The sequence below is a fragment of the Cucurbita pepo genome, chromosome 20 (assembly GCF_057944985.1).
Source record: "Cucurbita pepo subsp. pepo isolate OVF chromosome 20, ASM5794498v1, whole genome shotgun sequence".
NCBI lineage: Eukaryota > Viridiplantae > Streptophyta > Magnoliopsida > Cucurbitales > Cucurbitaceae > Cucurbita > Cucurbita pepo.
In genome coordinates, this window is record NC_141817.1 from 11,277,271 (window position 1) to 11,347,969 (window position 70,699).

Consider the following 70,699-nt stretch of genomic DNA (forward strand, 5'->3'; position numbering starts at 1 on the left):
GAAGTGTCCGGACGAGCATAGACTGAGCTGCGTGACTTATTTGTTACGCGAAGATGCTAAACTGTGGTGGCAATCAGCCTCCCGGGCGATTGCTGCAGACGAGGATGACATCACCTAGACGCAGTTTAGAAAAGTGTTTCTCTGAAAATACTTCGAACCAATATAAGAAGCAACGCGAATTCCTAAGCATAGAGAAGGGAGACAGGTCAGTAGAGAAGTATGAGCGAGAGTTCACCCGTCTGTCCCATTTCGCCCCATTAATGGTCTCAACGGAAGAGTTGAAAGTAGAATGTTTTGTTATGGGTCTGCGGCCCGATGTCCGAGGGGCAGTGTCAGCTCACGTTCCACCTGACTACATAACGGCACTCCAACTAGCTGAGACGCTCGATGTTAAGGAATATCCAACAGAGGACACCCAAACCCACTTAAACACGTCAGTTGATCAGAAGAGAAAGAGAGAGCAAACATCACCTACCTCCTCAAAGGTATCTTGGCACCAGGCCAAGACAAATTTAAACCAAGAGCGCAGGTAACCAAAGGCTTGCCCACAGAACACGCCACGTGACAGACCACATTGCTCGAATTGTGGGAGACGTCACCCAGGACAGTGCAGGTTTAAGAAAAGGGTATGTTTCAACTGTCACCAAGAAGGCCACGTTGTCGCACACTGCACCCAAGAGAGAGCAACTAGTACCAATAGACCACTTGGTAACCAACCGACCTCAAACCTGAGGCCAGCTCTGCAACAGGGGCGAATGTATGCTACCGCTCCTCAGGAGGCAGAAAACTCCAACACTTCAGTCACAGGTACGCTCTCTATTCTTAGGTACTATGCACGGCTCTTATTTGATTCAGGGTCAACCCACTCTTTTATCTCCACTAATCTTGTAAAACACGCAAGAGTAGAAGTTGAACCGCTAGGGTATGGGTTGTTTGTGGGTACCCCAGCAGGGGTAAGTATGGAAGCCTTCGAGAGGGTAAAGGATTTTCAGTTGTGTGTGTCAAACCACATGATGGATGTGACGCTGATAGTCCTAGATATGGCCAATTTTGACGTCATCTTAGGGATGGAGTGGTTAGCTAAAAACCATGCATCCATCGATTGCTTCAACAAGGAAGTGGTGTTCAAACCTCCTGGTCAGCCAAGCTTCAAGTTCAAGGGGACCAGGGAGGGAACGGTCTCGAGGATAGTCTCGGCATTAAAGGTAAGGAAGATGTTATCTTAGGGTGCTTGGGGGATATTAGCTCATGTGGTGGAATTAGGGCGAACTGAGGCGAGCATTAACTCAGTGCCAGTAGTGAGAGAATTTGTGGACGTGTTCCCAGAAGATCTCCCAAGCCTACCCCCAGAGCGGGAGATGGAATTCGAAATTGTACTTGAGCCAGGAACAACCCCTATATCAAGAGCCCCGTACAGAATGGCCCCTGCTGAACTGAAAGAACTAAAGTTGCAGCTTCAAGAGTTACTAAGCAAAGACTTTGTACGACCAAGTGTGTCCCCTTGGGGAGCCCCAGTGATATTTGTGAAGAAGAAGGACGGCTCTATGCGCTTATGCATGGACTATCGGGAACTTAACAAAGTGACAATTAAAAACAAGTATCCTTTACCCTGAATTGATGACCTATTCGACCAGTTGCAAGGAGCAGTTGTGTTCTCAAAGATTGACTTACGGTCAGGCTACCATCAGTTGAGGATTAAGGAGAATGATATCTCAAAGACAGCCTTTCGCACAAGGTATGGACATTACGAGTTTAGGGTAATGTCGTTTGGCTTGACCAACGCTCTAGCAGAATTTATGGGGTTGATGAACAAAGTGTTCAGAGAGTTCTTAGACAACTTCGTGATCGTCTAAATCGACGATATCCTTGTGTATTCCAAGACTAGGGAACAACACGAGGAACATCTTCGGAAAGTGCTGACCACTCTGAGAACGAACCAGTTGTTTGCAAAGTTCTCCAAGTGTGAATTATGGGCAGAACAGGTGGGATTTCTTGGGCATGTAGTTTCAAGCGTGGGAATCACCGTAGACCCAACAAAGATTGAAGCGGTGACGAATTGGCCGCGCCCGACCACAGTGACTGAAGTACGAAGTTTCCTTGGACTAACAGGGTATTATCGGCGGTTTGTGAAGGATTTCTCCAAGATCGCCACCCCCCTCACTGAGTTGACCAAGAAAGGAAAGTCGTTTACCTGGAATGATCAGTGCGAGGTTAGTTTCAAAGAACTTAAACGGAGGTTAGTAACAACCCCAATACTCACTGTACCGTTAGGAGATGGAGGCTTTGTAGTGTACAGTGATGCTTCAAAAAGGGGGTTAGGATGTGTCCTCATGCAACATGGGAAGGTTATCGCCTATGCTTCACGTCAACTAAAAGAATACGAGCGAAACTATCCCACCTACGACCTAGAACTCGCAGCAGTGGTTTTTGCATTGAAGATTTGGAGACACTACCTTTATGGAGAAAGAACCCAAATTTTCACTGACCACAAGAGTCTTAAATACTTCTTTACTCAGAAGGAGTTAAACATGAGACAACGCAGGTGGTTGGAGTTGGTTAAAAACTATGACGTGGAGATACTCTATCACCCAGGAAAGGCGAATGTGGTAGCTGATGCGTTAAGCCTAAAATCAGCACACACGTCTATCCTACTCACTACACAAAAGGTGATCCAGCAGGATCTGGAACGCGCCGGTGTAGCGGTGGCCATGGGGGAGGTCGCCGCTAAGTTGGCCCAGTTAATGATCAACCGACCTTGAGGCAACGTCTTATTGAGAAACAACATGGTGATCTAGAGTTGGTTGGAAAAAGACGTTTGATAGATGTCAACCAGACAGAGGAGTTTTCATTGACAGCCGATGGGGGGCTCTTGTACCATGGGTGGTTGTGTGTGCCAAATGAAGAAGAACTGAAGGTAGAAATCCTAACCGAGGCTCACCACTCGCCATTCGCCCTACATCCTTGCAGTACCAAGATGTATCAGGATTTGAAATGATATTATTGGTGGCGGAATATGAAATTTGATGTGGCCGAGTTCGTGAGAAAGTGTCTGGTTTGTCAACAAGTCAAAGCCCCAAGGCAGAAGCTGGCGGGGCTAGTACAACCACTTAGTGTACCTGATGAAAGTAGGAGAACATCGCCATGGACTTTATCGTAGGTTAGTATAGGTTGAATTCCCATTTGCATCATTAGTATAGGTTAATATAGGTTGAATTGTAATCACATTAATAAATCATAGGTCAGTATAGAACATTTATTTCAAAGTTGTTTTCCCTTTCTTTCTCTTGTATTCGTTATTCATGAGGTAATAAAAGACAAACTTATGTCGCAGTATGATAAGAGCCCATTTAAAGTAAATTTCGCGTTTCAAGTATAGTAATGACCTTAGATTAAATAAGTAAAAATTTAGGGTCGTTACAGTTGGTATCAAAGCCCTAGGTTATAAATCTTATAGACTTGCCTACGAAGTAGGCTTGACATGTTCCACGGTCCAATTGCCGATGCTTCATCGCTGTTAGGTACACCTCGCTTAGGACGAGAGATGAATGGACATTTTTGTGATATATTTAATGTGATTGGCTTTAAACATTGAGTGTCATGATACCGTATGATTTTATGCTATGATGTGATCTTGTGTCAATGCATGTCTTTATGTTACGACATTTATGTTTTCTTTTCCTTGAATGATATAGTAGAATGTAGATAATGTTATAAGTAAATCATATACTTAAATAGAATTATTTTCTTGGTTTCTAGAACCATGCCGCATAGAGGGCATAGAAGAGGTAGAGGAAGGAGAGGACGACCTCCCATTAAGAGATGGGGAAGAAGAGAAGCCAAAAGAACCTCTTCCCAAGAAGGGTCGACTACTGAACCCTATGCACTCGAACTACCACCGAGGGAACCTCCCCTACAAGTTGTACCCCTCCTAAAAACACACTCGTTCTACAAGCTGCACCCCTCCTAAAAACGCACCTCCCCTACAAGCTACACTACCTCCTGAAAACGCACCGCCCCCTCAAACTACACCACAGGCTGGTTGGACCCCGCCACACGAATGGTTTTGGAGTCACTCTAGACAACGAGGCAAACAATGTTGGCCACACAATAGGCCACATTGTTAGCTACGCAACAAGTCGCAACAATGGCCATGTTGGATTTCGATAATCAGCCAGGGAAATCCCTTCTTCTTGGTGAGAGGAAATCTTCGACAAGAGGTTGTTGGAAGAAAAATAAAATGCGTAAAAATAACAAAGAGAGAGAAAGGCTGAAATTTTGACTGCGCTTAAAATCAGGTTGTTTGATATTCTAAACAGATTTCCTATTTAAATATAAATTATCATAAAAATGGCTGGAGGGTGGCCAACTAAATCTGTGCCACTCCCTACAAAATTTCCGTCTAAAACTTTGGTGATCCATTTGACGTGTTTTTTTTAAATGGTCAAACGGAGGTATTCTGAAATCGTGTTAATCTAAATAAGGAAAAATGAAAAATTCAGGTTTTATCTAACAATCTCCTCCTAAAACCTGTGGTATATCTACCTTATTTTGTTTGAACTCCGATTTGAGCCCTATGGCTCAGTGTCTGCCCTCTGGACTCCACGTCTTGTTCGGCCGCCTCTTCTTCGAGTTGGCGCGCCGCCAGTCCAGGTGGTTCACCTCTCCTAATAGGTCTTCCATCTTCCGGTACCTGGCCGAGAGGTTGACTGGTTGTTCGGTGTCCCTGGCGGCATGTCCTCTAGACTCCACGTCTTGTCCTGCCGCCTCTTCTTCGAGTTGGCGCGCCGCCAGTCCAGGTGGTTCACCTCTTTCTAATAGGTCTTCCATCTTCCGGTACCTGGCCGAGAGGTTGACTGGTTGCTCTATCTCCAGCTTTAGGAAGTAAAGGCAGTTTGTCGTGCACCGAACTTGCGTGAGCAACCGTCGTCGATCATCGCAGATCCTAAGTAGCCCGCGCTTGATGGAAATGTGGCAGCCGGCCTTATCGAGCTGACCCAGGCTCACAATATTAGCCTTGAGTCTCGGGATGAAGGAGACGCATAGTCGGGTCGGGTTTCGGCCTCTAAACCAGCCCACGAATGAACGCGGGCCCTGTGCATTTCAACACAACACAGACGGGTGCATGCAGCCTCGGTCTCGGCTCCACACGCGTGCTCTCAGCTCGGCTTGACATGTACAACGGCTGGGCTCCATTAAATCCCGTGGCTCGTCTTGACGACTTAGTTGGTCGAATCAACAACTCGGCTTATCGGCTCGATATCACTATAATATATCGATTACAAGATTTTCGGCCCTTCCGAAGCTGTTACTGCCCTTAGTTTTACCATCTAAGGTTAGTGTGGTTCCTAACCGTCAAAGAAAGATTGTGTTGGGAGTTTATTTTGATAAATAGCATGAGATTTTGCTAGGGTATGTTATGAAAGGTTCCTAAGTTTTTATGTCGTTATTATAGGACATATTTAACCGTTGGAATTAGCTTGTTGTGAGTGACTTCGGCCAAGGCCATCACGGTAAGTGACTTACTGTTGAAGTTTTCTTACTATGTGTTGTATGATGGTGTGTGCCATGTGGCCCCCTGCATGCACCATATTTTATGTGATATGACTATATGATGTATGAATTATGTGACTGTTTACGCTATGAAATGTTATGGATTATGTTGACTGTTGACTGTTTACGCTATGAAAAGTTATGGATGATGTTGACTGTTATGCTGTGAAAATATTGTTGATCTTTTCGTATCATATGCCATGAAAGTTTTGATCGATGCCATGAATATACGTAGTATTATCGAGTCATGTCATGAGATGCTTATGCAACTAGAGTGTATTTTCATGTTATGTAATATGCCATGTAATGTAAGTCATGTGAGATGCCATGTAATGTAAGAAACGTATATGCGATGTTAGCAATGCTTTTGTAATGCCATGTTAGGTATGTTAAGGGACCTCATGCACTTATGTATGTCACTTGCATCAGGATAATTCCCCTTTATGTTACGAAAGAATGAATTACGATATTTATGTTTGCCATGATATCATGCAGGCCCTTTTCTATTATGTGGTGTCCGACAACGTGTAACACGTTGTGCCCAACCAAGCCATGTCGAGGGGGTATGTATACGAGCCTACCTGGTGGGTCCATGTACGAGTACATGGGCCGTGTGTGAAGGAGTACCGCACATCCAACCCTACCCAGAATAGAAAAGTGCCCAAGGTCATGTAAAGTTTATGAAAAGTTAGGTCCCGCTCTGTTGCATGTGTTTGCATTTCTAACCCCAACAGTGGTTGCATTTCTAACCCCAACAGTGGGGTGACTTACTGAGTATTTCATAAAATACTCAAGCCACGTGCTACCTACATTTTTTAGTCAAAGGCAAGGCACCAATGTACGGTTGACGGTGGAGCTGAGGACACCATGGAAGTGGACGAGGGGCATTTTTAGTAGTTTATGTTTATTTGACTTATTTAAGTTAAAGCATTGAACATTGTTTTATTTAGATTTGTTTTGACTAGTTACAGAAGGTTTTATTTTCGGAGATATGTTTGTTTGGATTTTTGGATTTTTATGAAAGACTATAATGATGAGCGGATTTTTATGAAAGACTTTATTGATGAGCTTCCGCGTAATGAGTTATGTATGCATGGGTGATGTCACTAATTAGGTTTCGAAAACTAGGGGCGTTACAGTTGGTACCAGAGTTCTAGGTTATAGGCTTTGTAAACTGGCTTACAATGTAGGCGCTTTGTAAACTGGCTTACAATGTAGGCGCTTTGTAAACTGGCTTACAATATAGGCTTAACGTACTTCCATGGTCCTCCAGCAAATGCTCCGTCAGGTATGCCTTTTTAAAAATTAAAGTTTCTTAGTTAAATAATGCATGTAACAGTGAATATGTATTTTGTAATGAATGATATGATGTACATGTGTTTTATGTTGGCATGATTTATGATATGTTATGTACTATCAGATGGTTATGTTAATGCTATAGTTGTATGTACGAGTGATTTGCATAATTATGAATGTTTATAGAATCTATTAGATGAGTATGTGACTTAGTAGTTAGTGCACTATTTGGATGCCACCTAGAACTTAAGGAGGAGATCGTAGGGGACGACCCCCGCTTAGGGGTAGAGGAAGGGGTGGAAGGGGACGTAGTTGGGGACACGAGGGTTCTATAAATAAGCCTCTTTCGTCACCAGCGACACCTCATGCCACACCAAACCCTAAAACTGCCCTAGTAGAGGCAGACGATATCCAACTGTGCATAGATGTGGCTGAGATCCATTGAAACTGTATTTGGGTTGTATGGGTTTGGGTTGTATGGGGTCGTTTCTGTAACTCGATAACCAACACTGAAAACCATCTTTACATTGGATGGTTTGGTGTTTTGATGATCCCTTGGTGTTTTGATGATCCCTAACTTATTGACCGCAACTTCTGCATTTATTAATTATCTTTCTAGCATAGTTTAAGTAATTTATTAATTATCTTTCTAGCATAGTTTTAAGTAATTTATTAATTATCTTTCTAGCATAGTTTTAAGTAATTTATTAATTATCTTTCTAGCATAGTTTAAGTAATTTATTAATTATCTTCCTAGCATAGTTTTAAGTAATTTATTAATTATCTTCCTAGCATAGTTTTAAGTAATTTATTAATTATCTTCCTAGCATAGTTTAAGTTGTATTTTTAATAGGTTATTGATAGATTTTTGGTCGCAGATCTGTACTTAGATATGTGATAAAATAGAGTATATAATCATTGTGTTTTTTGTTTACACAATAATCTATATATGATTTATGATAGGGGTATGAATGAAACAGACCCACACCGCCACTTCGGCTCATCGGCGAATAAGTAACATATAAGAGCATAGATGCCCGGGGGGCATGCCTTTCCGATCAGGGCATGTAGAGCTTGTTCCCACATTTGCATCTCCAGACTTCTGGGAAATCATCACCGACGCCTGGAGGTCTCGGCGTCACCGACACAAGAACCGTAGTGCAGGGCGTGCAGCTCCCACACTTTGAGGCGCAGTTTGGTGGCGACGATCCCGGCCCAGCCAATCCTCTTCTTGGCAAGGTCAACTCCTGATCTTCATGATTAGCGATGGGCTGGCATAGTATAATGCATTAAATTTTTTTAGTTAGAACACTAGATTTGGGTGCAAAAATAGAATAGGTATATACGAGGAAGGTGATGAATCATCCATTATAATATTGGAACTAAAATAAATTTACCTGAGTATGTGCATGGCTGGATTCAGCATATGAGCAGCGCCTAGTGTTGTCCGAGGACAATATGAAGATAATGAAAAACAAGAAGAAGATGGGTTTAGGTTCATTGGTTCGGTTGAACTTCATCCTTCTTCCTATGTTTTCCAAATCAAGAAATAATACCAGAGCGCTTATGCTGACAATACAAGAAAAATGTGTTTTTATAGCGTTTGAATATTGCAGTTTTTGTTTTTGAAAATATGCTATAAAAAGGAAGTAAATTTTAGAAAAGCTTTTTATAGCATTTGAGTATTACATTTTTTAAAATATGCTATAAAAAGGAAGGAATTTTTTAGGAAAGGACATTTTCCCCTATTATTTATCTTTTATTTTAAATTTTTTATTCCATTGGTTTTCTCTCCCTTTCTTATTTGGTTCTCTTTTCTCCTTTCTTCCATCCCTTCCTTTTTCTTTCCCCTTTTCCATGCTCCACCTAATTTACATGTTTGTTATATGTGCCCATCCGACCATGTGAGGGGTTAGATGAGTGTCATGACGCGACCGAGAAGGAAGGACGGTGTAACATCTAACACACACCACATAGAGTGGGTATTGAAGAAAAGACGAGGTATAAGCAAGATGAGGGCCACGAGTAGACATGAGTGTCAAAGATAGGCTTGTTGAAGGGTCACAGACTTTAACCTCAAAAAGTCGGTGTTACAAAGGGAAATTGGGCATGCAACTTTCAAGTAGTTTGTCCATATGAAATATAAATGCTTGCCAAATTTGGTGTCAATTAGGTACCGGACTCCACGATATCGTATGACCATTCGCCAAAATGACGACCATTCGCCAAAATGACGTCTACACGAAAATGATTGGAAATGTCTCAAAATGTACCTAAAGGGGATGGCTCTCAAAATGTACCTGAAGGGGATGGCATGGTGTCAACTCTCCACCACCCTTGGACCCTATGGCCTAAGCAAGCTACCTTGTGGCACATGCGTATGTCACGTATGTCACAATGAGGGAACGCGTTGCAAGATGAGTGTCTCAGACGACTTCCTTCGAAATAGGTCTTTCAAGGACAGTACTGGGTGGCACAAGTGTGCCGATATTGCGCCCTAGCCCAAGTGTCGGAGGTTTGATTATGCACCTGTTATCTAGTACGATGTCCGTAAATGAAATGACATATGCACAAGAGGGTCAACGTCTCGATGGAGCCCAAATGGATGGATGTTCGAGATGTCCCGATGTTATGAACGACACGTGGGCCCATTCTTGATGGCATGATTGAGTGAGTCGCAATAGCCAACGACACCATGTGACTTGGGATGACGTCAAGACATAAGGACCATGTTGATGCGACGTAGCACATGATAAACCTTGAGCCCGAGTAAAGACAAGGTCAAGCCAAATGACTTGACCTAGTGTAGAGGCAAGTCGGTTGTGTCATAGATGATTGAAAATGTACGCACAGACGACGTGTGTGGCCAAACAAGCATGGATTCTACATAAGTAATGTTAAGTTTGCAAAGACAAGCCTAGCCTAAAGTCTGACAAAGCCACAAAATCGGACAAAAAAAAAGATATGCGTCATTAGCTTAATGCAAGCAATCACATAGTTTGGTTGCCAAGTTTTTCTTCTGGTCCCCATATCTTTTTTTTCCTTGGCCTCTGACAAACCAAAGCCTTGTCTTGTGTTCATATAGGGAAGGAAAAGCAGCAACTTGAGTAGGAAATAGAAAGGTTTTAGAGAAGAGTTGGGTTGGCTGAACTTCATAACTGAAAGCATCTCACGTTATGACATACGTGAAGGACGTATATTGTAGGAGACTAAAATAAGGTTGAGTATCAACCCACAATCCTACGTAAAAGAAACATGAACTGAAAACGATATAACTGGGAAAAAGAAGTGGCCTCATGCATTCGTCATATGCTCAAATGAAGTACTTTAAAAAGATACATTTCATCTCATCACAAGGCTTCAACTACCTATTATGCATACGAGGCTGCTCATTATTCAATATTCAACACACACACCTTATCGAAGATTCAACAAAGAGACTCTTAACGACTCTCAACCACGCCAGCTTCTTTTGCAAAAATCTCTCCACCATATTTCCAATTTATAACCTTCCATATGTTCTTCAGATAGTCTGGTCGGACGTTTTTGTACTGCACAATGGTAAGGTTCAAAACATTGAATAAGCAGGCAGCAATATATACTCGGACTACATGATCTTATCCAGATAGACAACCGAGAAAAGCAAGACCAAATCGTACTACAAATGGGAAGAAAATGGAAAACATTTACCTGCAAATAATATGCATGCTCCCAAACATCTATCCCAAGCAGAGGAACTAAAGCAGATCCTTTAGTCACAAGAGGATCCTACAAAGAGTTGCATCACCCACATCACTTTCAAATTTCAACCTCTCATTTTAATTATAACTCAACAACAAGCTACAAATCTACAAGCAAGTGATAAAAATTAACCTAACTCCATAAAACGCTGGATTAAGGCGCAATAATTGGGCAAATCAATAAGAGATCAACAAAAGGCATCAACAAGAACAGAAATAGTACAAGATTGCTTCAGCACATGAATATGTAAGGGACAACAAACCTCTACAATAGTATTATATTGTCCACTTTGAGCATAAGGCATCATATCAATAGAGATAATGTCCCTTACTTACCTACCTACGATCTTCTCTTTAATGTTAGCCAATGTGTAACTTCTACAATCCTCCCTTCGATCAAAGGACCATTGAGTCTCCCCTTAAATAACCATTTTTTCTATCTAGTACTATCCAGATAACTTATTTCTCTAGAGCACATTGCTAGTCCAATAGAGCTCTACCACAAATCTTCACTATGATTACACCTTCGAGACTCACAACTTTTTTGTTCAACACATAAGAATTCTATTTACATGGTTAAGTCAAGAGTATAACTCTGATAATGGTATGACATGACTAAGTTAAGAGCATGATTTTGATATCACCGTCACCTAAGCTCTTATTGCTTTGCTTTCGGTTTCCCAAAAGGCCCCATACCAATTAAAGTAATGTCATTTACTTATATACCCATGATCTTCCACTTAATTAGTCAAGGTGGGATTCCAACATGGTATAGCTTTTAAACGAATAAACCTAGAGATATACCTGATTGGCCGTGGTTTCAACAGATAGCTTCTTCAGTTCTTTATCCAGAGCAAGCCACTAGAAAGCATTCGAAAAAGCTTCAGTGTTATATAACGTGGTAGACAAAAATGAAAATGCAAATCGATGCGCGGAAGAAAATATACCACCCATCCAGAGCCCTGTAAAGCAGCACCTTCTGCGTTGACTCTCTGAATTAAGGCTTCAAGAGAACCGAACTGGGAGTCGATCGCCCATCCTAGAGATCCCTTTGGAGGCTCACCACCCCCTTCCTGCAAATATATTACAGAAAATATTCGAATAGATAGATGGAAACAACAAGCAATGGAGAATTAACCGAGAAATCGAATCAAAGACGCAAGGATTAGACTTACATGAATGGGAGCGAGATTGTTCCAGAAAATCGAATGATTAATGTGACCTTAAAAAGAAAATGATCGGTTATCAGTTGAGAGATGATATATATCTGAATTGATTCAATAAGTATCCAACGATACCCTAATTAAGCGTCTCGATCTGGTTTGAAGTATGACATAAATGAGAAAGTAAACACGTATCATAGTCTGAAAATCAAAAGACATTGAGAAATAAAAGAAAACCTCCGCCATTGAATTTGATGGCACTCTGTAATTTGGCAACGGTGGAGGCGTGGCCTTTGTTAATGGCGTCGTGAAGTTGCTCAAGAGCCTTGTTGTAGTTGGTGATATAGGCTTGATGGTGCTTCTGATGATGAAGCAGCATAATTTCGGCGTTGATGAAGGGCTCAAGAGCGCCATAGTCATAAGGGAGGTCGGGCAAGGAGAAGGTTTGCAGGCCGCGGAAATGTCCAGACCCTAACAATCCAGAAATTGAAGGCGTTGCGGTTTTCCTGCTTAGAATTCGAAGCGCCATTGTCGATAATCTCACTCTCACACAGACCACAGTATGGATCTCAGCTCCAGTCGCCCACAGAAATTCATCCACCGGTGGCTTCAACTAGTAGTAATCAAGCAGTGCACCCTTTTTTTTTTTTTCTTTTTTTTTTTTCCTTTTTTCTCCTTGCGCTTTTTTTAAAAGATTATTTTCCCTCTCATTATTTGTTGTGGAGCGTAAATGTAGCTAGGCGCATGGTTAAGAATGCAAAAAATAACATTAAAACTTGCAAAAATAAATAAAAGTTTATTATATATATTTTATTTATTTTACTTTTAATTAAGGAAAAAAAAAAAAACTAAAATGATTGGGAATGGAATATTGAAACAACTAAAATAGGTATGATATCTTGACTACTTGATTGAGTGAAAATTTACTATTCTTCAGCTACATTTTTTAACATATAGTTAATAAATTATTTTTATTCAAAAATCCAACTCAAACCGACTCAAATTATATGGGTTGGATTGGGTAAATAAAATTTCAAGTTGGGTTGGAGTTTTTCTTTTTACTCGATCTAATTTAGATTGGGTAAGGTTTTAGTGTGCAAAAGATCAAATCATGATTTTTTTTATAAGCTTTGTGACAGCTGAAACAGTTGAAACTTTGATATGTACATAAAATTAAATTGGTAAGGAATAAAATTAAATTGGTAAGGTAAGTATCATGAGATCTTTCACGTTTATAATTTCTATAAATGTAAATATATACATATATAGTAGTTTTTATTCTTGTTATGCTAATTCCTTAATTATTTTATTTTTATCGATATTTGTATCATATAGTGTGTAGGCTAAGTTTGTAAAGATTAACTACTTGCCATTTACTACTACAACAAACAAAAAAAAAAAAAAAAAAAAAACTAAGTATTTTTTTTGAATGATTAGATATTGTAAATGTGAATAATTAATTATATGTATGGCAAGTAGTTAATCTTTACCAACTTGAACCCGGTGATAATATCCATAGATGTTTATAGGTGACAATATCCATGAAGGGTTGTAAATAGCACATAGTTAATCTTTACACCCTTTACACCCTTTATTGCATGGATGTTTATAGGTCATAATATCCATGCAAGATTGGGTACTAGTTTAGGTACTAATTGTTTTAGGTGATAATATCGTAACTTTTATTTACTTCAAAACGGTTTTTGCACAATTGTACCGTGATAACAATTTAAAATTTAAACTTTCAAGTGATAATATCCCAACTGAAATAGAAGGTTGGATTGGGTTGGGTTACCGATCCAAATGTTCGAGCTGGTCCAAAGATTACCTCAACCAAATCCAACTTTAACCTGTAATCTTAGTTATCACATCCTATTGAAAAATATATAACTTTGGGTGGCATTGTTTTCATTCAAAAAAAAAAAAAAAAAAAAGATAATTGAGGTTAATTTTTCTTTAAAAAATATAATAAATAATGCTCATGAAATATAATAAATTCAGTACAGTTACAATTATCCATGTATCTCTCTACCTGTTGCAATTCGCTTGATTCTCCTGCACGCTTCATCCTCCACTACTAGTAGTTTGCCGACGAATAAGGAACACTACATTGACAGCGAAACGAGGATATAGGTATTATGAATATTGTTTTCAAGACAGACTATGTTCTCTCATCTTCAAATATTTGATATGGCGTCAATAATCTGACAGAATCGTTACTTTAGCAATACTCGTTAACTGCTAAAGGAGAAAGAGTTTGTTCTACCTCTCTAATTTTATACTTCAATAGGTGTCGCACTCTTGATACACAGAAATCAGCATGAGAAGGCGTCTTGCCAGCAATCTCTTCATTGCTGGGGGGATAACTTGACCCACCGCTCTGGGCAAACAACAAAATTCGTCACCAAAGACGGCGACTCCCTTTTATGCATGCAGGTCCTTGTTTGAACTCCACGCTGGAGCTTTAGGGCCCACACCATCGCCTAAGATTGCCACTCCATTTTCAACACTTAATAGGGGATCGGATTCACTTTCCTTCACCTACAAATACCAACATGTACATTGTGTTTCAGTTCAATGGCGGTAGAGCAAGAGAAAACATGTCAATTGTAGAACCACTTATGGTACCTGGGATAGTTGTGCTGAAGATACTTCATTACACTTCTGTTGGCTCTCGAGGGAGCAATAATAAGAATAAAGAACCATTCCAACTATGGCAACCAGGATTCCCAAAATGTTCCGCCAGCTAAATGGATCATGAAGCAGAACATAGCCAAACCCCAAAACTAAACATGTCTTTAGATGTCCGAGGACCTGATATGTAACTGCAGAAGTCTTTCCAATAACTAGAAACGTACTGAAGTTGACTGAGACAGAAATAAGGCAGGAGAGTACAATAAAGAACTGTACACAAGCACAAAAAAAAAATCATGTCAGAAGTAATGTAGTTAGGAAGGGGGAAGAGGAAAGGGCTCAGCAGGAAGCATAATTGTTAAGCTCTTACCAGCACTTGGGGAGTGTATTTGAAAGCAAAAACATTTAGATCAGTCAGACACCAATCCAGAAATGGGCCAGCGACAAACAGAGTTAATGCCTGATAGGGACAAGACTGGTATAGAAGTTGTGTTGAAGAAACTTTGAACTTTTTCTGAATGGTGTTTGTCATCTACGTTTTACTGGTCAAGGACTTGAACGGAAAGGGGAAAATGCAGAAAAACTTGAGCAATAAGTAAGTGCCTAGACACTCACTCACTCAGATAATTAAATCAAGTAAAAAATAAATAAATCCTGATATTCACGTTGACTAGAAAGGGAGAAAGGTGCTAGCAACTAATTATACGCTTGCCAATAAAAATAAATAATAAATAACTGGTTAAAGAGATAGTAGGTCTGGTGGTCTCGTGAAAAACAATCTCTCCACTCTGCAAATAGATAATCGATCACTCAGACCAGAAAGAGAGCAAATTAAATCAGTACATCCCACAAGACATGTTTTAGCCTACACATGAAAACTAATCATCAAAAGGCATGCAAAGTAAATACCAATAGTAAAAGTAACTCAGCTACGGATACAATCTGTGCAACACATGTGGTAAGAACTGCAAGAAGAGACAAGAAAGAGCCGAGGGCATTTAGTTGTAGATCTGTTACAGTTGCAATTCCAACACCCAGGAGGAGGATCGTGAGTGAAAACTGGATGCTTTTACTGCAAGAGTAGTATAAAGGTCAATATGCTGCGAGGTAGTATATTCAGACAGGACAATATAACAAAAACCAAAAACGCTCGCAGCTATACCACCCATCTGATAGATATATTTGAAAAATAAAATCATCATCATATAAGGTGCTCACAGTTGACCAACAAACAAGAGAAGATTACTAAAATTATCGTAGAAGTCAGAAAACACATCAATATTTAAAAGAAACTCAGTCTAAGTGGGTTATCTTGGCCTAAATATGGTTTATTTCCCAGTCCATGTTTCCATCCAAATCAAGTCTTGTCTTTTTTTTTTTTTCTTTTTTAACAATTTCATTGCCGAATGTAATATAGGAGGTGAACCACTCGTAAACATCCAAAAGGAAAATTACATACAAGATTTTCAATTAGTAATTAAAGATGAAAGACTATAATCTGAAAAAGAGTGTTTACATTTACACCAATACAGAGTTAAGAAATAATCAATTCCAGAAAGCTGTCAAAATTGGAGGAACCATCTCTGAAAATTCTACAATTCGTTCCACACCAAAAATACCAATAAAACGTACGGTTGAAGGCCAGCCATAAACACTTTTTTGGTCCATGAAAAGGATGACCCAACAAATCAAAGCAATGAGATAAATCACATTATATGGTAGAGCCAAACTCCAACCAAAAGCACCTAAACTCTGTGACCAGTAGAAAAAGGCAAAAGAACAACCAAAAAGATGAGCTAGAGTCCCATTCGCCAATAAACACATGACAAAGCAAGAAACGGAAAGAAGGAGGAGATATTAGGCATTCTGCAATGTACACGATCAGCTGTATTAATGCCTCCATGACTAAGCTCACATAAAAATACCTTTATTTTTTTTTAGGATAATGATCTTTCCAAAGAACCGAATAAAGGTTATTTGATGTTGAGCCCCTTCAATGAATTAAATCTGCCATTACAGAACTGATAGTAAAACAATGGGAAGGGTCGAAAGGCCAAACGCAAACGTCATGAGCATTTCTCAAGTTAATGGAAAATAAAAGATTAGAAAGATGAACCCATTCAAAAACTTCAGCTTTATTAAGGTTCCTCTAAAAGTCTCTGCAATAGTGTCCCTACTCAAGTCAGTATATACACAAGTTCAAAATAAAGGATGTAGTTTGGAGTTACTTCACTTTTCTGGATGAAACATTCAAGGCTGAAGGAGAATCCTTCTTTTGAAATAAACAAAACGGGTATTCTAATAGCATCCATCAGATTTCGTTCTCATTCACCATTTTTTCTTGTCAGAAGTACCCTTCTCTCTACTGTTATTCCTCTTTATAATCTTTCTTTGCTTATTTAAGGGAAAAACCATTAGAAAGAGGTGAAATGGAGGAATAAAATATACCAAAAGTGAAACGAAATATGGACACAAATAGTTCACTCTTCAGTAAAATGTATATTTTTATTTATGAATTTGTATTAATCCAATTTTACCTCAAGTCCCAACTGATTTGAAATAACCAAAATTCAACCCCAGACAAACTAGTTCAGTTTAAGGTTGGGTTGGGCACTCAAGTTTCCTGAACAGGCCAAGATCAAAGCGTTCAGGTAGGATCCACTTTGTGACTTCTTTATGGCCATCAATGAGAAAAAAAAGTTCGGTAACTCTATTATTTTTTAACCCAAGAAGAAGTTTTAGAGCTTTTCATACTCTCCAATATTTTTAACCCAAGAAGAAGTTTTAGAGCTTTTCATACTCTCCAATATCCTTTTAAAGAAAAGTAGACCTTTTAGGTCCCTGACAAAAAAAATTGAATACCATGCATAGTAAGTTATCAGATTATCAAAAAGACTTATTAAAATATCAAGAAAAGGTGTACAAGACCCGCAAGCATGTGAAATCATTAGTTTCTGCATTTCCGGGTTTCATTGTTTCTTGTATATCATAAGAAACAAGAGCTTTGATAAGTAAAAATTATAAACAATAGAAGTCGGATGCAGAATACAACAAATATATCTATCTAAACAATACATAACACGAGACGAAATCCAAAACATTGATCATGCTGAAAAAGAACAACGGGGGCACCTACAACAATCATACAAATAGCAAACCACTAAAAGATCAACCAGGTAAGATTTGTTAAAAAGACATCGGTCTGAGTAAAATGCTTGTGCGTCCCAAGTCCAAGGCCACTTTAGCCAAAGAAGTGGAGTGATTTTGGTAGCTAATGGGTCTAACGGGAGTTTTATAATAATTAAGTTAGTTCTAAACTTTTACTAATTTTCCAGGGTAATCAGAGTGTGACCTTCAACCAGAGGTAAACGGATCAAGTTACTGGGGAAGGTTTTCATATCTAAATTGATATTAAGAGTTACATTTGAATTAGGAATTAAGCATTTACAAATTAAGACATGGATCAACAGCCATTTGCAATAAGCTTAAGATTTAGCAATATTTTGTGCCTCAATATGGGTAATATGAGTAAAACGCTTGTGCATTCCAAGTTCAAGGCCACTTTAGCCTGAGAAGTAGAGTGCTTGATAGCTAATGAGTCTAATTGGAGTTTGATAATATTTAAGTTAGTTGAAGAGTTTAAGTAATTTTCCTGGGTAATCATGGTGTCACCTTCGACCAGAGGTAAACAGAACAACTTAAATCAATATTATGAGTTATGATTGAGTTAGGAATTAGGCATCTGCTGAATTAAGATATTCAAATCAATGGCATTTTGCAATGAGCTTGAGATTTAGCAATATTTTGTGCCTTGGTACAGGTCATACAAAAATCCCAACAAAATCTTTATGAACAAAGTACTAATTTCATCTAAAATAGTAACAAGAAAGGTGTGGGGAAACACGCCTGATGATGACAAATTAACACTTACCCATTTCTCATTTCTAAAACATTATAGCTAATCAAGTAAAGATCTTGATACAAAATCATAAGAACAAAACTGAATGGAAGCAAATGCCTCTTGCTTAAAAATTGGAAAAAAAAGTTGCTTTGTACATGAAGGATTCAACAGTTACTAGACTCACCTGAACTTTTTCCTGAAGAAAAGGGTCTCCAAAAGAACGGTACAGGGGATGATTGCCAGTTTCGTCATCTGGTATAGCAATCAATATATTCTTTATTCGAAGACTCGGCAGATAAAAATAAATCAATACTTCATTTAATAATTAAAAATGATTCATGAGAAAATAAAATCATTAATATTATTTTAAAGTAAGAACATGCTCAAAGAGAGCACAATTATTGCTCAAATGGTCTAAGATTTCAGACTTGACATTGCATCTTAGAAAAAGAGGATAAATTATCAAACCATATAGGGATAAAACATTCTGTCCACAAATGTGATTTTACCTGGTAGAAGCCAACAGAGTTGAAGCCTAAGCTAAGATTTAGAAGCCCAATTGAGATTCCATTTAGTATTCCAAATCCCATAACTGCTCTTGCATCAAAAGGCTTATGCTCAAACAATTTCATCAATAGTGCCACATGAAGGGAACAAAATGTAACAAGCAGATGCCAGCTTGTCAATGTAGTGGCTGTGCATCAACCAAGTTCCATTAATGAACAAGTTCACATGCAAAGGACAAAGAGCCAAGTATCAACAGTTAGCTTCTGCTAATAGTTTGGCATAAATAAATAGACGGAAAGGGAAAGTTGCTCTCCACGTCATAAGATTAATAGAACTATACATTGATCTAGTGTCAGAAGGTTACAATTTTTCTAGAGGCATGTGATAAGTTGATAATGTGAACTCTAGATCGTTTTGTACTGAAAGTTAGTAATGTTATAATTTGACAAAACACATAAGAGAGTAGCTCATAGGCTGAAAGACCTGCACTAAGTTTCTTTTATTACGAAGATATAAGTACGGAAAATTTTAATCCTCACCTCAATCTTTAACACTCCTCACATGTGGTTCCGTGTGTGAATTTTAATACATTAGACCTTACAAATCAATTATTATTGAAATTGAATGTAATGATATTATAAGGATTTGAAACAGGACCTCCTGATTTGATATGACATCAAATAAAAGCATACATTAGATAAGGATAAATTTGATATTTTCAAATAATTATTTAACACAAAATGAAAGTGAATAATACATGAATTTACATAGAATAAAAGTAAATTAAAGAGTAGTAATGCACTTTGGTGACATGAAAATCGAAAGCACAAATAAATTTCTCTACTCGGCTTGAATTGTTCAGTCAATAATAGATCTAAGACTACCAAATTCAAGCTCTGGTGAGAAATCATGCGATCAATGAAAATTTGATGTAAAATATCCAAGCCTATAATTCTTGTAGATCCAGAAACAAATTCTTAGAGAAGTTAAGTGTTCGTGCCTCGGGAGGGATACGTCGATATTGCTCACAGATTTCAGTCAAAAGAGAAGCAAACAAGAGGGCGTGAAATTAAGATTTTGGAGCCTAAAGTGAAGATATATTTAGCAACTTACCGAACGTGAAACCGAGTGTACTAATGAGTGCCTTGTTGCATATGACAATCGAGACAGACGAGACCACCGACAAACTCAATGCCCCGATAGTCCCAAGCTGGAACTTCTGGCTGTCACTCATTTTCAGGCTGCTCAATGTCGAGTCCTGCCACGATCTGGATTCTGCAATTCCACTCACCACCGTCAAAAAAAAAAAAAAAAGAAAAAAAAAAAGAAAGCAGGGGGCATGAACTACAATATGCAAAGAAATATGGCGGTGCTGACGGAACAAAATAATTCATCAAGCATCACCAAATTCGGGTGCAATTCATTCATTACCATGAATTAGACGAAAGCATGAAGCAACAGAATTGGGAGATGAGCAGAAAAAACATTAAAAAAAAAAAAAGAGAGAAAAGAAAAGAAGATAAACAATACAGTGAATAAGATCTGCAGAAAAATGGGAGGTGAAAAACGCAGATCTAACTAGGTGGGCAGAAAAGTGAAGAAAAAGAAACGGACATACCGGGGGGAGACAGATGGAGGGAGAGAGGAGCGTAGGTGTATGCGGTGCGCTAAGACAATATCTATAACATACAATGATGCAGAGGAGATTGATCGGAGCAGTGCGCGTGGCCTTTCACGGAGAAGGAAGAACGCTAACAGTAATGACAAGGGGGATGGAAGGAACGAAGAAAGTGTTTGTGAATCATAATAATAATAAAAAATTAAAAAAAAAAACCCATAGAATTTAATTGATTTAATTTAATTAATTATCCTTTACTCGCCTCATTCGACTGCTTTATAGAATGTAAATGGAGACTGAAAATTTAAATAATAAATAGTTATATATAATTATAATTTTGCAAGTTCCTTATTGAAAAATGTAACACTAATATTTTTTAAACATCAAATAGTTGGGTTGAAATATAGTAAACCCATATAAATTAGTTATTAATTCACCAATTAAATTTTTAAATGAAAAAAAAGTTACTAAATGGTAGAAGGAAATGATATGCATTTTTACAGTAACATTTTTACCATCAAGCAAGACATCGACTAAGTTGGCGTGGTTTTGCGTTGGACTTCCCCAAAATGCCTCGTACTAATGGAGATAGTATTTCTCACTTATAAATCCATAATTATTCCCTAGATTAGCTATCATGGGACTCACTCCCAACAATCTTCAACATGTACATGTGGATTTATGCTTCTGGGAGGCTGAATCCACACAATGCAAGTGCAACCTGATCGGTGTAGAGGATGTCTTGTCATTGTACCTGATTCCTGCAAGTAAGCCATACTGTCACCCAAAAGCAGCATTGGCCGGCGCATCCAAACCAAAAGGCTCCAGTTCTTGAATACACTTCTGGCTCTTCATGATCTTACATTTCATAAAATTTGGAATGCATAGTGCACAAAAAGACCATCTCGTTCTCCACTTCTTGCATCTCAACTTATGTAATCAAGTCATTTGAGGCGTTCACTCTTGAACAACTTCTACTACAAACTTTTATGCAATGGCTATATTCATGCGCCACAAATACGCATAAACTACGGTCAAAATGCACCGAAACTTTTAGTTGAGATATGTGAACATTCACCAATAGCATTATGTTCCTACTCAATTCTTTGGGATTGTCCCCTAATTATAATGCAACAAAAGCTTGTATGGATGACTACACGGGTTGGTTGGTACCTTTACACGCTCTTAGAAGATAACATAGGTACCTTTACACGCTCTTAGAAGATAAACAAAAGCTTCTTAATGCAGATTCTTTTTGGGATCTTTTAGGGTGGAGGGGGCGGACATGCACAGTGAATTCTCTGAAATAGAAAGAAAAAAAAAAGTTCTATAAGGTCACAATTAGAAATGGAGACAAATTGGTACCTACTTTCGTAGGTACACGCAAATATATTCAGTACCAATCGCAATGAATATCAAACGTATTCCTCTTCAAATATAGAGTTATGAATAGAAAATAGAAGAGAATAGGGCCATTCCTCTTCTTCACTGAACGTGTTGCGTCATGATATAACGTTGACAATAAGGCCATCCACTATTAATCAAATTTGTCTGGAAGAATAGTGGGGTTGCAGAACAAAATACAAACCATAGAAGATGGGGCTCATTTGCTTGCGTCTTCCAAATTACAAGTTTTACCCAAGTACAAAAGGTCCTATAAGTGTACATACTTCGAAGTAAGGAGTTGTGTCTCTGGATACTGGACCATTGACATATCATGGCAGAGTTGTGAAAACAAAATCCAGGACATTACCAGCGGCAGGTAGGCGTTAGACAAGCCCCCGCTCATTGTTTACTTCAACAACTACATTTACATCATTAATTTTAATAAACAGAACCGTATCGTGTTCAACTATTTGTTTCACCCCAAAAACAAGCCAACAACTCTTGGACATTCCATATATTCTAACACGTGTATGTACTACAGCCATGACTGATTAAGATGCCAACACCGGAACCCGCTTGTGACCGATGAAAACTTCTCTCAGCATGTGATATCCACTCCTGTAGTGCTCAATCGAAAAACATAGCTGTCTTATAGCCTCTCTTTTTTCCTCTGCTCCTTCCATTACCAGTTCTCTTTGCCTCTCCACCTCCCTTTCTAGTTCCTTCTCTCTTAATCTCAACTCCTCTGCCACCTTATCTGCTTTTTCAACGCCTGATACCAGCTCCACACGTTCCCTTTCCAGTTTTTGCACATGCTCCCTAACTTCATCCACCTGCTTCTCTTTACACCTCAAATTATCTTTCGAACTAACAACTTCTGCATGGAGCTTATCACGTTCCCTTTCCAGATTCTCAATGCATTCCACTTTGCCAACAATTGTCGTTTCCAGCCGCCCAATCTCACCGCTAAGTCTCTCCTCCAAATCCCCCTTTTCCCCCTTCACTTTTCTGATCTCATCCTCCAAAACACGAGCTTGATGTTCCCCTTCTCTCACTTGTTCCATCAATACAGCTCGTTCCTCAAAAAGCTTAGACATTTCAGCCTTAACCTGTGCTTTCTCAGGAAAAATTTTCAGCTCCGCATCAGATACTGCTAGTTTTAAATCCCTAATCTCGTGCTCTCGATCCGATAAACTAGCTTTCAACCTCGAAACTCTTTCTTGTAGCTTGGAGACCTCTCTTCTCTCCGCACTTAGTTTGGCCTTCCATGTCGTGGCATCTTTTCGGGCAGCTTCAAGCTCATTCTGTAAATGCAAGATTTTCTCAGGTGATCTATTGTTCTCAAGTTCAAGCTTTAATTTAGAAAGTTCTTTCTGCGAGTTATCGAGTTTTTCCTTCGTAATTTTTAGTTCTTCCAACACTCCCTCCACGTTGATGACTTGGTCAACTCCCAAACCTTTATCATGTTCTTCAACCTCTGGTTCCTGATTAATGACTCCATTCTCGTGCCTCTGGACATCTTCCATTGTAGCACACACAGACTCCGCCTGCAAATCTTTGGACAATTCTGCTTGCCTGTACTTTTGGAGCTCGCTTTTCAACTTCATGATCTGTACATCTGAAATCCGGAGCTTCTCATTTGCATTCCTTACTTCTTCCTCGTACACAGACATTCTAGCAAATACATCATCAGAATTTTCATCTGTTGCCCCCTTGAATGGAAATGAACCTTCGGCATTATCCTCTTTCAAGCGGAGCTTTTCTTTAGCCTGACGGAGCTCAATCTCCAATTCAATCATCTTCCTGTTCACAACTTGATCACCACCTGAATAATTATTCACCGAGGAATCATCCGATTCAGGTTCAGAATCTGTCAAGGAAGATGACTCATCTCCTTCCTTTTGGCAAGTATCAGAGTTGCTCCCACCAGATCCAAGGAAGAAATCAAAGCCAGCAGCTCGTGGCCCAGATTTCCGACGTCCAAGCCTTTGGTCAGGAGAGGGCCATGTAGAGGACGGCTCAGAGCCCAGGTCAGAAATACCAGAGCCCTGGGATTGTAGATCTGACGGAATATTTTTTCGAAGCTCTCCTGTCACATGATCATAGCGCTCAGCAAGGGAACGATACATACGGTAGAAATCCTCAACATGAGAAATCAACACTGGCCTCTTCTGATAATACATCTCAGCCTTCTTGGCAAATGAATCTGCATCCTCTTCTATTAGCTTCAACATACGTTTGATGCTCCGGTCCATCTCTGTATTCAACGATCGTTTTGTCAATTTTTTGATTATCATTTTGATGATGAATTAACATTGACTTCCACCTATCGTTGAATTACAGAAATAAAACATGGAGCTTACGGAACTAATTCCATGCCAATGTTTGGGTAGTTGAAACACATGCACCATAAGGTTCATGCAGAAAGGAGGAAGAAGCTAAAATTTTGGAACTGCTACCCACATTCCCAAATTTAACCCCACCCCTTTTAGAATACGAATTGAAAATGGGGAGAACTGTTAAATAAAAGGAAAAAAAAAATCCTCAACATGAGAATTAGAGGAGAACAATTTCCTTAGTTGTTATTTGGCATTAGTTGGTAAAGGTTACAAGAAACAGCATAAAGACAAACATAGTAAACGAATGGTAGGCCATTACAAAATTCTCAATATATTGAGGCCCTCCCACTATACCTAATAATACCTTCATCTTTTTTTTAGCACTCCCAGCGGAAAACGAACACAAAAGAGGGGAAGTGCTATCTATATAAGGCCAGCCCAAAGAAGCACTTGTTTCGATTATGCATTACACATGTGTCCTAAATAACGTTCTTCAATCACAACCCTAACATTTCAAAGACGTCAGGCCCTGATATTTGTTGAAAAAGTAATTGAAACATGAATTTGAAGTTTAAAAGGTCGTTTAAATTTATGGATATAATTTAAATAAAATAAACAAGATTATAAACCCAAATTCCTGCGATCTTTAGTTAAGAGCGTTATGCAGATAGAAGAAAAGTAGTAACTAACCCTCGAGATTGTCCGTGAGCCATCTAGAGTTTTTGGGGCTGACGTGACTATCCCACCACCAAGAATGGGACTTCCGAGATTCCAACCTCTTCAATTTCCGATCACTCCGAGCCTGAGATCAAGAAAAACACACACACAGAAGTGATGATTATAAAGCAGGCGTGATAAAGTTGGCTAATGGAGCAACTCAGTATGTAGCAGAAGAAGAGCGATAGACGCATACCGATGAGTTTTCCATTGAGGCGTGGAGTTGAATGTTCACTCAGAGCCAACGGAGCCTAAACTGAAACTGAAAACATACCATCCAAAGAAAAGAACAGAAACCCGCTTTACTTTCTCAACAAAATCAAATCAAGAAGAGAACAGACACCCGATTTACTATCTCAACAAAACCAAACTAAATCAAATCAAATCAAATCAAATCAGGTATGGCTGGACTCGCCGGAGGTAGGTAAGTAGGGCGATAGATACAATGGAAATGGGCTTCGAGGCCCATTAAAGACTAATTTGGCGACGTTGAGTGACGGCAATGGCACGCGCATTAATAAATCCACATTACCATTGAACATGTCGCGGCGCGGCAGACGGGAAGCCAGGCCGAGGGTTTGACTATTACAACTGTCAGCAGTTCAAGCTATGCAGTCCACGCGTTCGCTTTTAATTCAATGCACTCCCACCTCACCTCCCTCTTTAATACAAAATATACATCATCACACGCTAATAATCTTCAAAATAATTAGTTGTTCTACCCTGCTTGAACTTTTTTTCTTTTTTTTTTTTTTTTTTTTTTTTTTTTTTTTTTTGACAAGAAAATAGAAGCCATTATGGTGAAGATGAATTGATATGAAGGATTTGAAGGAGAAACTGGATTTGAAGGAGAATCAGAGCACTAAGAGCTTTGTGAGTCGAAATCGAAATGGAAATACAAATAAGAGAGGAGAGATCAGGAGAGAGGAAGCTTACTGTAACCAATGGCCGCGCCTCCAGAAGATGAGAGAACAAGCTGGAATGCAATGAACGGAAAGGCGGGTCTTAAATTCAATGGCTGTATCGCATGTTCTAGTTTTGGAGAGAACGAAGAGGCGCAAAACAGAGTGGAAGTGGTGGAGACGGTCTGATTAAGAACATTCAACACACTGCCGGCTCTATTTCCCCTCATTTTCTAAACCATGCTTCCACTTATGTACCCAAATGACCATATTGCCCTTCCCTATTGACTTTCCATGTTTCCACGAACCCTGAATTTCAGACCAACATATTTTAAATAAAACATGCAGATCACGACACTTTTTCTAATTCTTTTTCTTCCAACATTACGAATACGTTGTTTCTTCAATCAAAATAAATCGGTAGATTCAGTAACGTCTAGCGTAAAACGCAGGATAATAATTATTGGTCTCAAGTTAATTTAACATTATCATTTAATTGAATTAATTTGCGATAGTGTGTTCATAACGCCATTTTGGATAGCCTTGTAATTGCCCAAATAAAACCCAATCAGTAGCCATCTAGACATACAAATGGACAGAAAGAAGAGAGAATAAACACGGCCTTGTAACTCGCCATTATCTTAAATTCTAGAACCCCAATTACAATATCGCATTCACTTCAAAATTCACTTGCGACACTTCGATAGTAAACCAAGTTTTAACAAGTGGTTATTACTCAAAAACATCAGGCTTCCATACAAGGAAACAAGTGATAATCATGTCCCAGCGTTCCTCCGGCCAACACGAGCAACAAAACCAGCTTTAATTGGGGCAACTGATCGTCCAGAACCACACTGTTTGATCACACACAAAACACCATAAGACTAGAGGTAAAAACAAGGGAGAGATGACTCCAGAAAGAATACGAAAGCTTGTGAAATGACCTCCAGTTAATCATATTCCTGATTATGAAAAAGAACTAATAAATAAATAATGGCTTTTTCAGATGAATTTGTCAAACTTCAATTGCTTTTCTAGTAGGAAGAAACGCAGGGTACATAAAAAATAATCTATTCAATATCAGATCTCGGATAGGCAATCTGGGATATAAAATAAATTTAAGAATGAACGCAAATATCCTGATTCATCATTTCCCCCAACAATGCAATTGAAAGAACCATCGCAAATTTATTTAGGTAGAGACCATTATGCCGCTGCTTTCTTAATCCTGGGAGTTTGACCATTGCATCGGTTTGCAAGTGCCACAAAAACTTCACACACAAATCACCACTAAGCAATAAACATGCATCAACTTCTCCAGACTACAGTATCCAGGACTAGAAAACTCGCAAAAAAAAAAATTACCTTCTCACATCTGAGAAAGAAGAGTCGATTCTCCTTTGAAAGGATAGTGTCTGGACTCTTGCACCCAATGCAAATCACATATTCATCTGAAAGGAATAAATAAATGAGGGAAGGGAGGAAACTATAAAGAAAGGTATAAATTAGAAGTGAATCAAATAACTTATAGTTGGTAACAAAACGTATCCAGTAGAGACTTGCAACAGTTATTAAGCTTCTTTTTTATGAGTAACAGAGTTTTCATTGGTTGGAAAGAATTGAAAGAATATAGGGGCTTAACAAAAGAGGGCCAACAAAAAAGAGAGGCAAACTGCAAAAACAGATTCCAATGAAGCAAAGAAGTCCTAAGTAATAATTACTGAAAGGTTATCACATAAGCTCATAAAAACACATTGAATCTAACAAAGGACCAAACTTCACCTCAAGATCTCTCAAGCCCTCTAAAAATTCGTTTTTTTCCTCCCTCTCCAACCCACGATTAAGCTTTAAACAAGCGTCAACATATTTATCAGTTGAAATTGAAACAAGTCCATTTCTTACAAACTGATTCCCACCCCCTCCCCGATGTATAAAGATTGACAAGAACTTGCATCACTATGCATTGACTTTCTCAATGTCATAGCAGTCGTTCACAGTTTTTTCCATCTCCTTTAGGTCACATTTTGTAGACAAATACCATAAGTAAATCAATGAGAGGCCACTTACTGACATATCGACGCAGAATTCCTTCAAAGTTCTTTGGTGCAAACCTTCCTTTAACAACTAATCTCTGCTGTCCATCAAGAGATCCACTGGTTCCCAGTTCGGCTAATAAGAAAGCCATAACATGGTCTGGCTGCCGATGCATCCTATTTTATTTCAGTTTTAGAGAGAGTCAGTTCCAAAGACCAGCATATAGTTCTAATTATACCATCAAGCATCTACCATAGAAATATGGAGAGAGCAAAGAGTGGGAGAGGCTAAAAGAAATACATAATGTTGCACTTTTATGAGGAAACATAAATACCCCTCTGGACTATTTGTGCAATAGATGAACTTAGATGGATCTGAAACTAAAAATTATAGATCAATTGTCGGATAGAAATTGAGAACAAAACCATGGTACAAAGAGTGATACTCTGCACTGGACATGACTAGATTCACTCGACAGAATGATAAACAAGCAACTTCCCTCCAATTTTTTTTCCACTCTGTACTAGTAGAGAATGTGCTTAATGTAAAACAACCCGAACTCACTCTTACAGAATCATATGTACTAGTAGAGAATGTGCTTACTGCAATAACAACCCAAACTCGCTCTTACAAGAATCATATAGATCACTAGATCACAGATTTTATAAACCAATGAAACTCAGAACTAACATGTGACATGGATACTTGTATACTACAAGGCAAATGCTAGAGCAAAAAAGATACCTATGAATATGACATGTCATTCTTCCATTTAAATAAAAGATCAACTTTCATGGAGAAAAATGAAAGAATACAAGTGCATACAAAAAAGAAGTTAGTATTAGATAGTTTGAAGAAAAAAGAAACAATGCCTCTGAGGACAGAAAGATGCAATAGATTACATCAAACTCAAGATAGTGTGCACGCAGCAAACAAGAGTTTAATAACAGACAGCAAATTATGGAATAAGCATATTTACTTATTTGTTGAATTGAATAAAAAAACAGCGGAAAAAAAAAAATTCTGAAGTGCGAACAGCCAAAAATATTTAGGCAGTCTATGATTAAAATCTAGTAAGAACAATACATGGTTATATAAGGCTAATGAACACATACGTTTTACATAGATCCATGAAATTGACAAAAACAGTTTTCTTTGTGCCTTCACGAAGAACTTGAGGAGGCCTCATAACTGTTCTACGCCTATCGCCTGCAAGCTCTGGATTATTCTCTCTAAGAATGTTGAATACCCGTCCAAGAAGCTGCAGAACAAGACAACAAAAAGCATCGATTATCTAATGTTAGCCAAAGTCCACAACGTAACTGTAGCAATAAATTTGTTGTCTAAAATAGAAGTCAGAAAATCTTGAGCTATCTTTGCTATTACTATTCGTAATACCAAGCAAAGAATACCATGAATATGAGACTACAAAAAAAAAAAAAAAAAAAAAAAAAAAAAAAAAAAAAGAAACAATGACGACAATTGAAATCTTACATTTTAACTCATTTGGGGTGAAGCAATAAATTCCATTACACGACACAACAAAACCTCTTATTTCTTTCTAAGCATGATTCCAGACAAGAACAACAACAAAAAAAAATTTCCATAATAAACACTTTATCTTGAAAAGGAGGACTCAACATAACAAATAGCTCACAAACTCGTGCAATCAATTGTAGAGCACCAAAAGCAAACTCCACACCTTAAAGCAAAAGGAGAATAACCACGTCCAATGTAGTTCACTAACAAACATAAAATGCCTAGTCAATTGACAGTTGAACAAAACCCATTATCCAACATTTAACAAAATAAACCTATTTGTAATGTAGTTCACTAACAAACATAAAATGTGTAGTCTGATTTCAGCTGCTAGGGTTTAGGGTGAGAATATATTGAGGCTGGAAGTGGAGTGCTGCTGCCGATCGGTGCCATTGCATGTGAGGCGAGGTGGAGACTGGAGGTAGATGAGAATAAGAAGCCAGAACGACCGTCTGACTCCTGCCTCCTCCTACATTTTAATTTCAGTGTTTGTTATAATAGGCTTGGGCTTTTATATTGGGCTGGTTAATTAAGCTTCATTTTTGCCCCTAAATTTTGAAGTCAAATTCTTTTCCGTGTCTCAAATTATAAAAGTAATTAAAAAAACAAGGCACTGATTTTTGTGTGTCCAGCACGTGTCCAGAGCATGCCCAGAAGTATCCATGTCCAACATGTGTCTAACATAGACACCCCGTCCCCCCCTAGAGAGCGTTTATGATCCGTAGTACACAACTTTACATTAAATCTAAATTATCGGAGTCGCCCAAATTTTGGGCACAACCTAACAACAAACCACCCCTCTTGATATTGTTGCCATAGTCTAATTTCTCATAAGAATTATATGTATGGGGGCACATCTAATGAACTACATAATAATAGGAAAAAGATAGTCACGCCAACAGTAACAATGACTGCCCCCAAAAAACACAATTCCCTACAAAACACAACCATATACTTATTGGCTGCAAAAAGTACAGAAAAAATCTCACGATTTCAAGTATAGCAATACCTCCTCATATTCATAATCGCGATCACTTCCTTCCCAAGGATAACGATACTGTAAAGTAATTCCGTCCTGATCTTCGTTCTCCCCCGCTTGATCTGAAAGCCCATGATAAATCACTTTTAAGTTAAAGAAAGAGCTACAGATGAAAAGGAGATTGTGAACAAAAGAATGTCCTATACAAGCTGCAGGTATAGCACAACGTTTTTTCAATGAGTGACTTCATACAATATATGGACAATTAAACTGATTTAAAAAGTGCACCTTTCCAGAAATTGTCTAATAAAATAATTTAAGAGTTTTAAATATGTCACCGATACAAAATTAAAAATTCATTGATCTATTAGACATTTTTACCGGGCTCAGTGGACACAATAATTGAAAGTTTAGAGACTAATGAGATAAATGTTTGAAAATTCAAGAACTAAATCAGTAGGTACATGTAAATATAATTGTAAATGCATTGATACATAATACTTAGATTGAGTAATATCAATCACAAAATTATAATAAACCATTACATAATTATCCATCTACTTATATAAGCAAAGAATGAAACTTGAAATTTTTGTCAAACATTTCAAAAATAAAATTAAGATTTTTATGAAATTAATATTTCAAAAAAAGTTAATAAATATTATTAAAAAAAAAAATGCTTGTATCTTTATATATGCACACATTAGAAAGAAAAAATTGAAATAGAAAAAAGATTTTTTTTTTCCTGAGATTGGAAATTGAAAGTGGCGATGGTGATTTTTGAAGTCTCATATGGGCGGGGATAGAATAATATATAAATATATAGATTAAAGAAATAAAATAAAATAGAACAAACCTGGTAAGAAGATGCACAACTTTTTTGTGCCCACTCTTACAATAAACCACCATGTAAACATATATAAAACCGATTATTTAGGGGTGGGGTGGGGGAAACATGCCACTTCTGGCACTGGCCCCAACGTGGATCCACCCTTGTGTGATAACAAAGTCTTTAATTTCAAAAGCTTTTAGTTATCTTATGATTCATAAAAAAAAACTATTGTATTTACTTTTTCTTTGCAGCCCACGTTTAAGCCCCATGATTTTAACGATCTAGTGTCCCTAACTCTTCAAAAAATGCTACTTACATGGAAACTATACACCTTTAACTTTTTTCCTAACCCTTCAAAAAATGCTACTTACGTGAAAACTATACACCTATAACGTTTTTCCTAACCCTTCAAAAAACACTACTTCCATGAAAACTCTACACCTTTAACGTTTTTAAAATATCAATTATTAGCATGACGTAGAAAGTGGATAGAGATATTCCGAACTTAAAAATAATAATATGAAAACAAAAAAGAATAGGAAAAGACAAAACAAAGTTTACATATGTGTTGCTAACCTTCCAAATCCTCCGTAGCATCTGCACCATCGTCATTCAAGGAAATAGCCTCTACCTAGAATTAAAACAAATGATATCAGTCACCAAATAGAGCTTCACTGAAGAAAAGTAAGAACATACTGGTTTTTTCTTCTTCTTTTTAAGTCCAGAAAATGTGGTAGTCTCCAAACCATCAGAAACTGCAGGACAAAATATGTAAAATTAAACATCAATAAAAATCCTTATATCACCAACAAAATGAAAATAACATGAAACAAACATGCAGTGCCAACTTTTCATACCTGACAAACTTTCGGTTTTCTCTGCTAACTTGTCAACAGACTCATCAGCCAGATCCTGAAGTACAACCTTCTTCTTCTTCTTCTTCTTAGTTGGATCAAAGGGGGCAATCTGCAAAGAATAAACCGTACACATTCGTCATGGTGTCGCACCAATGCTTGCGCCTGAACAATGGTTTGGAAACTGCACTAGATTACAATTACTCAGAGATTTTGATAGACACTTCGTAAGATACCAGCCAAGGCAACTCCACATGAAAACAACCGAATAGAAAATACCTCGAGGACTTGATTGGACTGTGCAATCTTAAACAAGACCAGAAAACTATTAGTATAACATTTACGTAAACTGGACTAATCATCAATGACTGCCGCCTCGAGGGTTACAATTTATTCCTTGGACTTCCAAAATGCTTGGTAATCAAGACCTTACAACTAATATCACAACACTGGGTTACAGTATATCCTTCAGCTGTAAATGACAGAATTGAATTCCCACCCCCTCCCTCCCGTGTGTTGAATCACCCACTGAATTACAACTCAAAGATTTAGGTTTCCTTTGGGGAATACTTTTTTTTATAAGAGATAGTTTCATTGGTGATTGATTACGAAAGGGATGTAATATCCATAATGTTTACAAAAGACTCTCCCAATTTACAATGAGGGAGGCATAACTATATAAAAAAAAATATTCGACAGTTTAGAAAAAACTTTGGGGAATACTTGTAAAGAAAAAAAAAATGAAAAATGAAAAGATCAGCCATATGAGAAAATTTTGAATGAAAATATGTGTGCTTGGAGATAACAGATAAGAAACAGAAAAACTCACATCTGCCACCTGATCATTCACATCATTCTGAGCTTCGTCTGCCATGATTCCTGCAAGATGGTATAGGAGGATTAATTTAACTGAGTTAAAACATAAACACCAGCAAGCAACCATAAATCACACTCAGATGGAGCCTTGGATCACCGGTGAACACAAACATATTTGTACTTTGCCTTTATGCTTCTTCCACTACTCATCTAAAGGAGAGTGCTCAAAGTTACAAAGTTTGTACATGTCTCCAAGAGAAACTCACCAAACTTGTACCAGAATAAAATTTTGATCATACCCACTCTTGTGCTGAAGGATCTTATACCATGGCTCCTCTATGACCATCCCAAGTTTTTTCTCATTGAAACTGTCAAATATGCCACATCCAAGGACAACGACTCTATCTTGATGGATGGAAACAAATTGCAGCAATCTCTAATACCTTTGTTGCAAACAACAAATACAGAAGGAAAAGTGGCAGCCATGATCCAAAATGGATTATTCGTACTGCAGTGCTAAAGCACAGATAAGAACAATAACGAACGAATGCCTTTTTAATAGGCATTGAGAACAAATATGAGAGAAAATAGGAGCTACCAGAGAAGGTGGCCATGCCTATGACTACTAGCTAATTGTGTGAACCTAAAAAACTACTAACTATCGCTGAAAGAACCTTCTACCATTTCAAATACAAGAAGAAATGAGAGTGAAAAAATACACTTTCCGTCCTGAGGTTTGAGAAGTGACTCAATTTCCCCAAGTTTAAATGGGACATTCTAAGCCTTGAAAGCTAGGGGGAAAAAGTAATAATCTTGACAACGTTAATACAAATTAGACGCTCACCTTAGCAATTATATGTCTGTATATCACATTGACAACGTTGAATCGAAAGACGGAGAACCTACTAAGATTATGTGATTAGCTTGAAATTTCCACCCAATGCCTCTTAAATAATCTAAATAGATAAGTTCAATCTGTGTACAAACTAACCAGCTGAATGAAACACAAATACAAACTAAAACGACTCCAGATAGTCATAATTTAACAAATTATGATCATTGAGCAATTTTCCCAATAATCTGTCATAACAACAACACACTGAAACTAACCCCTTGTTTGAACCCCTCAGGATTTGGAAGGACTTGAAATCAAAATGGATTTCAAATCATTTTCAAAAGCAATTTGATTTGAAATCCAGTCTTGAGTCTAAAAAAAATAATCAGTCCAAAATTGGTTGGATTCGGCAGGATTTTAAATAGTATCACCTCGCTCCAATTTTACCCTACTTTCATAAATGATAAACCGAAGGAAACACGATGAACAGAAAATGAAAAAAAAAAAAAAAAAAAAAAAAAAAACCTTGCGAACTATGATCCACTGAGAGAACGCGGTTACGGAAGATGAGAGTGTAAACGAACCTCGACGATTGGCTGTTGTACAAGAATGCTACACAGGGGCTGGCGTGCCGGCAGTTCAGCAGAGAGGAATAGAAGAAAGAAAAAGCGTTGCCGATGGATGCGTGCCGGTTTGAGTTGTGGCAGGGAGGGTATATGAAAGACGAAGGAAAGAGCTGAAAGAAAGGGTGCAGATGTGCGGCTACTGCAGTGAGAGGGAGAAGAAAAAAAAAACCGGGGAAAATAGAATTTAGGGTTTTGTTTTTCTTTTAAGAATATTTTATATATACCTCATTTTCAAAGGGTTTTTAAGAATATTTTATATATACCATGCAGATCAAATCCTTCAACTGGGGATAAAAATAAGGAAGAAACAAGGACCAAATAAGAAGAAATGAAGAACAGAAAAACAGGAGCTCCTCTGGATGTGGGCAAATTTTGTTAGGATGGTGTTGAATGAAAAGGTCAAAATTGCACGCAAAGTAACCAGACAGTTGGGGGCAGGTATGAGCAGGACGAACTCAATCCACCGCCACCAATCGAGGACCAATTCTACATTTCGGCAACGCCATAGCCGTCATACCCATTAGCTAGTTGAATTGAGTGGGTCCGGGTCTTCACCTACTACATTTTTTTTTTTTTTTTTTTTTTTTTTTTTTTTATACCTCCATCAATTGCAATCGATTATAGTTGAGTTGACTGGCTTCCATCGTCTGACCAAAGCTAAAAGTAAAAACACCAACAATGTGTTCAACAACTGCTTTGGTGATCGGTCCATCCACAGCCACCACCATCTCCCTTTCCTCTTTTCAACTATTATCTTCCTCTTCAATCCCCGTTTTCATCCTTCCTAAACCTTTCATTTCAACGCCTCGGAAACACTTCCACTCCGGGAATGTGTCGATCACAGGAGTGGGCATATGTAGCCCTTCTCCTCCTGTGCTTCTCCTCGTCCATACTGCTTGTCGGTGCCGCAGAGCCGGTTACCCACCCCTCTGAAGGTAATTCCTTTTCTCCCTTCATTTCATTCCAATCGTCCAAAATATCTGATGCATCGCGTAAGGGTAAAGGAGATTTCGCTCTTAATTCTTATGATCTAACATTCTATCTTCCTTGAAATTTTGGTTACTCTTTCTTTTTATTGTCAGTGGACGCTTTGCGAGACATCAAGAGAAGTTTGTTCGATCCTAATGGGAATCTGAGCAACTGGAACAGAGGAGATCCTTGTATTTCAAACTGGACTGGTGTTCTGTGCGACAATACCACATTGGATGCTAACTATCGGCATGTTACTGAATTGTATGATTTCAAGAATTAGTGGACTCTTATAACTTACGTTAATATGTATCTCCATCCATCCTTTGATACCAGTTTAAAAACAACAAATTGTAATTGTTATTCTGGAAATAGTTCTTAATTTTATTAGATAGTCACCGACTTAACTTTGGGACTTGAACATCTATGAAAGGGCTTGTTGTTCAAATAATCGACTGCATGCTCCAAATTTGTTAACGATTGCGTATCATGGTCATGTGTGCATCTCATATTTTGGTTACTCATATATTAGGTGTTAAATTCTATCTTTCTCCTTATACTTTTTCATGAACAAGAAGCTAAATCATCGGTCCTTGTAATCCCTTGCAGGCAACTTCTAAATATGAGCTTATCAGGAAATTTGTCCCCTGCGCTTGGTCGTTTATCTTACCTGAAAGTTTTGTAAGTTACTAATGAACCGGAAAGGGATGAACTAGAATTTGATTTATCCATGTGATTTTCTATCTGTTAACGCACTTTTTCATATTTTGTGAAAAGGGACTTCATGTGGAATGAGATCAATGGGGAAATACCAAGAGAGATAGGCAATCTTACGTCCTTAGAACTGTTGTAAGTTGATTTACTTGCTTCACTTTGACAAAGGTTGTCTGGTTTATCTAAACATATGCTGACGCATCATCATATCTTCACTAAATTTTTTAGTATGCAATCCATGAGTAAGTTCTCAAAGTGTTAGTATATAAACTACTCGATGTGTCTGAATATTTAGTATTACAGGGGAAAATCTGATACTTCCTATTTCATCTCCTGCACTGCTTTACTTTCTATAAGATGTTTTACAGGCTTCTGAACGGGAACCAGTTGTCAGGTTCATTGCCTGAAGAGCTTGGGAATCTTCTACGTTTAGACAGAATACAGATTGACCAGAACCATATATCAGGACCCATACCTAAGTCATTTGCAAACTTAAAAGCAGCAAAGCATTTGTAAGCACGTTTCTGATTCTGATAGTATAGAATATTTCTGCAACTTACTTTTCATCTTAGAAGTTTATTTAATACTCCCTTTCCTTTTTGACTCAGTCACATGAATAACAACTCTATCAGTGGTGCAATCCCATCTGAGCTATCTAGATTGCCCAATCTTGTCCACATGTAAGTTTCTCCCTCCTCCCTCACCACTACCAGTCGCATATACTTTTTGATGCAACTTATGTTTCCTGCCAGTTTGTTGACTTCTTCAGGCATTTCTATTGAAAACTATTTACATGCTTATATTTTTGGCTAATTACATATTTTTCCACTCTTTGCAGCCTTCTTGACAATAACAACTTATCGGGGAAGCTTCCGCCTGAGTTGTTTCAGTTGCCCAACTTAGAAATACTGTATGCATTTATCTCCTGCTACCTTAAATGCTTCAAACTACTAGCTTTCTCTCTGGTAACCTACCAAGAGTATGAGTCGCAATGTTTGCACGTCTGTTGACGTGAGATATTTACAAAAAGAGAGAAAAAAAAAAAAAAAAAAAAACTGGGATTGATAAGGACTCAATGTTAGGTGACTTCTGTGAGTATTTCAATTTCCTCTTCCAAGGTACACGAACCATATTTGAACTTGTTAGTGGGTGACATAAAAGAGAGAATTGTAGGAGTATGAAAGATATACACGAAACCTTTGCACCTTTGTCAAACACTAGGATTCAAACTCATCCATTTTCATCATTTTGGTATCACGATGCGTGTAAGAAAATATTCTGCTTGCTTCTAGCCTTGGGATCTATTCTCTTTAGCTTGCTTGCACTGGGGAGATGAGTATTGTTCTTGAGGAGGAGATAATTTCCTAAATTTGATAATTACAAAGTTACTCTGACTTTGAACATAAAATACAATAGAAGGGTAGGATGTTAGAATGGTGGATGGGTCTCTGGAAATTTTTTGATCTCTTGTCCGTTTCCAATGAGTTTTTTAATGTTAGTTTTATTTTTATTATTCTCTAGATTTCTGTTTATGTTCTTTCCCAGTTTCATTCATATACCTTTCATTTAGAATTTATTCTGCACAAGTGATCTTCCGCATTTCTCCTTTCCAAATAATTTGAGTTTCTTACTAGCCCAATTTCATTTGATTTGCAGTCAACTTGACAATAACAACTTCAGTGGGTCCACAATACCAGACTCTTATGGAAATATGACTAAATTGCTGAAATTGTAAGTTATTTTTAAATTCTTGGTTTCAGTTGACCATTGAAACAATGGAGACATAAACTTCTGTTTTATTTGTAATCTCGATATGGCTAGTATTTATTTAAATAACCTAAGCAACTTTCATTAACAAACACACATGAAGGCTAAAAAAAATAAAAAATAAAAAATAAAAAATCTAATTTCGTTTATGTTAAAGTTAGAATGCGAGGGATGGTATTACAATCGTCAGTACAATACCTACGTCTAAGAACAATTTATCTTGAAATATATATGTCTGAGGAGAACTCAATTGACACACAGAATCATATGTTTGTTAAACATAGCATAATTTTAAACTGGTGCATTTATTTGCTTAAAGGAGATGTGATTATTGTTATTCTGGCAAGTGGAGATCTATTAAATAGGACTGTTCATGATAAGATCTTATTCCGTTCTATGGTTGGCTATCTTATTCTTCTACCATATGATTAATTTGGATAGTGGAGGTTCTTGGAACTTTTTCTCATGATTTACAGCTAATAATACACTAAATTAAATACAAGAGAGAGCCTAAAAGATAGTAAAAATTATCTAGTCTAATCAAATACCCCTGAACTTTTAGGCCTAGAAGATTACAAGATAAAGTAAAGAGAATTTTCTAATTTTTCATTTATCTTTCTGGGACATCCAATCAGAGAAGAAAGGAAGGCCCTTGGTTGGCAGTCAATTGGGCTTATAGCTGGGTCCTTTGGTATGAGAGAATCAGTCGCGTTTAAACAACTCTTGTTACTGGGGGAGGGTGTTTTTTGTAACCCACCACAGGTGGTTTGGAAGCCTCCCCTTTTGTATATTCCATTCATCAAAGAAATCACTTCTTTTTTCTTTTCTTCTTCTTCTTCTTCTTTTATTTATTTATTTTTATTTTAAAGAAAAGTGCTTAGTCATCATAGAGTTCTTGGTTAATACAGTGAAATTGTATGTCCTCAAGAGTCAGATCTGAAAGAATCATTAGTATCTAACAACTGCTAATGGCCTTATAGCATCAAACTAATAAGCTTGTCACTAGATTTACCGAGCTGTTTTTCTACATTTAGTGTATAATGTGTACCAAAACCTCGCATGTCTATAAGCTTTACATGCTCTTAAATTTGAAATAACAGGGTGAAGTTGTTGTACTGTTTTTATAAAGTAAATGTATTGTATTGTTTTTATAAAGTAAATGCATTGGTTTTTTTTGTGAATGATTTTGCACAGGAGTCTAAGGAACTGTACCTTGCAAGGACCAATTCCTGATCTGAGCAGAATAAATAACCTCGGTTATCTGTAAGTCTAAATTAGGTTTCTCGAGTATATTCGGAAGTATAGATGTGGGACTCCTTTATTATGTTGGCTTCATGAATAAAGAGGTACATGCCTTCAAAGTTGACCCTAGTATCTTTACTGTTTCTTCGTATTTCAGAGATCTAAGTTCCAATCAACTTAGTGGATTCCTACCACAAAATAAACTCTCTGTGAATATCACAACCATGTAAGAGTCTCATCTTTATCTTTGGCAAATAAAACTTCACTGTTCGATTAAAGAACTTCAAAGATTTAAAACCTGCAATAAAAATATGTGTTGAATGTCTGTTTGATATTCTTCTCGTCTGTATATAAACTGCAGCATCTTATCCAACAACCATCTTTCTGGCACCATACCATCCAGTTTTTCGAATCTGCCGCATCTTCAGAAATTGTGAGTAGATTATGTCTTCAATTCTGTGTTTTGGTGTTGGATTTGGCTTGATAGAATATATGATGTTGTACATTTTCAAGAATACAAACCTAATGTTACAGGAAACTGAATTATATAGAAAACGAAAGTAAAAAATTACAGGAATCAAACATAAATGACCCAACTTCTAGAGTTATGGAATCAGATATGCTCTATGATGCATGAATATCATGTTCTTTTTCGGTCACCAGTTGTTGGCTTTTGTAGCCATTAAAATATGATCGTTGGTATACATAACCAACTTGGTTTAGGTTGTTAACATACTGCCGGAGGCTACTTTGCTGGTTGGAATTTGGGGTTCTTTAAATCGGAAGATGGGCTCTCCTCTTGGGATAGGTGGTGACAAAAAGGACGAAAAGATATGACCAAGTTTATGGCGGCAGGTGAAGCTGGTGATGGACACTGACATTAATGGTGACGACAGTGGGTTCAGATGCAGATGTGACAACAAGCTCACAAAAGCTAAGGTTGAAAACAAAAGGGTCCTAAATCCCAAACCTAAATATTCACAAAACCCTAATGAGCAACTAAACTGTAATTGCTCTGGGAAAAGATCTAGTGCTCTGATACCATGTTATCGTAAGACCAAAATACAGAAGAATTCTACATATTTTATACATTAGATCAATATATATAAGCATACATGGAAGCCCTAAACTAAGAATAGTAAAATTACAATAAAGGACAAAAGACTAATCAGCTCCTATATACACATATATACTATAATGTGAAGCATCGTTTTCCCTTGAGGAGATTCAAGAGGTTGTTTTTGGATTTGAAGGGAATAAGGCTCTAAGGACTGATGGATTTATGATGGCTTTCTATCAAGATAATTTGGAGAATTTGAAGGGAGATTTATCAGAAGTCTTCTGTGAGTTTCATGTGAGGAAAATTATTGTTTTCCATATGAATGAGACCTACGTGTGCTTGATTCCCAAGAAAGAAAGAGACGACAAAATGAAAGATTTTCGGCTTTAAAACTTGGTGGCTAGCTTTTATAAGATTATATAAAAAACTTTGACTGATAGGCTTAGAAAGGTGCTCCATAGTACAATTTCCAATTCCCAAGGAGTCTTTACGCTGGTAGATAAATTCTAGATCAAGTGTTGAGTGCTAACGAGGTGATTGAGGACTGTAGAAAGAATATGAGAGAAGGAGGGATCATCAAGATTGGCTTTGAGAAGACCTATTATCATGCTGATTAAAATTTCTTAAATAAAATTCTCTAGAATAAAGGGCTTGGTTGCAAGTAGAGAGCGTGGTTTGGAGTTGTCTTAAGCTAGTGAATTTCTCCATTTTTTTTTAACGGGAGGTCAAGAGGCAAAATTTTTGCAACTAGCAGCCTAAGGCAAGGGGACCCCATCTTGCCTTTCCTTTTCAACCTTGTGGATATTCTGAGCAGGTTAGTGTTGATAGGAGTTGATAAGGGTTTACTTGAAGGGTTTAAGGTGGGTTATGAGGGCTTTCATTTGTTGCATCTCTTGTTTGATGATTGTTGATGATATTGGAAATGGCGCACGATCAAAATATGTCGAAACAAATAAAAGAAGCATTAAGAACAACTTGAGGGGATAGAACTTTTAAATAGAGGAATCTTAAGCAAGTAGCTTTTCAATTCTCTTTGTTGTTGTGAAAATAACATACATCTCATGAGTATTTATAGTGGAGAAAGCACAACCGATCTCCTAAACTTTTTCCTCAAGTTAAGCAACTACTAACAATTCTTCCCAAATAAAGACTAACAATTTCCCTAAACTAATAACTTCTAAACAATTATCCTAAAATTGCTTAATAACTTCTTTTGCTGAGTCAAGCTTATTAACTCACAGATGATACCCGTTTATCTATTTTGGGAAATGAAGTTTCTTCATTAAGTTGAATAGATTTTTGTCTTTCTTTGAAGTCATTTTGGGACTAAATATTAGTAGATGGAAAAGTTACATCATTGGTTTCAATGGTGACCCATTGAAGCTGAACTTTTGGGCATCTTTGGTGGGTTGTGAGGTTAGTCAACTCATGTGTCAGTATTTGGGACTTTTCTTGGAGGATAATTGAAGGAGTGTCTTTCTAGAACCTTGTGGGAAACACTCACACTTTTATTGAGACCAATCAAGAAGAGATTACAAGATACATTGTAGAATACTACTACAATACGCTTTGCTTTGGGATGAAAAACGTAGTAGGGTGGAGGGTTTATAGTAGAGACTAGACAAAAACTTAGTTATTTTGTTAAATCACTAATCAACCCAAAAACTTAGTTATGGTAAATTTAATTATATTAATACTTCAAACATGTTTCCTTCATGATTTGAGTTTTTTGTATGCCCTTCTACATCTTTCATTTTCCTCAAGACAAATGATAAAAGTATTAATATAACAAAATTTACCATAACTTGTAGGTTTAAGCTTTTGGGTTAAATGGTGATTTAACATGGTATCAAAGTAGGAGGTCTTGTATTCAAACCCCATTAGTGTCGTTTCTTCCTAATTATTATTGATTTCCACTCATTGGGTTTTCTACAAATTTTTATGCCCGCTAGTGAGAGAGTGTTAAAAGTATTGATATAATTAAATTTATTGTAACCCATAGGTTTAAACTTTTAGGTTAGTTTAAGTGGTGATTTAACAAAATCATTGTATTCCACTATGAGTCTTAGACAATCTCAACGTCACTATGAGTGAATAAAGGTGACCAAGCCCTGTAAGGTTTAGGAAAATAAGTGGATTGATGATTTTTGTTCTTTTTGCAAAGACAACTTTTATATTGAAAATCTGAACAACCAAATAGTGCCTATCAATTGTGCAAACAATAGCATGGATTAGCTTCATGGTTGAATGAAGCATGGAATAGACACGACTGCCCAAGGGAAATGTGTGGTCGCAAATCAAACGCTCAAGATGATTGTGGACGTGTCTAAAAGCAGCTCTGGGGGGACTCAAACGGTGGGGATAATCAGATGGTAGCGGCAGCCAGGGTTGGGGTTAGTTTTAGGGTTTCTAAAAAAGTAGCTAATTTCTATTTTATTATTTATTAGGAGAAGAATTCTAGATAGAAGAAACACTCCTTACATCAGAAAAATATAAGGAAGTAATATTCCAGCAAATATAATTCAATAAATAATTAATAAAAAAAGGAAATAAGAAGCAACTTTCTTAGGATGGGCAAAATAGATTTCTCTCTAAACATTCACTTTGGTTTGAAGTTACTGATTAATCTAACATATAACTCAATGTACAAAGTAATGATTATTTGATCAGTTTCACATGGCAGGTCAATTGCAAATAATTCATTGAACGGCTCTGTTCCATCTACCATATGGCAAAGCAGGACGCTCAATTCTCTGGACAGCCTTACTGTGTAAGATCTGAAGTAAATAAATTGCTATGCTGAGGGGTTGAAGAACTATGGATATATTGTGTCTTGTGTATTTATTTTTTGGCAACAGCTATTAATACTTGTTCCTTATAGCATGCAATCTTACCAAATATTTATCTTTGCCTCTTCCATACCGCAGAGAGCTGCAGAACAACAATTTTTCAAATATTTTGGGAAGCATTGATCTCCCTCTGAATGTCTCTGTCTGGTTCGCTTCTTTCTCCTAACTTTGGTATATCAAAATTAGTACAATGCGACTTTTATGCAGAGAACTATATCGTCAATGGGCATAATTCATGTGCACAACTTGATACACTGGTGCAGAGTGAACAATAATCCCTTACATTACTTTTTTTAGAATTGATTTTTGTTTTTCTGAATTTCTGGCTGCAAGTATATGTGTTTGTAGCGTTACAAGCAAACTTCACAAGCTGACGTTGCATTCTTTTTATGAACATTTGTTTTTCTAAATTTCAGGCTTCATGGAAATCCTGTTTGTTCTAATAATAGCCTGCTGGACTTTTGTGGATCTGAGAGTGGGGATATAATTGACATTCCAACAAATAACACTCTTGGCTGTTCTGGCCCAATATGCCCACCTTCTTACGAATGTTACTCAGCAAAATGTCCCTCATCTTGTTTCTGTTCTGCACCTCTTATAATTGGATATCGTTTGAAAAGTCCTGGATTCTCACGTTTTAGTCCATATCAACATATGTTTGAGGAGTACCTGACCAGTGGTCTTAAGTTACATCTTGAACAATTGGACATTGGTTCTCCTGTGTGGGAAAAAGGACCTCGATTAAGAATGAGCCTGAAGCTTTTCCCTCTATATATTGCTGATAGCAATAGTTCTCACATGTTCAATGACAGCGAGGTTTTACGAATTGTTTCCAAGTTTACAAATTGGAAAATTCAAGAAAGCGATATATTTGGACCGTATGAACTTCTCAGCTTGACAATATCTGACCTTTATAAAAAGGGTTGGTCTTGAAAACCCTTCTGATGTGTTTTGTTCGGATATTAACTCTTCTATTAAATTATCGGAGACTGAAGATTGTTATAAAAGCTTTTACTTTTACCCTTGGTTTACATGTTACCTGTTGAAGCAATTGGAAAAAATCTGCCTGTACTTGATTTCTAATTATTATTCATCGTATAAAATGGAAACCCTGTCTGTGGCATAGTGTCACCTTTTATGCATTGTTTATTGGGTCATTTGCTATAAAATGCATGTTTTGATTATCTTTGCAAAATACCTTTGCATAAGTGTTCTTTTATATTATTTTCTGAATGTAATGGTGACTTTTCTTCCTTATGATGGTATGATGGTTTTGTATTTATGATCTCGTATGCATTTTTAATTAAAGAGGCTTATGTTACTAGTTATTGACTATAGAAAATATTCCAGATGACATGCCATATTCTATGGTTACAACCTTGCTGAGTATAGTTTAATATAAGCTATAAGCTATTTTGGCCATCATAACCAATACTGAGCAAATGACTGCACTCATCCAAATTATAAACTGGAAGATTATAATCAACATATTAATGTTATTTTTTAATTGCAGTATTTCTCACACCATCATCTGATTCTACTTTGAGTAAGGGGGCATTGGCTGGAATAATTTTAGGAGCAATTGCTGGCGGAGCAATGCTATCTGCAATTGTTTTCATTTTTATTATAAGATCACGCGTGAGGGGCCACCACATCTTAAGAAAGCGTCATCGTAAGTAGTTTTCTTCCTTACAAATTCGGGTGTGGTATTTTATGTGCCTCGTCCTCAGCATTAGAGGTTCTTGATAAGTGAATGATAATATGAATGTGCTTATAACTCATATGAACATGGTTGAGTTGAACCAATGAATTTTTCTGAGGAACTAGGCGGCTGGAATATGGATTTATTTCAACTGAGCCCTTCTGGAAATGTCTTTATATATTTATTTATTTATGTATTTCCCTTGTATTCTTTGATTTTATATTAATGAAAGTGTGTATTTTCATAAAATAATAATAAAAAAAAAACCCATTGTTCTTCATTTATATGCAGTGTCAAAAGCCTCCTTAAAGATTGAGGGCGTAAAGGAATTTGGTTACCGTGAAATGGCCATAGCTACAAGCAATTTTCATGATTCTACGGTAGTTGGTCAAGGTGGTTACGGAAAGGTTTACAGAGGCATTCTATCAGATAACACAGCTGTTGCAATCAAACGTGCACAGGAAGGCTCACTACAGGGTGAAAAAGAGTTCCTTACTGAAATACAGTTATTGTCAAGGTTACACCACCGAAATCTTGTGGCTTTGATTGGATATTGCGATGAAGAAGGGGAGCAGGTAATTTGAGGAATCCTTTATTTATTCATCATTTTAATAAGGATAATTGCAAAAAAAATTCTCCTGAATTACGGGAGTTGTTACAATTACCCTCTTGATTTTGAATTTATATGCAGATGTTGGCTTATGAGTTTATGTCCAATGGCACGCTGAGGGATCACCTTTCTGGTACAATTCAGCTATTTTTCGTATAAATTATGTTTTAAATATTCTGCTTCAGTTATGCAAATTGTGGACAGTTTTTATATGTTCCATGGTTTTTGTTTGATCATTTTGTTAGCTGTTGTTTTTATCTCTCTTTCAAGCATCGACTTACTATGCGTCCTTGTGTTATTACAGTAAATTCTGCAGAACCTTTGAGCTTTGCCACAAGATTAAAAGCTGCCCTGGGTGCAGCTAAGGGAATTCTGTACCTGCATACAGAAGCTGATCCTCCAATATTCCACCGAGATATCAAGTCCAGCAACATATTGTTAGACTCTAAGTATACAGCAAAGGTTGCTGATTTTGGACTTTCACGGCTTGCACCTCCACCAGACGCAGAGGGCAACGTGCCTGCTCATGTATCGACAGTAGTAAAAGGGACACCGGTAAACTTCTATCAATAATTATGAAATTTTTAGAAGTATAAAGAAATAATTTAGTTTATGCTGACCATGCCATCAAGATTTTAGGAGATTCTTGGTCGAAGCAACAATTGAGGTAGCACAAATATTTCAACATTTCATGGAAATTTGATTTGCACATTCAAAGTCAGTTTCAAAGTTGTCCTATTAGGATAATTGAGATAGGATGTTGAAATATAAATGACAATGTTTTCTTTCGTTTATTCTATATATTCCTGTTCTTGGTAAAATAGTTATGAAATGGTGGATTAGGTTTAATTAAAGGGTATATATGTGGATTTTAATTTGCAGGGTTATCTTGATCCAGAGTACTTCTTGACTCATAAATTGACCGATAAGAGCGATGTATATAGTCTTGGTGTTGTATTTTTGGAGCTTTTGACTGGGAGGCACCCAATCTCACATGGCAAGAACATTGTTAGGGAGGTATTACGTGCATTTCTTTTATGGCCTCTTTATTTTGCAATAGTATTAGAAACCTAAACCTTTGAGACAAGTATATCTCCAAGTGCGTAATTTGAATGCGATATTATAGTCATATTGATAATTTGATTCCGAATGCATAAAGGATATGATAAGATGTTTACTTATTTGTCTCTATAGTTTTCCTTTTATTTGCCCTTGTATCTGTTTTAAACATATATATTATGGTCTGTAACAGGTTAAAGTTGCATATGAGTCGGGAAAATTTTTCTCAATAATTGATGGTCGACTGGGATCTTATCCCGCTGAATGCGTGGAAAGATTTGTGACATTGGCTTTGAAGTGTTGCCAAGACGATACAGATGCACGTCCTTCAATGGCAGAGGTTGTTCGTACACTTGAAAGTATTTGGCTTATGTTGCCGGAGTCTGATGTGAAAATTGCAGAGCCTTTAATCTCCGATGTCATAAAAGTGAGCAGTACCCCATCTTCATCAACCAACATGAATAACTATTACATGTCAGAGGTCTCTGGTAGTGACCTTGTAAGTGGAATAACTCCCACTATCACGCCCAGATAGAAAACATTATTGCATGATCGAGACATGATATAACTTTAGGAGACTTGTTTCATACTATTTTAATATCGTTGATATGCTGTGTATGCCATTTGTATAGCTCGATTAAACACATTAACAAGTTGATCTCAGTTTGTATATAGTTTTAGAATATATTACATCAAATTATATCTTCCCGTGTTGGAAAATCATGAATTTTCATTTTCTATTAGGAAAATTTTTAATGTGGGCCCACACTTGTTGTTTCTTTCTTTTGAAATAAGGGCCCCACCCTCGTTATTGTAATTAAAGAGGTAAGATTTATTTTATTTTATTTTATTATTATTATTATTATTATTATTTATTATTATTTTTTTTTTTTGTTATGAAGCACATCAGATTGATGATGGTCTATAGAAACTTCCTCATTGTCTAGGGTACAGGAGTTTAGGGTTTAAGGTTTTAGTTTCATACAAACTTAGTTTTTTCCCTAAGGATTGAAGTGTCTCCATTAGGGTTTTCTTGAGAGGGTTCAGGTTGTGAGGTCTTATAAACATGAGTACATGTTTTTTTTTCCTTCAATATTTGACATCTAGAATAATTTTTAGTGGATTTGATCTGATACTAAAACGAGAAAATAAACTTTTCAGAATGAGTTAATGACGCTCGACTCAAAGAGGAAAAGTGTCAATGATACACCTATAGAAAATGACTTATAAATGAAATTGCTTTTTAAGTTTGGTTATTTTACTAAACATATGTGTCAAATTCATCAAATTTGAACGTTCCTTACAGTTTCGTTGGAAAATATTGAAAGAAACTTAGATTTTTTCACATAAGATTTAAGTGTCTCCGTTAGAGTCCTCTTGACAAGGGTCAGGCTGTGAGGTCTTATAGACACAAGTACATTTTATGCTTAGTACAATATTTAGTAGATTTGGTAAGATAATAAAACGATAAAACTACTTTTCTGAACGAGTTAATGACCTTCGTCTCATGGAGGAAAAAAGTATCAATGGTACACATGGAAAATGACTCGAAAATGACACGGAAAGGAAATTGTTATTCATCAAACTTGAGCGTTCCTTGCAGATTCGTCGAAAAAGATCGAAAGAAAAAAGGTTTTTCAGATAATGATTTGGGTGCCTCCATGACGGTCTTTTCGAAAGAGTTGAGGTTGTGAGGTCTTATCGACACGAGTAAATGTTTTTTTTTTCTTCCATATTTTAAGCTTAGGACAATCTTTAGTGGATATGGTATGATACTAAAACGAGAAAACAACTGTAAGATCGAATTGACGACCCTGTCTCAAAGGGGAAAAAAGTTCATATGTTAACACCTATGTAATTTGACTCCAAAATGGCCCGTGAGCAAAAGTGTATACGTTTTGTATTTTAACCCAACATATGTGTAAGATTCATCAAACTTGAGCGTTCCTTACAGAATAGTTGATAAAGATCGAAAGAAACTTAGGTTATTCACATAATGATTTAAGTGCCTCCATGTGGGTCTTCTCGACAATGTTGAGGTTGTGAGGTCTTATCGACACAAGTAAATACTTTTTTTCTCCAATATCTTAAGCTTAGAAAATTCTTTAGTGGATATGGTATGATACTAAAATGAGAAAACAGCTTTTTAGATCGAGTTAACGATCCCGTCTCAAAGGGGAAAATAGTTCCTATGTTAACACCTATGGAATTTTACTGCAAATTGGCCCGGAAGCGAAAGTGAATAAGTTTCGTATTTTAACCCAACATATGTTTAAGATTCATTAAACTTGAGCGTTCCTTATAGATTCGTTGATAAAGAACGAAAGAAACTTAGGTTATTCACATAATGATTTAAGTGCCTCCATGTGGGTCTTCTCGATAGAGTTGAAGTTGTGAGGTCTTATCGACACGAGTAAGTGCTTTTTTTGTCCAATATTTTAAGCTTAGGACAATCTTTAGTGGATATGGTAATAGACTAAAACGACAAAACAACTTTTAAGATCGAGTTAACGACCTTGTCTCAAAGGGGAAAAAAATTCATATATTAACACCTATGGAATTTGACTGCAAAATGGCCCGGAAGCGAAAGTGAATAAGTTTCGTATTTTAATCCAACATATGTGTAAGATTCATCAAACTTGAGCTTTCTTTAAAGATTCGTTGAAAAAGATCTAAATAAACAAAGGTTTTTCTCATAATGATTTGGGTGCCTCCATGAGGGTCTACTTGATAGGGTTGAGGTTGTGAGGTCATATCGACAAGAGTAAATGTTTTTTTTCTTCCATATTTAACCTTATGACAATCTTTAGTGGATATGGTATGATACTAAAACGGAAAAACAACTTTGGAGATCGAGTTAACGACCCTGTCTCAAAGGGGAAAAAAATTCCTATGTTAACACCTATGGAATTTGACTGCAAAATGGCCCGGAAGAGAGAGTGAATAAGTTTCATATTTTTGAGCGTTCCTTACAGATTCGTTGAAAAAGATCGAAAGAAACAAAGGTTTTTCACATAATGATTTGGGTGTCTCCAAGAGGGTCTACTCGATAGGGTTGAGGTTGTGAGGTCTTATCGACACGAGTAAATTTTTTTTTCTTCCATATTTTAACTTTAGGAAAATCTTTAGTGGATATGCTATTATACTAAAATGAGATAACAACTATTCAGATCGAGTTAACGACCCGATCTCAAAGGGGAAAAAGTTCATATGTTAACACCAATGGAATTGGACTGCCAAATGGCCCGGAAGCGAAAGTGAATAAGTTTCATATTTTAACCCAATATATGTTTAAAATTCATCAAACTTGAGCCTTCCTTACAGATTCGTAGAAAAAAATCGAAAGAAACAAAGGTTTTTCAGATAGTGATTCGGGTGCCTCCATGAGGGTCTTTTCACAAGGGTTGAGGTTGTGAAGTCTTATCGACACGAGTAAATGTTTTTTTTCTTCCATATTTTAAGCTTAGGACAATCTTTAGTGGATATGGTATGATACTAAAACGAGAGAACAACTTTTGAGATCAAGTTAACGACCCTGTCTCAAAGGGGAAAAAGTTCCTACGTTAACACCTAAGGAATTAGACTGCAAAATAGCCCCGAAGCGAAAGTGAATAAGTATCGTATTTTAACCCAACATATGTGTAAGATTCATAAAACTTGAATGTTCCTTACAGATTCGATGAAAAAGATTGAAAGAAACAACGGTTTTCCACATAATGATTTGGGTGCCTCCATGAGGGTCTACTCGACAGGGTTGAGGTTGTGAGGTCTTATCGACAGGGGTAAATGTTTTTTTCTTCCATATTTTAAGATTTGGATAATCATTAGTGGATATGATTTGATACTAAAATGAGCAAACAACTTTTCAGATCGAGTTAACGACGCTGTCTTAGAGGGGAAAAAAGTTCCTATGTTAACACCTATGGAATTTGACTGCAAAATGGCCCGGAAGAGAAGTGAATAAGTTTCGTATTTTAACCCAACATATGTGTAAGTTGATTAAGCTTGAGCATTTCTTATAGATTCGTTGAAAAAGATTGAAAGAAACAAAAGTATTTCACATAATGATTTGGGTGCCCCCATAAGGGTCTTTTCAACAGAGTTGAGGTTGTGAGGTCTTATCGACACGAGTAAATGTTTTTTTTCTTCCATATTTTATGCTGAGGACAATCTTTAGTGGATATGGTATGATACTAAAATGAGAAAACAACTTTTTCAGATCGAGTTAACGACCTTGTCTCAAAGGGGAAAAAAGTTTCTATGTTAATACCTATGGAATTTTACTTCAAAATGGCCTGGAAGCGAAAGTGAATGAGTTTCGTATTTTAACCCAACATATGTGTAAGATTCATCAAACTTTGGCGTTACTTATAGTTTCGTTGAAAAAGATTGAAAGTAACAAAGGTTTTTCACATAATTATTTGGGTTCCTCCATGAGGGTCTTTTCAACAGGGTTGAGGTTGTGAGTCTTATCGACAGGAGTAAATGTTTTAATTCTTCCATATTTTAAGCTTAGGACAATCTTTAGTCGATATGGTATGATAATAAAACGAGAAAACAACTTTTCAGATCGAGTTAACGACCCTGTCTCAAAGGGAAAAAATGTTCCTATGTTAACACCTATGGAATTTGAATGTAAAATAGCCCGGCAGCGAAAGTAAATAAGTTTCATTTTTTAACCAATCATATATGTACGATCCATCAAACTTGAGCGTTCCTTACAGATTCATCTAAAAAGATCGAAAGAAACAAAGGTTTTTCACATAATAATTTGGGTGCCTCCATGAGGGTCTACTTGACAGGGTTGAGGTTGTGAGGTCTTATCAACATTAGTAAATGTTTTTTTTCTTCCATATTTTAACCTTATGACAATCTTTCGTGGATATGGTATGATACAAAAACGGGAAAACAACTTTGCAGATCGAGTTAACGATGCTGTCTCAAAGGGGAAAAAAATTCCTATGTTAACACCTATGGAATTTGACTGCAAAATGGCCCGGTAGAGAGAGTGAATAAGTTTCATATTTTAACCAATCATATGTGTAAGATTCATCAAACTTGAGCATTCCTTACAGATTCGTTGAAAAAGATCGAAAGAAACAAAGGTTTTTCACATAATGATTTGGGTGCCTCCATGAGGGTCTACTTGACAAGGTTGAGGTTGTGAGGTCTTATCGACACGAGTAAAATTTTTTTTCTTCCATATTTTAACCTTAGGACGATCTTTAGTGGATATGCTATTATACTAAAATGAGAGAACAACTATCAGATCGAGTTAACGACCCTATCTCAAAGGGGAAAAAGTTCATATGTTAACACCAATGGAATTGGACTGCCAAAATGGCCTGGAAGCGAAAGTGAATAAGTTTCATATTTTAACCCAATATATGTTTAAGATTCATCAAACTTGAGCGTTCCTTACAAATTCGTCGAAAAAAATCGAAAGAAACAAAGGTTTTTCACATAATGATTTGGGTGCCTCCATGAGGGTCTACTCGATAGGGTTGAGGTTGTGAGGTCTTATCGACACGAGTAATAGTTTTTTTTTCTTTCATATTTTAACCTTAGGACAATCTTTAGTGGATATGGTATGATACTAAAACGAGAGAACAACTTTTGAGACGAGTTAACGACCCTGTCTCAAAGGGGAAAAAGTTCCTATGGAATTGGACTGCAAAATAGCCCGAAAGCAACAGTGAATAAGTATCGTATTTTAACCCAACATATGTGTAAGATTTATAAAACTTGAATGTTCCTTACAGATTCGATGAAAAAGATTGAAAGAAACAACGGTTTTCCACATAATGATTTGGGTGCCTCCAAGAGGGTCTACTCGATAGGGTTGAGGATGTGAGGTCTTATCGACAGGAGTAAATGTTTTTTTTCTTCCATATTTTAAGATTTGGACAATCTTTAGTGGATATGGTCTGATACTAAAATGAGCAAACAACTTTTCAGATCGAGTTAACGACGCTGTCTCATAGGGAAAAAAAGTTCCTATGTTAACACCTATGGAATTTGACTGCAAAATGGCCTGGAAGCGAAAGTGAATAAGTTTCGTATTTTAACCCAACATATGTGTAAGATTCATCAAACTTTGGTGTTACTTATAGTTTCGTTGAAAAAGATTGAAAGTAACAAAGGTTTTTCACATAATTATTTGGGTTTCTCCATGAGGGTCTTTTCGACATGGTTGAGGTTGTGAGTCTTATCGACAAGAGTAAATGTTTTTTTTCTTCCATATTTTAAGCTTAGGACAATCTTTAGTGGATATGGTATGATACTAAAACGAGAAAACAACTTTTCAGATCGAGTTAACGACCCTGTCTCGAAGGAAAAAAATGTTCCTATGTTAACACCTACGGAATTTGATTGTAAAATAGCCCGGCAACGAAAGTAAATAAGTTTCATTTTTTAACCAATCATATGTGTACGATTCATCAAACTTGAGCGTTGCTTACAGATTCATCTAAAAAGATCGAAAGAAACAAAGGTTTTTCACATAATAATTTGGGTGCCTCCATGAGGGTCTACTTGACAGGGTCGAGGTTGTGAGGTCTTATCGACACGAGTAAATGTTTTTTTTCTTCCATATTTTAACCTTATGACAATCTTTAGTGGATATGGTATGATACTAAGACGGGAAAACAACTTTGCAGATCGAGTTAACGACCCTGTCTCAAAGGGGAAAAAAATTCCTATGTTAACACCAATGGAATTTGACTGCAAAATGGCCTGAAAGAGAGAGTGAATAAGTTTCATATTTTAACCAATAATATGTGTAAGATTCATCAAACTTGAGCGTTCCTTACAGATTCGTTGAAAATGATCGAAAGAAACAAAGATTTTTCACATAATGATTTTTGTGCCTCCAGGAGGGTCTTTTTGACAGAGTTGAGGTTGTGAGGTCTTATCGACACGAGTAAATATATTTTTTTTATTCCATATTTTATGCTGAGGACAGTCTTTAGTGGATATGGTATGATAGTAAAATGAGAAAACAACTTTTCAGATCGAGTTAACGACCCTGTCTCAAAGGGGAAAAAAGTTCCTATGTTAACACCTATGGAATTTGACTGCAAAATGGCCGGAAGCGAAAGTGAATAAGTTTCATATTTTAACCCAACATATGTGTAAGATTCGTCAAACTTTGGCGTTACTTATAGATTCGTTGAAAAAGATTGAAAGAAACAAAGGTATTTCACATAATGATTTGTGTTCCTCCATAAGGGTCTTTTCGACAGGGTTGAGGTTGTGAGGTTTTATCGACACTTATAAATGTTTTTTTTCTTCCATATTTTAAGCTTAAGACTATCTTTAGTCGATATAGTATGATACTAAAATGAGAAAACAACTTTTCAGATCGAGTTAACGACCCTGTCTGAAAGGGAAAAAAGTTCCTTATGTTAACACCTATAGAATTTGACTGTAAAATGGCCCGAAAGCGAAAGTGAATAAGTTTTGTATTTTAACCAATCATATGTGTACGATTCATCAAACGTGAGCGTTCCTTACATATTCGTCTAAAAAGATCGAAAGAAACATAGGTTTTTCACATAATGATTTGGGTGCCTCCATGAGGGTTTACTCGACAAGGTTTGTCAGAAAACAGTTATACAACTAAGAGAAGAACCAACTTACTCATCGTATTCAACTTGTTACACAGTACATATATAGACAGAATAGCCACACATTAATAACTGCTAATAATTTCCCTTAACCGCTCATAACTTCCCTTAACTGCTAGACTTCCCTTAACTGACATAATCTGAAATACAAACAGTAAATACAAATGAATTACGGTTAATACAAGATTAAATAAACTAACAAATCATCCCCTTAATCTTGTATTTCTATCTTCACATTCTTGCATTCTTCAAACCAATTCTTTCAGTAAACATCCTAACCATATTCCTTGACAAGCAGCTGACGTCGCCGCAGTATACTCCGCTTCATAGGATGAAAGTGCCACCATCTTTTGTTTCGTTGAAGTCCATGTAATTGGATTCCCATGCAATTGTTTCTTTCTACTTGCTTTGCTTTCACATAATAACATCCAATATCAATAGTTCCTTTCACCAGTTTGAATACTTGTTCAACGCTGCCACTACCGCCATTATCGCCGCCTTCCTTCTTCTCTGTCTTCGTTTCAATGGGCAATTGCTTTTCATCGACAGTTTTAATTACCTATTCTACTTGTCCGGCCAATGGCTTTTCTTGATTAGGTTTAATTACCTATTCTACTTGTACGGCTAACTGCTTTTCCTCAACAGGTTTAATTACCTGTGCTACTTCAATTACACTGTCGGAAACAATGGCCTCCTTCTCCTTCTCCTTCTCTGCTTTCGTTTCTCCGACGACCTGTTTTTCAATAGCACCGCCACTGTATCCGTCCTCCTTCTCCTTCTTCTCGCTGTCACAGGTGACCTCCTTCTCTTTTATCTCCTTTGCTTTCGCTACCTCCGTTGCCAGACTCTGGACCTCCGCCACAACGCCATCGCTCTTCTTCTCTTCTCGCTTCTTTGTTTTTTTCTCCGATTCAATCTTCACAGAACCATCGATTTTCTCCTCATCGATCATCTTCTCTGTTTTTTCACAGACGCAGCCTTCACATCTCCACGTCCTTTTATCTTTACAAGTGATCCATCTCCAAACTTCACCGTGCCGGTCACTGAATCATTCAGTTCTGAGAACCAACTTCGACAACCAGTCATATGATTGCTGGCTCTCGTATCTAGGAACCAAGTGTTGCTTTTCTTCTCAATTTATTTCAGGACAACCTTCTCTTCATAAAGAGCCATCTCCGTCAACTCCGGTGAACCGAGAGTTCGGACTTCACAAACTTGTGCTGTAAGTAAGGCTGGCTCATCCTCATCACTTTGCGTCTCAGCCAAGTGTGCCTGATCCTCCCATTTCTTCGATCTTCAGTCGGATCCATAATGGCCAATTTTTTGACAATTATAACACTTCACCTTCCGACATTCTGAGGCATAGTGGCCTAGGCCTTGACAATTGTAGCATCTTACCTTGCTCTTGTCAGCCTTCTTCTCTTGATGAAACGAGTCGTTTCCACGTCCATGACCTCTCCCTCTCCAGTGACCACTGCGACCTTGCCCTCGGCTATGGCCTCCATTCTCGCTACGTTTTTTCTCTTTCTATTCTCCTTGAGTCAATAAGGCATGCTCAGCATTCTCTTTGTTGCCACCAATCCGTTCCTCGTATGCTTTAAGACGACCGATGACTTCCTCCATGGTCTTCACCTTTAAATTGACAAATTGCTCTATTGCCGATGCGATATGAAGAAACTTAGGAGGTACTGAGCGGAGAAATTTTTTCACCAAGTATGCCTCTTCAAAGTTGTCTCCAAAAGTGCGTATTTTATTAACAACTTCTGTCAACCTTGCTGCATAATCATCAATAGTCTCGGACTCCTTCATATTCATAATTTCAAACTCAATCTTCAGAGTTTGGTCTTTGCCTCCTACGTTTAGCACCGACATGAATAGTTTTTAACGTTTGCCATGCTTCTTTCGCTGTCTCTTACTCTGCGAACAAAAGCAACATCTCCTCAGGGATTGCTTGTTAGATAGCTGCGAAGGTCATTTGATCCTTCCTTTCATCAAGACTATCTAGAGACTCAGTTGATTCAATTGCGTCCCACACCCCTTGAGCATGCAAATAGACCTTCATCTTCATAGCCCATGCTGAGTAGTTGATTCTCGATAACGTCGGGTATTGGAGTGATACCAGACCTTCCTTTGTTGCAGACTTCGACGACTCTCCTCTCTCTTCAGTGTTGTTATTATTTCTCGGCATGATCTTTGGCACGTAACCACACTCTGATACCAAATGTCAGAAAACACTCATAAAACTAAGAGAAGAACCAACTTACTCATCATATTCAACTTGTTACATAGTACATATATAGACAGAATAGCCACACATTCATAACTGCTAATAACTTCCCTGAACACACATAATCTGAAATACAAACAGTAAATACAAATGAATTACGGTTAATACAAAATTAAATAAACTCACACGGTTGAGGTCTTGAGGTCTTATCAACACAAGTAATTGTTTTTTTTCTTCCATATTTTAAACTTAGAAAAATCTTTAGTGGATATGGTATAATAATAAATCGAGAAAACAACTTTTCAGATCGAGTTAACGACCCTGTCTCAAAGGGGAAAAAAGTTCCTATGTTAACACCTATGGAATTTGACTGCAAAATGGCCCGGAAACGAAAGTGAATAAGTTTCGTATTTTAATCAATCATATGTGTAAGATTCATCAAACTTGAGCGTTCCTAATACATTCATTGAAAAGGATCGAAAGAAACAAAAGTATTTCACATAATGATTTGGGTGCCTCCATGAGGGATATTTCGACAGGGTTGAGGTTGTGAGGTCGTATCGACAAGAGGAAATGATTTTTTTCTTCCATATTTTAAGCTTAGGACAATTTTTAGTCGATATTGTATGATACTAAAACGAGAAATCAACTTTTGAAATCGAGTTAACGACAATGTCTCAAAAGGGGAAAAAAGTTCCTATGTTAACACTTATGGAATTTGTCTGCAAAATGGCCCAGAAGCGAAAGTGAATAGGTTTCGTATTTTAACCCAACATATGTGTAAGATTCGTCAAACTTTGGCATTACTTATAGATTCGTTGAAAAAGATTGAAAGAAACAAAGGTATTTCACATAATGATTTGGGTTCTTCCATGAGGGTCTTTTCGACAGGGTTGAGGTTGTGAGGTCTTATTGAAACGAGTAAATGTTTTTTTTCTTCCATATTTTAAGCTTAGGACAATCTTTAGTCGATATGGTATGATACTAAAACAAGAAAACAAGTTTTCACATCGAGTTAATGAACCTGTCTCAAAGGGGAAAAATGTTCCTATGTTAAAACCAATAGAATTGGACTGCCAAATGGCCCGGAAGCGAAAGTAAATAAGTTTCATATTTTAACCAATCATATGTGTACGATTCATCAAACTAGAGCGTTCCTTACAGATTAATCTAAAAAGATCGAAAGAAACAAAGGTTTTTCACATAATGATTTTGGTGCCTCCATGAGGCTTTACTCGATAGGTTCAAGGTCTTGAGGTCTTATCGACACAAGTAGATGTATTTTTTCTTCCATATTTTAAGCTTAGAACAATTTTTAGTGGATATGGTATGATACCAAAACAAGAAAATAACTTTTCAAACCGAGTTAACGGCCTTGTCTCAAAGGGGAAAAAAGTTCATATGTTAACACCTATGGACTTTGACTGCAAAATGGCCCGGAAGCGAAAGTGAATAAGTTTCATATTTTAACCAATCATATGTGTACGATTCATCAAACTTCAGCGTTCCTTACAGATTCATCTAAAAAGATCGAAAGAAACAAATGTTTTTTAGATAGTGATTCGGGTACCTCCACGAGGGTCTTTTCATAAGGGTTGAGATTGTGAAGTCTTGTCGACACGAGTAAATATTTTTTTTCTTCCATATTTTAAGCTTAGGACAATCTTTAGTGGATATGGTATGATACTAAAATGAGAAAACAACTTTTCAAATCGAGTTAACGACCTTGTCACAAAGGGGAAAAATGTTCCCATGTTAACACCTATGGAATTTGACTGCAAAATAGCCTGAAAGCGAAAGTAAATAAGTTTTATATTTTAACCAATCATATGTGTACGATTCATCAAACTTGAGCGTTCCTTATAGATTCATCTAAAAAGATCGAAAGAAACAAAGGTTTTTCACATAATGATTTTGGTGACTCCATGAGGGTTTACTCGACAGGGTTGAGGTCTTGAGGTCTTATCGACACGAGTAGATGTATTTTTTCTTCCATATTTTAAGCTTAAAACAATCTTTAGTTGATATGGTATGATACTAAAATGAGAAAACAACTTTTCAGATCGAGTTAACGACCCTGTCTCATAGGGAAAAAAGTTCCTATGTTAACACCTATGGAATTTGACTGTAAAATGGCCCGGAAGCGAAAGTGAATAAGTTTTGTATTTTAACCAATCATATGTGTACAATTCAACAAATTTGAGCGTTCCTTATAGATTCATCTAAAAAGATCGAAAGAAACAAAGGTTTTTCACATAATTATTTGGGTGCCTCAATGAGGGATTACTCGAATGGTTGAAGTCTTATCGACACGAGTAATTGTTTTTTTTTTCTTCCTTATTTTAAGCTTAGGACATTCTTTAGTCGATATTCTATGATACTAAAACGAGAAATAAACTTTTCAGATCAAGTTAACGACCTTGTCCCAAAGGGGAAAAATGTTCATATGTTAACACCTATGAAATTTGACTGCAAAATTGCCCGGAAGCGAAAGTGAATAAGTTTCGTATTTTAGCCCAACATATGTGTAAGATTCGTCAAACTTTGGTGTTACTTACAGATTCGTTGAAAAAAATAGAAAGAAACAAAGGTTTTTCAGAAAATGATTTGGGTTCCTCCAGGAGGATCTTTTCGACAGGGTTGAGGTTGTGAGGTCTTATCGACAAGAGTAAATGTTTTTTTTTTACCATATTTTAAGTTTAGGACAATCTTTAGTCGATATGGTATGATACTAAAACGAGAAAACAAATTTTCAGATCAAGTTAACGATCCTGTCTCAAAGGGGAAAAATGTTCGAATGTTAACACCTATGGAATTTGACTGCAAAATGGCTCGGAAGCAAAAGTGAATAAGTTTCATATTTTAACCAATCATATGTGTATGATTCTTCAAACTTGGGCGTTCCTTATTGATTCATCTAAAACATCGAAAGAAACAAAGGTTTTTCACATAATGATTTTGGTGCCTCCATGAGGGTTTACTCGACAGGGTTGAGGTCTTGAGGTCTTATCAACACGAGTAGATGTATTTTTTCTTCCATATTTTAAGCTTAGAACAATCTTCAGTGGATATGGTATGATACTAAAACGAGAAAATAACTTTTCAGATTGAATTAACGACCTTGTCTCAAACGGAAAATAGTTCCAATGTTAACACCTATGGACTTTGACTGCAAAATGGTCCGGAAGCGAAAGTGAATAAGTTTCGTATTTTAACCAATCATCTATGAAAGATTCATCAAACTTGAGGTTCCTTATAGATTCATTGAAAAAGATCGAAAGAAACAAAGGTATTTCACATAACGATTTGGGTATCTCCATGAGGGTCTTTTCGACAGGTTTGAGGTTGTGAGGTCTTATCGACACGAGTAAATGTTTTTTTCTACCATATTTTAAGTTTAGGACAATCTTTAGTCGATATGGTATGATATTAAAATGAGAAAACAACTTTTCAAATCAAGTTAACGACCCTGTCTCAAAGGGGAAAAATGTTCCTATGTTAACACCTATGGAATTTGACTGCAAAATGGCCAGGAAGCGAAAGTGAATAAGTTTCATATTTTGACCCAACATATGTGTAAGATTCATCAAACTTTGGCTTTACTTATAGATTCATTGAAAAAGATCGAAAGAAACAAAGGTTTTTCACATAATGATTTTGGTGCCTCCATGAGGGTTTACTCGACAGGGTTGAGGTCTTGAGGTCTTATCGACAAGAGTAGATGTATTTTTTCTTCCATATTTTAAGCTTAGAACAATCTTCAGTGGATATGATATGATACTAAAACGAGAAAACAACTTTTCAGATCGAGTTAACGACCCTGTCTCAAAGGGAAAAGAGTTCCTATGTTGACACCTATGGACTTTGACTGCAAAATGGCCTGGAAGCGAAAGTGAATACGTTTCGTATTTTAACCAATCATATGTGTACGATTCACCAAACTTGAGCGTTCCTTATAGAATCATTGAAAAAGGAAAGAAACAAATATTTTTCACATAATGATTTGGGTGCCTCCATGAGGGTCTACTCGACAGGGTTGAGGTTGTGAGGTCTTATCAACATTTGTAAATATTTTTTTTCTACAATATTTTAAGCTTTGGACAATCTTTTGTGGATATTGTATGATACTAAAATGAGAAAACAACTTTTCAGATCGAGTTAACGACCCTGTCTGTAAGGGGAAAAAATTTCTATGTTAACTCCAATGGAATGTGACTGTAAAATGGCCCGGAAGCGAAAGTGAATAAGTTTTGTATTTTAACCAATCATATGTGTACGATTCATCAAACTTGAGCGTTCCTTACATTTTCATCTTAACAGATCGAAAGAAACAAAGGTCTTATCGACACGAGTAATTATTTTTTTTTCTTCTATATTTTAAGCTTAGGACATTCTTTAGTCGATATTCTATGATACTATAACGAGAAAACAACTTTTCAGATCAAGTTAACGACCTTGTCTCAAAGGGAAAAAATGTTCCTATGTTAACACGTATGGAATTTGACTACAAATTGGCCCGGAAGCGAAAGTGAATAAGTTTCGTATTTTAACCCAACATATGTGTAAGATTCGTCAAACTTTAGGGTTAGTTATAGATTCGTTGAAAAAGATTGAAAGAAACAAAGGTTTTTCAGAAAATAATTTGGGTTCCTCCATGAGGATCTTTTCGACAGGGTTGAGGTTGTGAGGTCTTATCGACACGAGTAAATATTTTTTTTCTACCATATTTTAAGTTTAGGACAATCTTTAGTCGATATGGTATGATACTAAAACGAGAAAAAAAAATTTCAGATCAAGTTAATGACCTTGTCTCAAAGGGGAAAAATGTTCGTATGTAAACACCTATTTAATTTGACTGCAAAATGGCCCGGAAGCAAAAGTGAATAAGGATCGTATTTTAACCAATCAAATGTGTACGATAAATCAAACTTGAGCATTCCTTACAGATTCAAATAAAAAGATCAAAAGAAACAAAGGTTTTTCACATAATGATTTTGGTGCCTCCATGAGGGATTACTCGTCACGGTTGAGGTCTTGAGGTCTTATCGACATAGTAAATATTTTTTCTTCCATATTTTAAGCGTAGGACAATCTTTAGTCGATATTCTATGATACTAAAATGAGAAAACAACTTTTCAAATCGAGTTAACGACCTTGTCTCGAAGGGGAAAAAAGATCACCTATGGAATTTGACTGCAAAATGGCCCGAAAGTGAAAGTGAATAAGTTTCATATTTTAACCAATCATTTGTGTAAGATTTATAAAACTTGAGAGTTCCTTATAGATTGGTTGAAAAAGATCGAAAGAAACAAAGGTATTTCACATAATGATTTGGGTGCCAACATGAGGGTCTTTTCGACAGGGTTGAGGTTGTGAGGCCTGATCGACACGAATAAATGTTTTTTTTCTTCCATATTTTATGCCTGGGACAATGGTATGATACTAAAAGGAGAAAACAACTTTTCAGATCGAGTTAACGACCCTGTCTGAAAGGGGAAAAAAGTTCCTATGTTAACACCTATGGAATTTGAATGCAAAATGGCCCGGAAGCGAAAGTGAAAAAAATTCATATTTTAACCTATTATATGTTTAAGATTCATCAAACTTGAGCGTTCCTTACAGATTCGTCGAAAAAGATCTAAACAAACAAAGTTTTTTCAGATAGTGATTCGGGTGCCTCCATGAGGGTCTTTTCACAAGGGTTAAGGTTGTGAAGTGTTATCGACACGAGTAATCATTTTTTTCTTCCATATTTTAAGCTTAGGAAAATCTTTAGTGGATATGATATGATACTAAAATGAGGAAACAACTTTTCAGATCGAGTTAAGGACCGTGTCTAAAAATGAAAAAAAGTTCCTATGTTAACACCTATGGAATTTGAGTGCAAAATGGCCCGGAAGCGAAAGTGAAAAAAATACGTATTTTCACCAATTATATGTGTAAGATTCTTAATCTTGAGTGTTCCTTACAGATTTGTCGAAAAAGATCGAAAGAAAACAAGGTTGTTCAGATATTGATTCGGGTGCCTCCATGAGGGTGTTTTCACAAGGGTTGAGGTTGTGAAGTCTTATCGACACGAGTAAATGTTTTTTTTCTTCCATATTTCATGTTTAGGAAAGTCCTTAGTGGATATGGTATGATACTAAGACAAGAAAACAACTTTTCAGATCGAGTTAACGACCCTGTCACAAAGGGGAAAAAAGTTCCTATGTTAACACCTATGGAATTTGACTGCAAAATGGCCCGGAAGCAAAAGTGAAAAAAATTCATATTTTATCCAATTATATGTGTAATATTCTAAAACTTGAGCGTTCCTTACAGATTCGTCGAAAAAGATCTAAAGAAACAATAGTTTTTCAGATAGTGATTCGGGTGCCTCCATGAGGGTCTTTTCATAAGGGTTGAGGTTGTGAATTCTTATGGACACGAGCAAATGTTTTTTTTCTTCCATATTTTAAGCTTAGGACAATCTTTAGTGGATATGATATGATACTAAAATGAGGAAACAACTTTTCAGATCGAGTTAAGGACCGTGTCTAAAAATGAAAAAAAGTTCCTATGTTAACACCTATGGAATTTGAGTGCAAAATGGCCCGGAAGCGAAAGTGAAAAAAATATGTATTTTCACCAATTATATGTGTAAGATTCTTAATCTTGAGTGTTCCTTACAGATTTGTCGAAAAAGATCGAAAGAAAACAAGGTTGTTCAGATATTGATTCGGGTGCCTCCATGAGGGTGTTTTCACAAGGGTTGAGGTTGTGAAGTCTTATCGACACGAGTAAATGTTTTTCTTCTTCCATATTTCATGTTTAGGAAAGACATTAGTGGATATGGTATGATACTAAGACAAGAAAACAACTTTTCAGATCGAGTTAACGACCCTGTCACAAAGGGGAAAAAAGTTCCTATGTTAACACCTATGGAATTTGACTGCAAAATGGCCCGGAAGCAAAAGTGAAAAAAATTCATATTTTATCCAATTATATGTGTAATATTCTAAAACTTGAGCGTTCCTTACAGATTCGTCGAAAAAGATCTAAAGAGACAATAGTTTTTCAGATAGTGATTCGGGTGCCTCCATGAGGGTCTTTTCATAAGGGTTGAGGTTGTGAATTCTTATGAACACGAGCAAATGTTTTTTTTCTTCCATATTTTAAGCTTAGGACAATCTTTAGTGGATATGATATGATACTAAAATGAGGAAACAACTTTTCAGATCGAGTTAAGGACCGTGTCTAAAAATGAAAAAAAGTTTCTATGTTAACACCTATGGAATTTGAGTGCAAAACGGCCCGGAAGCGAAAGTGAAAAAAATATGTATTTTCACCAATTATATGTGTAAGATTCTTAATCTTGAGTGTTCCTTACAGATTTGTCGAAAAAGATCGAAAGAAAACAAGGTTGTTCAGATATTGATTCGGGTGCCTCCATGAGGGTGTTTTCACAAGGGTTGAGGTTGTGAAGTCTTATCGACACGAGTAAATGTTTTTTTTCTTCCATATTTTAAGCTTAGGACAATCCTTAGTGGATATGGTATGATACTAAAACGAGAAAACAAATTTTCAGATCGAGTTAACGACCTTGTCTCAAAGGGAAAAAAAGTTCCGATGTTAATACCTATGGAATTTGAGTGCAAAATGGCCCGGAAGCGAAAGTGAAAAAAATTCGTATTTTAACCAATTATATGTGTAAGGTTCTTAAACTTGAGCATTCCTTACAGATTCGTCGAAAAAGATCTAAAGAAACAATAGTTTTTCAGATAGTGATTCGGGTGCCTCCATGAGGGTCTTTTCATAAGGGTTGAGGTTGTGAATTCTTATGGACACGAGCAAATGTTTTTTTTCTTCCATATTTTAAGCTTAGGACAATCTTTAGTGAATATGGTATGATACTAAAATGAGAAAATAAATTTTCAGATCGAGTTAACGACCCTGTCTCAAAGGGGAAAACAGTTCCTATGTTAACACCTATGGAATTTGAGTGTAAAATGGCCCGTAAGCGAAAGTGAAAAAAATTCGTATTTTAACCAATTATATGTTTAAGATTCATCAAAATTGAGCGTTCCTTACCGATTCCTCGAAAAAGATCTGAAGAAACAAAGGTTTTTCAGATAGTGATTCGGGTGCCTCCATGAGGGTCTTTTCACAAGGGTTGAGGTTGTGAAGTCTTATCGACATGAGTAAATATTTTTTTTCCATATTTTACGCTAAGGACAATCTTTAGTGGATATGGTATGATACTAAAATGAGAAAATAACTTTTCAGATCGAGTTAACGACCCTGTCTCAAATAGGAAAAAAGTTCCTATGTACCTATGGAATTTGAGTGCAAAATGGCCCGAAAGCGAAAACGAAAAAAATTCGTATTTTAACCAATTATATGTGTAAGATTCTTAAACTCGAGCGTTCCTTATAGATTCGTCGAAAAGATCGAAAGAAACAAAGGTTTTTCAGATAGTGATTCGGGTGCCTCCATGAGGGTCTTTTCATAAGGGTTGAGGTTGTGAATTCTTATGGACACGAGCAAATGTTTTTTTTCTTCCATATTTTAAGCTTAGGACAATCTTTAGTGGATATGGTATGATACTAAAGTGAGAAAATAAATTTTCATATCGAGTTAACAACCCTGTCTCAAAGGGGAAAAGAGTTCCTATGTTTACACCTATGGAATTTTACTGCAAAATGGCCCGGAAGCGAAAGTGAAAAAAATTCTTATTTTAACCAATTATATGTGTAAGATTCTTAATCTTGAGCGTTCCTTACAAATTCGTCGAAAAAGATCGAAAGAAACAACGGTTTTTCAGATAGTAATTTGGGTGCCTCCATGAGGGTTTTTTGACAAGGGTTGAGGTTGTGAAGTCTTATCGACACGAGTAAATATTTTTTTTTCCCTTATTTTAAGCTTAGGAAAATCTTTATTTGATATGGTATGATACTAAAAGGAGAAAACAACTTTTTAGATCGAGTTAACGACCCTGTCTCAATGGGGAAAAAAGATCCTATGTTAACACCTAGGGAATTTGACTACAAATTGGCCCGGAAGCTAAAGTTAAAAAAATTCGTATTTTAACAAATTATATATGTAAGATTCATCAAATTTGAGCGTTCCTTACAGATTCGTCGAAAAAGAACGAAAGAAACAAAGGTTTTTCAGATATTGATTCGGGTGCCTCCATGAGGGTGTTTTCACAAGGGTTGAGGTTGTGAAGTCTTATCGACACGAGTAAATATTTTTTTTTCTTCCATATTTCATGTTTAGGACAGTCCTTAGTGGATATGGTATGATACTAAAACTAGAAAACACCTTTTTAGATTGAGTTAACGACCCTGTCTCAAAGGGGAAAAAAATTCCTATGTTAACACCTATGGAATTTGAGTGCAAAATGGCCCGGAAGCGAAAGTGAAAAAAATACGTATTTTAACCAATTATATGTGTAAGATTCTTAATCTTGAGCGTTCCTTACAGATTAGACGAAAAAGATAGAGAGAAACAAAGGTTTTTCCGATAGTGATTCGGGTGCTTCCATGAGGGTCTTTTCATAAGGGTTGAGGTTGTGAAGTCTTATCGACACGAGTAAATATTTTTTTTCTCCCATATTTTAAACTTAGGACAATCCTTAGTGGATATGGTATGATACTAAATCGAGAAAATAACTTTTCAGATCGAGTTAACGACCCTGTCTCAAAGGGGAAAAAAGTTCCTATGTTAACACCTATGGAGTTTGAGTGCAAAATGGCCCGTTAGCGAAAGTGCAAAAAATTCGTCTTTTAACCATTTATATGTGTAAGGTTCATCAAACTTGAGCGTTCCTTACAGATTCGTCGAAAAAGATCTAAAGAAACAATAGTTTTTCAAATAGTGATTCGGGTGCCTCCATGAGGGTCTTTTCATAAGGGTTGAGGTTGTGAATTCTTATGGACACGAGCAAATGTTTTTTTTCTTCCATATTTTAAGCTTAGAACAATCTTTAGTGGATATGATATGATACTAAAACGAGAAAACAACTTTTCAGATCGAGTTAACGACCCTGTCTCAAAGGGGAAAAAAGTTCCTATGTTAGCACCTATGGAATTTGACTGCAAAATGGCCCGGAAGCAAAAGTGAAAAAAATTCATATTTTAACCAATTATATGTGTAATATTCTTAAACTTGAGCGTTCCTTACAGATTCGTCGAAAAAGATCGAAAAAACCAAAGGTTTTTTAGATAGTGATTTGGGTGCCTTCATGAGGGTGTTTCCGGAAGGGTTGAGGTTGTGAAGTCTTATCGACACGAGTAAATATTTTTTTTTCCCTTATTTTAAGCTTAGGAAAATCTTTATTTGATATGGTATGATACTAAAAGGAGAAAACAACTTTTTAGATCGAGTTAACGACCCTGTCTCAATGGGGAAAAAAGATCCTATGTTAACACCTAGGGAATTTGACTACAAATTGGCCCGGAAGCTAAAGTTAAAAAAATTCGTATTTTAACAAATTATATATGTAAGATTCATCAAATTTGAGCGTTCCTTACAGATTCGTCGAAAAAGAACGAAAGAAACAAAGGTTTTTCAGATATTGATTCGGGTGCCTCCATGAGGGTGTTTTCACAAGGGTTGAGGTTGTGAAGTCTTATCGACACGAGTAAATGTTTTTTTTCTTCCATATTTCATGTTTAGGACAGTCCTTAGTGGATATGGTATGATACTAAAACAAGAAAACAACTTTTCAGATCGAGTTAACGACCCTGTCTCAAAGGGAAAAAAAGTTCCTATGTTAACACCTATGGAATTTGAGTGCAAAATGGCCTGGAAGCGAAAGTGAAAAAAATATGTATTTTCACCAATTATATGTGTAAGATTCTTAATCTTGAGCGTTCCTTACAGATTTGTCGAAAAAGATCGAAAGAAAACAAGGTTTTTCAGATATTGATTCGGGTGCCTCCATGAGGGTGTTTATACAAGGGTTGAGGTTGTGAAGTCTTATCGACACGAGTAAATGTTTTTTTTCTTCCATATTTTATGCTTAGGACAATCCTTAGTGGATATGGTATGATACTAAAACGAGAAAACAACTTTTCAGATCGAGTTAACGACCTTGTCTCAAAGGGAAAAAAAGTTCCTATGTTAATACCTATGGAATTTGAGTGCAAAATGTCCCGGAAGCGAAAGTGAAAAAAATTTGTATTTTAACCAATTATATGTGTAAGTTTCTTAAATTGAGCATTCCTTACAGATTCATCGAAAAACATCGAAAGAAACAAAGGTTTTTCAGATAGTGATTCGGGTGCCTCCATGAGGGTGTTTCCGGAAGGGTTGAGGTTGTGAAGTCTTATCGACACGAGTAAATGTTTTTTTTTCTTCCATATTTTAAGCTTAGAACAATCTTTAGTGGATATGATATGATACTAAAACGAGAAAACAACTTTTCAGATCGAGTTAACGACCCTGTCTCAAAGGGGAAAAAAGTTCCTATGTTAGCACCTATGGAATTTGACTGCAAAATGGCCCGGAAGCAAAAGTGAAAAAAATTCATATTTTAACCAATTATTTGTGTAATATTCTTAAACTTGAGCGTTCCTTACAGATTCGTCGAAAAAGATCGAAAAAACCAAAGGTTTTTCAAATAGTGATTTGGGTGCCTCCATGAGGGTGTTTCCGGAAGGGTTGAGGTTGTGAAGTCTTATCGACACGAGTAAATGTTTTTTTTCTTCCATATTTCATGTTTAGGACAGTCCTTAGTGGATATGGTATGATACTAAAACAAGAAAACAACTTTTCAGATCGAGTTAACGACCTTGTCTCAAAGGGAAAAAAAGTTCCTATGTTACCTACGGAATTTGAGTGCAAAATGGCCCGGAAGCGAAAGTGAAAAAAATTCGTATTTTAACCAATTATATGTGTAAGGTTCTTAAACTTGAGCATTCCTTATAGATTCATCGAAAAACATCGAAAGAAACAAAGGTTTTTCAGATAGTGATTCGGGTGCCTCCATGAGGGTGTTTCCGGAAGGGTTGAGGTTGTGAAGTCTTATCGACACGAGTAAATGTTTTTTTTTCTTCCATATTATAAGCTTAGAACAATCTTTAGTGGATATGGTATGATACTAAAACGAGAAAACAACTTTTGAGATCGAGTTAACGACCCTGTCACAAAGGGGAAAAAAGTTCCTATGTTAACACCTATGGAATTTGACTGCAAAATGGCCCGGAAGCAAAAGTGAAAAAAATTCATATTTTAACCAATTATATGTGTAATATTCTTAAACTTGAGCATTTCTTACAGATTCATCGAAAAACATCGAAAGAAACAAAGGTTTTTCAGATAGTGATTCGGGTGCCTCCATGAGGGTTTTTCCGGAAGGGTTGAGGTTGTGAAGTCTTATCGACACGAGTAAATGTTTTTTTTCTTCCATATTTTAAGCTTAGAACAATCTTTAGTGGATATGATATGATACTAAAACGAGAAAACAACTTTTCAGATCGAGTTAACGACCCTGTCTCAAAGGGGAAAAAAGTTCCTATGTTAGCACCTATGGAATTTGACTGCAAAATGGCCCGGAAGCAAAAGTGAAAAAAATTCATATTTTAACCAATTATATGTGTAATATTCTTAAACTTGAGCGTTCCTTACAGATTCGTCGAAAAAGATCGAAAAAACCAAAGGTTTTTTAGATAGTGATTTGGGTGCCTTCATGAGGGTGTTTCCGGAAGGGTTGAGGTTGTGAAGTCTTATCGACACGAGTAAATATTTTTTTTTCCCTTATTTTAAGCTTAGGAAAATCTTTATTTGATATGGTATGATACTAAAAGGAGAAAACAACTTTTTAGATCGAGTTAACGACCCTGTCTCAATGGGGAAAAAAGATCCTATGTTAACACCTAGGGAATTTGACTACAAATTGGCCCGGAAGCTAAAGTTAAAAAAATTCGTATTTTAACAAATTATATATGTAAGATTCATCAAATTTGAGCGTTCCTTACAGATTCGTCGAAAAAGAACGAAAGAAACAAAGGTTTTTCAGATATTGATTCGGGTGCCTCCATGAGGGTGTTTTCACAAGGGTTGAGGTTGTGAAGTCTTATCGACACGAGTAAATGTTTTTTTTCTTCCATATTTCATGTTTAGGACAGTCCTTAGTGGATATGGTATGATACTAAAACAAGAAAACAACTTTTCAGATCGAGTTAACGACCCTGTCTCAAAGGGAAAAAAAGTTCCTATGTTAACACCTATGGAATTTGAGTGCAAAATGGCCTGGAAGCGAAAGTGAAAAAAATATGTATTTTCACCAATTATATGTGTAAGATTCTTAATCTTGAGCGTTCCTTACAGATTTGTCGAAAAAGATCGAAAGAAAACAAGGTTTTTCAGATATTGATTCGGGTGCCTCCATGAGGGTGTTTATACAAGGGTTGAGGTTGTGAAGTCTTATCGACACGAGTAAATGTTTTTTTTCTTCCATATTTTATGCTTAGGACAATCCTTAGTGGATATGGTATGATACTAAAACGAGAAAACAACTTTTCAGATCGAGTTAACGACCTTGTCTCAAAGGGAAAAAAAGTTCCTATGTTAATACCTATGGAATTTGAGTGCAAAATGGCCCGGAAGCGAAAGTGAAAAAAATTTGTATTTTAACTAATTATATGTGTAAGGTTCTTAAACTTGAGAATTCCTTACAGATTCATCGAAAAACATCGAAAGAAACAAAGGTTTTTCAGATAGTGATTCGGGTGCCTCCATGAGGGTGTTTCCGGAAGGGTTGAGGTTGTGAAGTCTTATCGACACGAGTAAATGTTTTTTTTTCTTCCATATTTTAAGCTTAGAACAATCTTTAGTGGATATGATATGATACTAAAACGAGAAAACAACTTTTCAGATCGAGTTAACGACCCTGTCTCAAAGGGGAAAAAAGTTCCTATGTTAGCACCTATGGAATTTGACTGCAAAATGGCCCGGAAGCAAAAGTGAAAAAAATTCATATTTTAACCAATTATTTGTGTAATATTCTTAAACTTGAGCGTTCCTTACAGATTCGTCGAAAAAGATCGAAAAAACCAAAGGTTTTTCAAATAGTGATTTGGGTGCCTCCATGAGGGTGTTTCCGGAAGGGTTGAGGTTGTGAAGTCTTATCGACACGAGTAAATGTTTTTTTTCTTCCATATTTCATGTTTAGGACAGTCCTTAGTGGATATGGTATGATACTAAAACAAGAAAACAACTTTTCAGATCGAGTTAACGACCTTGTCTCAAAGGGAAAAAAAGTTCCTATGTTACCTACGGAATTTGAGTGCAAAATGGCCCGGAAGCGAAAGTGAAAAAAATTCGTATTTTAACCAATTATATGTGTAAGGTTCTTAAACTTGAGCATTCCTTATAGATTCATCGAAAAACATCGAAAGAAACAAAGGTTTTTCAGATAGTGATTCGGGTGCCTCCATGAGGGTGTTTCCGGAAGGGTTGAGGTTGTGAAGTCTTATCGACACGAGTAAATGTTTTTTTTTCTTCCATATTATAAGCTTAGAACAATCTTTAGTGGATATGGTATGATACTAAAACGAGAAAACAACTTTTGAGATCGAGTTAACGACCCTGTCACAAAGGGGAAAAAAGTTCCTATGT

The 70,699-nt window shown here is 36.7% G+C and overlaps 5 protein-coding genes and 1 long non-coding RNA gene across 12 annotated transcripts; 1 reads left to right on the top strand and 5 right to left on the bottom strand.

Moving 5' to 3' along the window:
* Positions 1-7,739: 7,739 nt before the first annotated feature.
* LOC147786563 (uncharacterized) lies at positions 7,740-8,430 on the bottom strand. The gene is made up of 2 exons (XR_015414739.1): positions 8,244-8,430; positions 7,740-8,117 (listed from the first exon to the last, which is right to left on the bottom strand). It is a non-coding gene; the product is annotated as an uncharacterized LOC147786563 (long non-coding RNA).
* A 1,688-nt stretch (positions 8,431-10,118) lies between these two features.
* Positions 10,119-12,404, bottom strand: LOC111782614 (superoxide dismutase [Mn], mitochondrial). Its single transcript, XM_023663396.2, has 6 exons — positions 11,987-12,404; positions 11,762-11,808; positions 11,534-11,659; positions 11,391-11,447; positions 10,537-10,614; positions 10,119-10,397 (listed from the first exon to the last, which is right to left on the bottom strand). The coding sequence occupies exons 1-6, from the start codon at positions 12,276-12,278 to the stop codon at positions 10,290-10,292; spliced, it is 708 nt and encodes a 235-aa protein (XP_023519164.1). The 5' UTR covers positions 12,279-12,404; the 3' UTR covers positions 10,119-10,289.
* A 1,284-nt stretch (positions 12,405-13,688) lies between these two features.
* On the bottom strand, positions 13,689-20,589 carry LOC111783001 (UDP-xylose transporter 3). Of its 3 annotated transcripts, XR_002813254.2 has the most exons (9): positions 20,410-20,589; positions 19,905-20,066; positions 18,794-18,978; positions 18,469-18,536; positions 15,323-15,455; positions 14,754-14,915; positions 14,378-14,653; positions 14,016-14,290; positions 13,689-13,854 (listed from the first exon to the last, which is right to left on the bottom strand). XR_002813254.2 is itself a non-coding variant. In XM_023663866.2 (8 exons), the coding sequence occupies exons 2-8, from the start codon at positions 20,023-20,025 to the stop codon at positions 14,174-14,176; spliced, it is 1,062 nt and encodes a 353-aa protein (XP_023519634.2). In that variant the 5' UTR covers positions 20,026-20,066; positions 20,410-20,589; the 3' UTR covers positions 13,689-14,173. The 3 variants fall into 3 exon arrangements, 2 of the variants coding, with proteins under 2 accessions (XP_023519634.2, XP_023519635.2); XM_023663866.2 differs by having other exon boundaries at positions 13,689-14,290; XM_023663867.2 differs by lacking the exon at positions 20,410-20,589 and adding an exon at positions 20,223-20,243 and having other exon boundaries at positions 13,689-14,290.
* Positions 20,590-21,990: 1,401 nt separating this feature from the next.
* On the bottom strand, positions 21,991-25,972 carry NET4A (Kinase interacting (KIP1-like) family protein). Of its 3 annotated transcripts, XM_023664361.2 has the most exons (5): positions 25,788-25,972; positions 25,384-25,512; positions 25,048-25,113; positions 24,825-24,936; positions 21,991-24,052 (listed from the first exon to the last, which is right to left on the bottom strand). In XM_023664361.2, exons 3-5 carry the CDS (start codon positions 25,060-25,062, stop codon positions 22,347-22,349), a joined length of 1,833 nt encoding a protein of 610 aa, XP_023520129.2. In that variant the 5' UTR covers positions 25,063-25,113; positions 25,384-25,512; positions 25,788-25,972; the 3' UTR covers positions 21,991-22,346. The 3 variants fall into 3 exon arrangements, with proteins under 3 accessions (XP_023520129.2, XP_023520128.2, XP_023520127.2); XM_023664360.2 differs by lacking the exon at positions 25,384-25,512; XM_023664359.2 differs by lacking the exons at positions 25,384-25,512; positions 25,788-25,972 and having other exon boundaries at positions 25,048-25,359.
* A 387-nt stretch (positions 25,973-26,359) lies between these two features.
* Positions 26,360-34,524, bottom strand: LOC111783435 (eukaryotic translation initiation factor 2 subunit beta). Of its 3 annotated transcripts, none has more exons than XM_023664362.2 (10): positions 34,227-34,524; positions 32,821-32,870; positions 31,995-32,103; positions 31,834-31,892; positions 31,714-31,768; positions 30,336-30,427; positions 28,903-29,048; positions 27,821-27,963; positions 27,119-27,204; positions 26,360-26,607 (listed from the first exon to the last, which is right to left on the bottom strand). In XM_023664362.2, the coding sequence occupies exons 2-10, from the start codon at positions 32,863-32,865 to the stop codon at positions 26,530-26,532; spliced, it is 813 nt and encodes a 270-aa protein (XP_023520130.1). In that variant the 5' UTR covers positions 32,866-32,870; positions 34,227-34,524; the 3' UTR covers positions 26,360-26,529. The 3 variants fall into 3 exon arrangements, with proteins under 3 accessions (XP_023520130.1, XP_023520131.1, XP_086976661.1); XM_023664363.2 differs by having other exon boundaries at positions 34,168-34,524; XM_087120535.1 differs by lacking the exon at positions 34,227-34,524 and having other exon boundaries at positions 31,995-32,175.
* A 395-nt stretch (positions 34,525-34,919) lies between these two features.
* On the top strand, positions 34,920-46,960 carry LOC111783433 (putative LRR receptor-like serine/threonine-protein kinase At1g06840). The gene is made up of 20 exons (XM_087120534.1): positions 34,920-35,203; positions 35,351-35,501; positions 35,847-35,918; positions 36,015-36,086; positions 36,320-36,463; positions 36,560-36,631; positions 36,790-36,861; positions 37,608-37,682; positions 38,913-38,981; positions 39,118-39,186; positions 39,322-39,393; positions 42,704-42,790; positions 42,948-43,016; positions 43,286-43,791; positions 44,383-44,541; positions 44,863-45,146; positions 45,263-45,314; positions 45,486-45,736; positions 46,064-46,198; positions 46,434-46,960. Exons 1-20 carry the CDS (start codon positions 35,098-35,100, stop codon positions 46,773-46,775), a joined length of 2,859 nt encoding a protein of 952 aa, XP_086976660.1. The 5' UTR covers positions 34,920-35,097; the 3' UTR covers positions 46,776-46,960.
* Positions 46,961-70,699: the final 23,739 nt, after the last annotated feature.

Bases quoted from the DNA above. Each gene is read 5' to 3' on its own strand.
- NET4A (XM_023664360.2), bottom strand. The intron at 24,053-24,824 runs GTTAGTTACTAC...CGTTGAATACAG, and splicing joins GCTCACGGACAATCTCGAGG to AGATGGACCGGAGCATCAAA.
- LOC111783001 (XM_023663866.2), bottom strand. From the start codon at position 20,025: ATGAGTGACAGCCAGAAGTTCCAGCTTGGGACTATCGGGGCATTGAGT. The intron at 18,537-18,793 runs GTAAAATCACAT...TTGCTATACCAG, and splicing joins ACTCTGTTGGCTTCTACCAG to ATGACGAAACTGGCAATCAT. The intron at 14,654-14,753 runs GTAAGAGCTTAA...GCTTGTGTACAG, and splicing joins AATACACTCCCCAAGTGCTG to TTCTTTATTGTACTCTCCTG.
- LOC111783433 (XM_087120534.1), top strand. From the start codon at position 35,098: ATGTGTCGATCACAGGAGTGGGCATATGTAGCCCTTCTCCTCCTGTGC. The intron at 37,683-38,912 runs GTAAGTTATTTT...GATTTTGCACAG, and splicing joins ATGACTAAATTGCTGAAATT to GAGTCTAAGGAACTGTACCT. The intron at 45,315-45,485 runs GTACAATTCAGC...GTGTTATTACAG, and splicing joins GCTGAGGGATCACCTTTCTG to TAAATTCTGCAGAACCTTTG.
- LOC111783435 (XM_023664362.2), bottom strand. From the start codon at position 32,865: ATGGCAGACGAAGCTCAGAATGATGTGAATGATCAGGTGGCAGAT. The intron at 32,104-32,820 runs GTGAGTTTTTCT...TATTCTTTGCAG, and splicing joins TGAATGATCAGGTGGCAGAT to ATTGCCCCCTTTGATCCAAC. The intron at 26,608-27,118 runs GTAATTTTTTTT...GTGATCAAACAG, and splicing joins TCTTTCTCAGATGTGAGAAG to TGTGGTTCTGGACGATCAGT.
- LOC111782614 (XM_023663396.2), bottom strand. From the start codon at position 12,278: ATGGCGCTTCGAATTCTAAGCAGGAAAACCGCAACGCCTTCAATTTCT. The intron at 11,448-11,533 runs GTATATTTTCTT...AATGCTTTCTAG, and splicing joins TACAGGGCTCTGGATGGGTG to TGGCTTGCTCTGGATAAAGA. The intron at 10,615-11,390 runs GTATATCTCTAG...AACTCTTTGTAG, and splicing joins TTGAAACCACGGCCAATCAG to GATCCTCTTGTGACTAAAGG.